Raw genomic sequence first — 69,620 nt, 5'->3', positions numbered from 1 at the left:
CGTTTATATTTGGTAACCGATCTCCCCAACTAACAAAATCCACATGTGGTTTGAGGGGCCTCTGAAATGGAGGCAGAGATGGTTCTGGTGCCTGTAATATCTGCTTCCTCAGAGGGAAAAGCCTCTCCTTCACTCGCCAAAAGGTCTCCGAGATTCTCAAGTACATGAACCTCTTCCTTTTCACGTCTGTCCATTACAAACTAGGAGTACAAGCGCAACTGCATGAAGGCAAATATCTGGCTCCTCTCCCTGTCTTAGGGTTATTGTTGCAATCCCCAGCACCTTTTCTGGGTTCCCCACTCACTGTACATGTTCCACACGTGGTGCCCACTCACCACAAGTTCCATGGTGGGCTGATTGCAGAAAACATCTCACCAGGTGTCCTGTGTTGAATTCTGCCTCCCATTTACCTGCAGAGGAAAGCTTCCTGACTGCATAGACACAACATTGCTCTCTGGGTCCCACAAACATTCACAAGACCCACAACCCTGATGTCAAACTTCTATATAGATGGGTTGTTGTCTTCACAGTTGCACTAATTACAAGATGTGCTGTCTGCTCATGGTGTGAAGAATTTGGAAGCAGCCATTGTACCCTTTGTCTTTGCAGCCCATATTTCTGAATTTGTGGCCCTTTAGAGACCTCTAAGTATTTGCACTGCTTTGTGGTGGGCATTTGGTGTAATACATGATTACGGTCAACTGGGGGGCAGCATTGGTTTTTCATATCTGGTGGCTACATAACAAGAATGGCCCTTGGTGCTGTTAACAGTCCTGCTGTTGCTACTGTAAACAGTGTGCTCCTCAAAACTAAATTTCCAAAAGTTAATGCCTTGGTGGATTTCTCCACCAAAATGGTATTTTTTCCAAGTCTCTTCTCTTAACCACGTTAGAGGACCTAGCTTGGCTCCAAGATAAAGCTTCTGAGCCTGAAGGGTAAATTTATTAAAGTGAGTTTTTAGACGTGGAGATGTTGCCCATAGCAATCAGATTCTACTTAACATTTAACTAGTCCCTTCTAGAAAATAATAGCTAGAATCTGGTTGCTATGGGCAACATCTCAACTTCTTAAAACACTCTCACTTTCGTAAATGTACCCCTGAGGATCTTATTTTTTGTGTGACACACCTGTGACTCTCCTGATGGCTGGTTTTTCTACTTCAGGGTCCATAGGGTATCCACAGGATACCTTTGGGTATAGGTGTGACGTCAGTCATCGGGCACCATAGAGTTAAGCTTTCAGCCTCCCAGGATGCACTAGGGTCCCCCTCCTATACCCCGCCCCCGAGCCAAAGCATCTCAGTTTAGTTTGGTGCCCGGCCGGAGTCTGGTGCACCTGTTGGAGTGGGGGCTAAGAAGAGCCCCTGAAGTTTTCTACATGCAGCTGTGGCTGCACATCTGGAAGTACAGCATGGACAGTCAGTCCTGACGTCCATGCTGTCTTCACTACACCCCCGCCGGTACCAGAACGCCGGTACCGATCCGGGGATGCTGGTGAGCATCTGGGGTCACAGCTAGCGGTGACCCCCAGATGTTCCGGTCCATGGCCGGAATCAAGGGGGACAGCAAGGTAAGCAGCGGGGTCCCGCGGTGGGTCCTCGCTGTTACATGGTCCAGAGTCCCCAGGCAGGGGGCTCCCTGGGGACTGGCTGCAGCGTGGAGCCAGGTATATAACCTGCGCTTCCACTACCCCCCTGGGACAGTGGACCGCTGCAGAGCGGTAACGCTGTGGCGTTTCGGGGGGGGGGGGTTAAATGCATGCCAGGGGAGCGCGCCTTCCCTGTCTCACAGCCGGTGCCTCCCCCGCTGCACACAGCCCTCTCTGCAACACGCCGACTGGCCCTGTGGCAGCGCTCCTCCCCCAAGCCAGCCTCCTCTCTGCTCCTCGGCGGCCATCTTCTTCTGAACGCATGGTGAACGCTGCTGGAAGTCTGGACGGAGGCATCGTGGTCTGGGTCCCCCCGCATACCTCTCCTCCGCTGTGGTCAGGTCTGTGTATGCAGCGCTGTGTCCTACCAGACTCTGTCTGTGTAGTTGATTTATCAGTGCTGGTTAGTGCAGGAATTTAGTTTCTTTGCATTGTATGTGACTGTGCTAGCGCTGCTGCCTGTACTTTCCATTTCTGACTGTCAGCCTTATTACTGTCCCTGTTCTTTCTGCTAAAGCCCTTGCGGTGCTGCAGGGTGGTCTCTCGCCTTTTTAAAACAATTGGTGAGAGGGGTCACATACTTTCTACCATCATGTCTGAAAGTGACTTTCCTCTCCGGCTACAGTGTACTACGTGTAAAGTACCTTTAGCGGAGGGGGAGGGTAGCGCGGAGGGCCTCTGCCGGCAGTGTTTGACGTTGGCGCGGCCTATTACGGTTACAGCACCGGTACAGGAGCCGCCCTGGGCTTGTTTCACTCAGGCGCTTACAACCTTAGTGGGCCAGTTAGCTCCGCAGCCCGCGTTTACGCAGATGGGTTTGTCCCAGCAATCAGTGGTGTCGTCACCCATGCAGGGTTTCCCAAGACAATTGGTGGTACCCCGCAGTCTCCCTATTTCCCCTCTCCTGGTTTCTCAGGAGCCGGCATGGGTTAACTCCCTGACTAGTTCTGTACAGCACTTGTCGGATGTGTTGCAAGGGGAGTCTGTGATGCGGCCACATAAACGGCCGGTGGCGTCTGTCGGCTCCTTATGAGGATGACGAAGGGACGTCTGATGATGGGGAGATTCTGGATCCTTACGATCAGGAACCTCTCCATACTAAGGACGCAGACGCTAGGTCCAAGGTGTATATTCCTGGACTTATTCGGGCGGTCCGCACAGCCTTGGTGATTGAGGACGAAGTTCCCCCAGCGGCTAAATCCAAGTATGCCTTTTTTAAGGATGTGGAGGGTGACGCCACAGTCTTTCCTCTTTCGGGTCAGTTGGTGGACCATTTAGAGGAGGCGTGGAAACAGCCTGGCAAGCGATACCAGCCGCAGAGGCGTATGGCGGTGGCTTATCCGTTCGCGTATAATTATTTTGCTAAGTGGGAATCCCCTCCACAGGTGGATTTTCATGTGACACGTCTTGTCCGTAGTGCCACATTACCAATGCCATCCATGTCCTCCCTTAAGGATGCTATGGACCGCAAGGTGGAGATCTGCCTGAAGTCCGCTTATTCCCTTGCGGGGGGGGGCAGCGCGGCCGGCTATGGCCATTTGCTAGGTTGCCAGAGCTATGGAGCGCTGGGCGGATTCGTTGGAGGCGTCCTTCGATTCCGGCTGAGCAGGAGGAGTTGATTGGTAATCTCCGTGATTCGGCCACTTATATCAACGAGGCGGGCTTAGACATTAGTACCCTGGCATCTCGAATTTCTTCAGCAGCGGTGCTGCTCGTCGCACCTTGTGGTTGCGATCCTGGAAGGCGGACGCTGATTCCAAGGAAGGGTTTGGAGGCGTTGCCCTTTAACGGAGAAGTTCTCTTCGGTCCAGATCTGGACAAGATTGTAGCCACACTGGCGGCAGCCAAATCGGCATGTCTCCCATCGGCCGCTGTCCTTTCTGGTTCAGGACCATCGTCCTTTCGGTCTTATAGGGCCGAGGGCAGGCCCAAACCACAGTCTTTTCCCCGACAGGCTGGTCCCAAGAAATCGGCCAAGCCCCGGAAGCAGACCTGGAGTACCAGACGTCCGGCCCCTAAGCCAGATGACAAGCCTGCGGCCTGATGGTCCGGGCCTCCCTTTGGGGGATCCCAAAGTGGGAGGCCGCCTGCTGCAGTTTGCTCGGTGTTGGTCGGTCACCACGACAGACACTTGGGTTCTCGAGGTGGTCTCCCACGGGTATGCCCTCTCTTTCCGGCACAGACCCCCGGCTCGATTTTTCACCACTGGTCTACCATCAGACCGGAACAAGGCCACGGAGCTGCGGAAGGTCTTGCACACTATGCTCCAGGCTGGAGTTATAGTGCCTGTTCCATTCTCCCAGAGGGGCCAGGGTCTCTATTCCAATCTCTTTTTGGTGCAGAAACCCAATGGGTCGTATCGTCTGATTCTGAACCTCAAAGCTCTCAACAAGTCTTTGCGGGTGCCGAAGTTTCGGATGGAGACCCTACGGTCCATCATTCTGGCGCTGGAACCTGGGGACTACATGGTGTCATTGGACATACAGGACGCTTACCTGATGTCCCTATTCTTTTGCGCCATCAACAGTTCCTCAGGTTTGCAATCCGCAGCGACCACTTTCAGTTTCGGGCGTTGCGTTTTGGCCTGGCGACAGCACCGCGTGTGTTCACCAAGGTGATGGCGGTCATGGCGGCTTCTCTGCGGCTGCAGGGAGTCCGCATGTTGCCGTACTTGGACTACCTTTTATTAGTGGCAGGATCTCCGGAGCTCCTTCTGCGCCACTTGGACCTGACCATTGCGCTGCTGCAACGGCACGGCTGGTTAATAAACTGGCAGAAGTCCACTCTAATCCCATCTCGGCGGATTCTGCACCTCGGAGCCTTATTGGACTCGGGACAGCAAAGGATCTTTGTGACGGGGGAAAAGATCTCTGCTTTACAGTTGAGGGTGCGCAGTTGTCTGCACAGCCGCCGGGTGTCTCTCTACTCGGCGATGAGGTTACTGGGCTCCATGGTGTCTGTGTTCGACATGGTGGAATATGCCCAGTTTCACTCCAGACCTCTGCAGCATCTGATCCTGTCCAAGTGGAACGGGCTGCCTCAGTCTCTAAAATCCCAGACGATAGTGCTCACCCCGAAGGTTCGCCTGTCCCTTGCCTGGTGGTTGCAGACGACCCATCTCAACAAGGGACGTCCGTTCTGGGTACCAAATTGGGTCCTGTTGACAACGGACGGCAGTCTTCGGGGCTGGGGAGCAGTTTCGGGTCCACACTTGTTCCAGGGCAGGTGGACTCCGACAGAAGCAGAGCTTCCAATAAATATCTTGGAACTCCGAGTGGTCTTCAATGCCCTCCAGCAGGCACATCCGGTTCTCCAGGGTCGCCCAGTGCAGGTCCAGTCGGACAACGCTACCACCGTGGGCAAGGAGGAACCCGAAGTCGGGCAGCTCTCGTAGAGGTGTCTCGGATCCTGGTATGGGCGGAGCGCAATCTTCCGGCCATATCAGCTGTCTTCATCCCGGGAGTGCTAAATTGGGAGGCAGACTTTCTCAGTCGCCAGGACGTTCATCCAGGGGAATGGTCCCTGCACCCGGACGTTTTTCAACTTCTGGTGGACAAGTGGGGTCTTCCAGAGATCGACCTCATGGCGTCCCGGCACAACAACAAGTTGCCGGTGTACGGGTCTCGCACAAGAGACAAAAAGGCGTCTCTGGTGGATGCTCTGTCCGTCCAGTGGACGTTCCGGTTCGCTTACCTGTTTCCCTTCTTCCACGGGTAATCCGGAAATTCAAACAGGAAGGAGGGATGCTCCTGTTGATAGTTCCGGCGTGGCCCAGACCGCACTGGTTCTCAGACCTTCAGGGTCTGTCCGTGGACAGTCCTCTGCGGTTGCCGCTACGACCGGACCTTCTGTCGCAGGGTCCTTGTCTTCACCCGGATCTGACTCTGCTGTCTTTGACGGCGTGGCTGTTGAGACAGCCATGTTAAGGTCCAGGGGGTTTTCCAGCTCTGTAGTGCGTACCATGTTACGAGCTCGGAAACAGTCTTCCGCGAGGATATATCGTGTGTGGCATACGTTCTTCCAGTGGTGTCGACCGAGAGGTTATGCACCGCGGGAGTTTCGTCTGTCTCGGATACTCGCCTTCCTACAAGTGGGACTAGATCATGGGCTTCGCCTTGCTTCTTTTAAGGTACAGGTTTCGGCCCTGTCTGTCTGGTTTCACCGTAGGATTGCTACTATCCCGGATGTGCGCACCTTTATGCAAGGTGTTCTCCGCATTCAGCCACCCTTTGTTCCACCTGTGGCGCCTTGGGATTTGGCTGTGGTCCTGAGGGCTCTCCAGGGACCGCCGTTTGAACCACTGGGCTCAGTGGATCTTAAATGGCTAACAGCTAAGACTGTTTTCCTTCTGGCCATAGCTTTGGCCAGACGTGTTTCTGATTTAGGGGCTCTTTCTTGTAGACCCCCTTTCTTGATTTTTCATGGGAACAGGACAGTGCTCCACACTCGTCCTGAATTTCTTCCCAAAGTTGTTTCCCAGTTTAATGTTAACGAGGAAATAGTTGTTCCGGCCTTTAACGCACCTGGCCTTTCAGTGAGTGAGGCCACTTTGGATGTTGTGCGGGCCTTAAGGACTTATGTTGACCGCACTTCTTCGTTTAGGAAGTCGGACGCCTTGTTTGTCCTCTTTGGCTTTCGTAAAAAGGGTTGGCCTGCTTTAAAGCAAACTTTGGCAGCCTGGATCCGTATAGCTATTTCTGAAGCTTGTCTTCATGAAGGTCTGCCGGATCCTCCTTCTCTGAAGGCTCATTCCACTAGGTCTGTGGGTCCTTCGTGGGTAGCTCGACGTGGTGCCTCTGCAGTCCAGATCTGCAAGGCTGCTACGTGGTCCTCTGTCCATACGTTTGTGAGGTATTACAGGTTTGACACCTTCGCCTCTCAGGATGCTTCCTTCGGGCGGCGGATTCTCCTTTCAACACAGGAGCGTCCCCACCCTTAAAGGATACTGCTTTGGGACATCCCCAAGGTATCCTGTGGATACCCTATGGACCCTGAAATAGAAAATATGAGATATGGTAAGAACTTACATTTTATCTCTATTTCTACGAAGTCCATAGGGTTCCACAGGACTCCCGCCCTGTCGCACCTGTGCTGCAGATGGGCTTTGCTCTGGTCACCGGTTTTTCCGTCTCCCTCTGGTCAGAATGTGATTCTTGTGTGTATCCAGATCTTCTTTCTCTCTCTTCCTTCTCCTCCTCCGGCCTATGGCTTGGTACAAAACTGAGATGCCTTGGCTCGGGGGGCGGGGTATAGGAGGGGGACCCTAGTGCATCCTGGGAGGCTGAAAGCTTAACTCTATGGTGCCCGATGACTGACGTCACACCTATACCCAAAGGTATCCTGTGGAACCCTATGGACTTCGTAGAAATAGAGATAACAAAGGTAAGTTCTTACCATATCTCATATTATTGTGCATTTGGTGCCATAATCTTGTAAATACAATCAGATGGCACGTGAGAAGGAATGATTTGCCCCAAATGCTACAGCTGTTGATCATCAATATTGGCACGTGTGCTATAACTTGTAGGTCAGTCATGTGGAAAATGAATTGCAGCTTCATTCAAATCTGCTCATTGAGACCTACAGTAATTGTTACATAATGTGGACAACACGGTGACATAGTGGTTAGCATTACTGCCTCGCAGCACCCGAGGTCATGAGTTCAATTTATGACCGGGGCCCTACCTGTTTTGGGGTTGACATGTTCTGCCCGAGTTTGTGTCTGTTTCCTGGCACACTTAAAAAAAACAAAACAAAGAACAAACATACTGTTCGGTTAGTTGGTTTCTTAGTAAATTGACCCCAGTTGTATGTGTGCTTGGATGTTGGGGAATTTAGACGGTAAGCTCCAATGAAGAAGGGACTAATATGAATGACAAGTATTCTCTGTTCAGTGCTGTGTAATTTGGAGGTGCTATATAAATGAACCATAATGTTAATTGCCTAGCCAGGTGGGTCCCAAACTTTCTTGATTCATGGCGCCCTAGAGTATCATAACTTTTTTTTTTTTTTTCCACGGCACCTTTTAGGTCAAAAGTTTTTCATTGAGAAGATCAGCCAAAATTATTACATTTAACTTTTGCTTACCTGTCATCCTTATGGCCTGTTATGTGGTGGTGGTCAGGCTTACTCTTCTGTGTGTCCATATTTTATGATTAGCAGTCACCAGCAACTGGCTTTGCCTATCACATTACCATACATAATGATTTGCTCCTGGACCATCAACCCATGGAACCACTGCAAGTGCCCCTAAGGCACCCAGTTTTCGAACCACTGGCCTAGTCTTTACCAAGTCCTACAATTTGTTCCCTCTAATCTCATGAGCCAACACAACGGAACATCATTCCTTGATCGACAAAATATGAAGCAGCAATGGTGGTGCTGTTATTAAACTGTGCTTAGCTTTATTTCCTCATCAAGCAGTGCTACCACCTCTATACAGAAGCAGAAGCTTTGGTCATTTGGCGTGGAGCATTCAGGTTTGTGTTTAATGCCAGACTGCACTGATCAAGTTCTGCAATGATTCCATAGAAGCAATTGTTTCTGCTCAGTCTGGAAAGGGCTACTGAGCATTTGCTAAACACTTAGAAGAAAATCAATCTACCCTGAGATATAATATGAGACTGATAACGTTAGAGGTGATCACCATGGAAATATTTGCGCTTAGAGCTGTGGAACAAGATGGAATAAGACACTTTGATGAGACGCAGGTGTCAAAGACTTGAAAACCGTGGTTCAGCCGGCTAGACACCCCTTCTTGTCCAAACTGTCTAACCACTTGTATTGTACTAACCATGTATCTTTGTTTTAGAAGAGGCCCAAAAGATGGAAGTAGGCCTCATCGAGCAGACATTCATGAGTTAAAGGCATTTGTAAGTGTATTTATACTTCAGAGAACACGTGTAGCTGCCTAAAGAAATGTGCTTAATCATATATGCAATCTTATCTGTAGATAAACACACTAGTGAGTATATTATGAAGCTTCCATTCTCAGTTTTGCCTGTGGGATTTAATACGGCAATAATATTGAATGCAAAAGCAGGCGTGTTTTGAATTTGACATTTTAAATCCTGCGGGGAAAATTGGTGGCTTTGATAACCCAACGCTTAGTAAATGTATCCTAAGGCCTCAATATTCAAAATGGAAAGATACATATAAATTCCTAAAAATTATGCAGGGGGTGAGACTTGTAAAATTCTGTACTCATGAGAGTAACCGTTTTCTGAAGAAAATCATTGACTGCACATGTACTATATTTTTAACCATTATTTCAATTGTTTTATGCCATAAATACTAGTGTACGTGTATATGGGAGTGGCCCTCTGTAATTGACATTGTGAATCTACGCCCTCCACCCGGTGAGTACCTGATAAATAAGACACTGGTCCTGCTTCGTACAATACCCCTGGGGGTTTATTTACTAAAGTTAGACTTTGGATTCTGTTCGATTTTCCATTTGATTTTGGTTCGATTTTCTTAGAGGAGATTTACTATAGCCCAAATCGAACAGAAAAATTTATTTAATTACAAATCGAATTTCTGCAAAACATTGATGTTTTCCTATAGAAGAATATAGGACTCCTTCATTTACTAACATTCGATTTGCAAATTGAAAGTAAAACTAACTCAAAATTGAACTTGAAATCCCAAATGAATAGAAGTGCTTCTTTCGATTTTAGCATGAGCAGTTCTATTTGACACAGATGTATGCACGCATCAGTAAGATGCATGTATCTTAGTGTAAAAAGCTTAAGTGTTAATTTAAAAAAAAAAAAAAGACGTGGGGTCCCCCCCTAAAAGCTCAACCAGCCCCGGACTTTTCATTGCCAGTCCTGGTTGTGTAAATACAGGGGACAAAATGCGTAGGGGTCCCCTGTACTTGGCACAACCAGCACCAGGCTCTGAGCCGGTTCTAGAAATACAGGGGAAAAAATGCGTAGGGTTCCCCTGTAATTTCCATAACCAGCACCTGGCTATTTCTAGCAGGGGGTAATGCCACAGCCAGGGAAACCCTATCACCGGGTCCCACGGCCAAAGCATTACCCCCTGACCGTTAGTCAGCCCAGGTTCAGGGATCCCTGGGGAGTTTGGGACCCCCTATTAAAGGGGTCCTCCTCTCCAGTGCACCCTAGGCTGATAGCCCAGGACGGTGGGTGCCAGGATGATTGTGTATAAGTGTAAGCATTGTCTTTAATAGTAGAACTGCAGGTCCCAGCAAGCCTCCCCCACATGCTGGTACTTGGAGAACCACAAGTACCACCATACTGGGGCATTAAGGGCCCGCTGGTACCTCCCTAGTTCACCTGTAAAGAAATGTTAAAATAAAGACAACACATCGTGACAGTATAAGTTTATTACACACATACATACTCTCCTACAATACCTGAACCGGTCCTCTTCTCCATGTCTCCTCAGCCTTCTGAAAATAAAAAAAATTAAAAGCCCAGACCCACAATCTCTGCACCAGTACCCCCCGAATGACTGCCTTAGCCGTGGCATTTCCCTTTTAGAAATGCCGTGGCTGAGCGTTCATTGATGAGAGAGGTGAGCCTCCGCCTCTCTCAGCCTATGAATGGCTCCCACAGTTGAAGTCAATGCTGAGAACCGCAAGGTTTCTAAAGTTTATCCTGCGGCTCCCACCATTGACTTCAATAGTGGGAGCCGTTCATTGGCTGAGAGAGGCGGAGGCTCACCTCTCTCAGCCTATGAACGCTCAGCCACGGCACCTCTAAGAGTAATGCCGCGGCTGAGACCGTCATTTGGGAGGTACCATTCTTACAGGATGGTGCTGAGATCGTGGGTCCGGGACTTTTTTTTTTTTTTATTTTCAGAAGACCGACGATGCCTACATGAAGAAGAGGACTGGTCCAGGTATGTGTGGAGTGAGTGTGTATGTGTGTAACAAACTTATACTGTCACTGTATGTTGTTTTTATTTTAACATTCTTTACAGGTAAACTAGGAGGTACCAGCATGTGGGGAGGCTTGCTGGGACCTGCAGTTCTGTTAAAGACAATGTTTACACTTATATTTTTACACACAATTTACACAACCCACCGCCCAGCGGTGTCGGGGATAGCCCCGGGCTATCAGCCTAGGCCTGGGGTGCCTTGGAGAGGGGAACCCCCCCCCCCCAATAAGAGGGTCCCCAACTCCGGTAATAGGTTTTCCCTGGTTGTGGCATTAAACCCTCCCCCTGCTAGAAATAGCCAGGTGCTGGTTATGGAAATTACAGGGGAACCCTACGCATTTTTTCCCCTGAATTTCCAGAACCAGCTTGGAGCCTGGTGCTGGTTTTGCGAAGTACAAGGGAACCCTACGCATTTTTTTTTCTCCCCCTGTATTTACACAATCAGAACTGTCTATGAAAAGTCCAGGTCATTTTTTTTTTTTAAATAACACTTAACAAGCATTTTACACAAAGATACATGCATGCATCTGTGTTAGTCAAGCCTGCTCATGCTAAAAATGAAAGCATGAAGCAGGTCTATTCATTTGGGGATTTGGAGTGGAATTTGGTGTTTGATTTGTTCATGAAAATCGAACATCAAATCCCTTCTTAAAATTAAACAAACTCGAATTAGATTTGAAAATCGAATACAAAATAGAATCTTAGTAAATTTGAGATTTGCGAAGAGATTTTGCAGTTTGATTTCAGTTGATTTAAGAGATTCATAAAAATGAATCCCAAATTGAACTTTAGTAAATTTGTCCCCCGTTCTTCACTTCAAGGCCCTGTGTAACAGGGCCTTGAAAACGTGTCCAAACCTTGCTTGTATTGGGATAGCCAAGCCTGAATTAATAATGGTGCTGATGGTAGTTCAGCACCAGGCCTTTGTCTTGAAATAGGCCCATCAACAGCCTTCAGCTGCGCTGCCCAGCTCTGTGCTCCACTCAGACATACTGTATACTCTGCCCTCTAATGAAGCAGACAATAGTCTGGAGGGAAGCTGCTGGCTTCTGAGTCATGTGATGCACACTGCAAGGAGGTCACATGACTCAGCGCATCCGAGGAGGGAGTGCTGTGTGCTCCCTCCTTCCCTTACTCTGCGATGCCCCAATTAGAAAGGTATTCGCCTTTCAGTGAGTGGTGGAAAGTGGCAGTGAGGGGAGGGGGAGGTTTAGTGCATACTGTGATCTGTTCTGAGTTGTGGACCACAAAAGGGGTGGGGTTTATACAAAACTGGGTGGGAGTTTTTTTGCCCCAATTTTACCTGTACACATTCTGGGAGGTATGTGAGTGTTGTTGCAAAAAAAAAAAAAAAAAAAGGAGGGGGGGCAGCTGATGCACACTCTAAGTACTAAGAATAATAAATATCAAAAATATATATAATCTATCAATGAACATGGTGTTATATAGAGGTTCTTAGTACATGTTTGCCCACCTACCACTTCATGGTGACCTCATCAGGTGGGTCCCTAACATCCCTAATACTGACACATAGTATAAATGTATCTAGGACTTACCTGTAATAGTGCCCATTACATGTGTGTACTGCAATGCAAGGACCAATACTAATTAATATCACCTGGGGAAGGTAGGAGGTGTGCTAGCCCAGGAGAAGGGGCTTCACACCTTCAAGTGTACCTTAAATACACATACATAGGTATGTGAGTGTTATAAGAAGTGTCTGTGACGTGGGGTTGTGTGAATGACATTCTGGGAGGTGCTGGGGCATGTGAGGAGATCTCTGTGAAGGGGGGTGGTCTTAGTGGCATGTGGGGAAGTGTTGAGATTGTATGAGGAAGTCTGCGTGGCATGGGTGGTGGGGGATGCATGTTCTGAGGGTGGATCTAATGGCTTCTTGCAAGTGGGGGATTCATTGACGTGATGGAACTGTGGAGCATGCAAGGGGCATGTAGAGGCATTTTAGGTTGGGTAATGTGGGGGTGCTGAGGTTAAGTCGTGTTGGGGCTGTTTTTACATTCTCGTTATTGAGGGTAAAGTGTTGCCCTTTTTGAGGGTTAGAGGACAACTATATGTCTGGTTCTCCATCACTTCCTTAGGCTGGGTACACACGTAAAGGTTTTCTGTCCAACCATCCAACTACAGTAGTTGATTGGTTGGAATGAAAATCTGGTACGGTATGAAAGCAAATGACAGTCAGCAATTTGCTCCCAAACACCGGAAAATGGACAAAAACTGTTTGAACAAATGGTTTAGATCAAACATTTAACAAACTTGTCTGACGACCATTTTTATCTGTTTTCTGGCATTTAGGAGCAAATTGCTTTTCATCTGTTACTCCTATACGTTACCAGATTTTCATTCCAACCAATCAACTAGTTGGATGGTTGGACAAAAAAACCTTTACGTGTGTACTTAGCTTAAGTGTTAAGATGATGACCTAAAATTAAGCACACATACATATTCCTCTGAAGATTTCAAGGAAACTGCTGTCTCTGTGTAACCCGGCTAAGCCACACTCCCCCACTACATTTTTTTTAAATGGCCTTTGTTTCCAGTTCTCTATTATTGATTAAGGTTTGGCTATACTGTAAATATAAGGATGTATACAGTAGGGATTCCTTACTGAAAGGTCCTTGCAGCACAGAATAGTGAGAATGCGCCTTATCATAAGTGTAGGCTGTAAGCGTCGCTAACAGCATAAAGACAGTGGGCCCTACTTAAGGTACTTACCGATTTTTTTACACGATCTGTTCGATTCCGACGCATCGAAACGACAGATCGTGTAAAAAATGCCCAACTCGTGAGTCCCCACTCACGATCACGATGCGATGCGCGTCCCCACTGGTTGCACATCGCATCGTCCGATCTGCCAACCTGGGACACAAATGCACCTGGAAAAAGTCTGGATGCAGGAGAGATTGTTTGTAAATTGGACACTGCAAACACCAAATCGTGTGCAGGACTGCCGGGAAGGAGTTTCAAGGGAAATCGTACACCATGTCGGATCGTGTGCAGATTGGTAAGTGTGTAGGCACCATTACAAACTTAGGGCCTAATTCAGAGTTGGGAGCAAAGCAGAAACGAGCACCATGGTAAAGCCATATTGCACTGCAGGTGTGGTAATGTAACATGTGCAGAGAGATATGAGGCCCAGACCTCTGCAATGTATTGCCCCAATGCCCCTTTCAGAAGATGCCGGGGAATCTGAGAAACGTGTTGGACAATCTCTATTCCCTTAATCTGACCCAAAAATAGACAGAATTGGCAAATTGGGTAATTTTAATATGTATTTCCCAGATCTGCCATCAATCAATGGGCATGATTCACTATGGATCGGAATTTCTGCGTATACGCCCACACCGCAGTTGCTAATATCAGCAGTGCTATTTAAATGATTGCATTCACGTTGCGATCGCAGGCAGACATAAGAACGCCCATTTCCACTTACAGTATACAGAATACTAGGGCAACACAGCGAAACAATAGGTAACATCGATGCCCCATACACATACTTGCACAAGCCCTGACCTTACTCAGAAATTGCTAACAGCCACACATGCTATCAGTGCTTTGGCTGCTTATAGCCTCGCAGTGGATAATTTATGCCCGCCCGCCCTGGCACGCCTTTGTTTCCCTGACCGTCACCACCCACAAACGGCACATCCTGTCAATCACTCTGCTCTGGGTCTGCGTAGTCTCTGCAATCGCACTTCCGAACGCAATTGCTAGTTCGCGTACTGCGATGCATACACATGCGCAGTACGCAACAATCGACCGGTTGCGTGTGCATTACCAACTGCGTTCCTTGCTGTATCAGGCCCAATGTCCGCACATATACAGTCGGGTCCATAAATATTGGGACATTGACAGAATTTTCATATTTTGGTCTCTATTCACCACCACAATGGCTTTGAAATTAAACAAACAAGATGTGCTTTAACTGCAGACTTTCAGATTTAATTTGAGGGTAATTACATCCAAATCAGGTGAATGGTGTAGGAATTACAACGGGTTCTATATGTGCCTCCCACTTTTTAAGGGGCCAAAAGTAATGGGACTATCAACTCAAAAGCTATTTGATGGACAGGTGTGGGCTATTCCCTCGTTATTTCATTGTCAATGAAGCAGGTAAAAGGTCTGGAGTTGATTCTAGGTGTGACATTTGCATTTGGAATCAGTTGCTGTCGACTCTCAATATGAGATCCAAAGAGCTGTCACTATCAGTGAAGCAAGCCATCATTGGGCTGAAAAATCAAAACACCATCAGAGAGATAGCAAAAACATTAGGTGTGGCCAAATCAACTGTTTGGAACATTCTTAAAAAGAAAACGCACCGCAGAGCTCAGCAACACCAAAATACCCGGAAGACCACGGAAAACAACTGTGGTGGATGACAGAAGAATTATTTCCCTGGTGAAGAAAAACCCTTTCACAACAGTTGGCCAAATCAAGAACACTCTCCAGGAGGTAGGTGTATATGTGTCAAAGTCAACAATCAAGAGAAGACTTCACAAGAGTGAATATAGAGGGTTCACCACAAGATGTAAACCATTGGTGAGCCACAAAAACAGAAAGACCAGATTAGAGTTTGCCAAACAACATCTAAAAAAGCCATTACAGTTCTGGAACAACATCCTATGGACAGATGAGACACTTGTACCAGAGTGATGGGAAGAGAAGAGTATGGAGAAGGAAAGGAACTGCTCATGATCCAAAATATACCACCTCGTCAGTGAAGCATGGTGGTGGTAGTGTCATGGCGTGGGCATGTATGGCTGCCAATGGAACTGGTTCCCTTGTATTTATTGATGATGTGACTGCTGACAAAAGCAGCAGAATGAATTCTGAAGTGTTTCAGGCAATATTATATGCTCATATTCAGTCAAATGCTTCAGAACTCATTGGACGGCGCTTCACAGTGCAGATGGACAATGACCCGAAGCATACTGCAAGAGCAACCAAAGAGTTTTTTAAGGCTAAATAGTGGAATGTTATGCAATGGCCAAGTCAATCCCCTGACCTGAATCCGACTGAGCATGCATTTCACTTGATGAAGACAAAACTGAAGGGAAAATGCCCCAAGGACAAGCAGAAACTGAAGACATTTGCAGTAGAGGCCTGGCAGAGCATCACCAGGGATGAAATCCAGCGTCTGGTGATGTCTATGCGTTCCAGACTTCAGGCTGTAATTGCCTGCAAAGGATTTGCAACAAAGTATTAAAAAATGAAAGTTAGATTTAGAATTGTTTAGTTTGTCCCATTACTTTTGGCCCCTTAAAAAGTGGGAGGCACATATAGAAACCGTTGTAATTCCTACACCGTTCATCTGATTTGGATGTAATTACCCTCAAATTAAGTCTGAAAGTCTGCGGTTAAAGCACATCTTGTTTGTTTCATTTCAAAGCCATTGTGGTGGTGAATAGAGGCCAAAATATGAAAATTCTGTTAATGTCCCAATATTTATGGACCTGACTGTATGGCCTGCAGTAGATTTGGAGGGGCGTGTCCAAACTCAAATCTAAATTGCATTTTAAAAATAAAGCTGACCAGCATTTGGGGGCCACATGCAAAATCAGCCAGTATTTACCCTGCATGTAAAATAATAAATGTATTTGCTCCCCTTGCATTGCGACATGGTTTGTCCAGGAGCAAAGACACTTGATTTTCTTTTCCATTACTTTCCACAGCTTTGGTTTTGCCCTGATGCATCTAGAATAGTCCATCAACACCTTATTTGCCCACCATCTGTAGAAACCACTGTCCGAACTGATGTGATAAGCCATAAAATATGTCAGGAACTGTGCAGATCAGTATGGTGTGTTAGATATTTTCTTGCTTAGTGTAATCATTTGAAGGAAAGGCAGAAGAACTGAAGCCATGTATCCACATAGCGATTGCACGATAACGTCGTTATCGGGCAATCGCTTGCAAGTCGCGCATGCATCGGGCAGGTTTTGGTCGGAAACGACCAGCGATGCATGTGCCCGCTGGTCGTTTCCGACATCTCTCATCACCCATACATGCTGGTCAACCTGACCATCCCGTCAGGTTCACCATGTGCGGGGATGATGGATGTGCCTAGACTGAACGGGTGAACGTTCAGTCTAGGCACATCACTAGATATGGAAATGACAGCACGATTACAATGTCGTAATCGTGCTGTCGTTTCCATGTCACTATGTGGATATGCGGCATTAGACTTTTACGAGATTGAGCCACATTTTTGGGATCCCACAACTAGCAGAGTTCTGTCTGAATCGATATGCTACAACGGGACCTTACTGCACTCAACCTCCATGCTAATGCACCATCTCACCTCCATGTAGGAAGTGTTTCACTTTCCTTACATACTGCATGAGCCATAGGAAATATGGGAGGGAGATGTAGGTGGTTAGAGGAAGACACTATTTGTGCCCTCTAGGGCACTGGCCATGCACACGTACCACTGGCACCATATACATGGCTTTAAGCATCAGGCCAATGTGACCCTGGTGTTTTATATCCATTGTAAAAATTCTTACGAATTCCAGGCTGTTGCATATATATGCAGGGAGCAGGCTACCTATTGAGTTGCTTTCGGCTTTAGCAGACATGCTGGAGCCAGACAAGTCAGGACGCCTGCATTGGAGATTGGGGGAGGTCTATTGGCAGCCCATTCTAAGAACGTGAGAGGGCTCTAAAAAGATGGCCTCTCCTGGACAGTGCTGCTGAGAGTCTACAATGATTGCAGGATGACAAAGGTTCAGCCGCAAATGGATCATGAAGCCTCTGAAAACAGAAAGACCTGGAGTTCAGCGCCTATCACGTGGACAAAAGCGAGGAGCATGGCTTAGCAGCCAGGATTGGACATCAAAAAGTGTGGCAGGAATAGGAGTATGATAGATGATTTATACAACCATGTCAAGGTACTATGAATGCCAGGGCTGACTTATGGGCAGACCTATCATCGGCTGGCAGGGCAAAAAGATACAAATGACACTAGTATTCTCATACTGTGTTACATGCAATGAGGATTTCCTTCTTTACCCAAAGCTACAATTCTTTTTTTGCTTAAGTAAATAGAATGCAAGTCTGACCCACAGCTGTGTCCATTTATATTTCAGTATCTGTGCATATAAAGACATAATAATCTGCAGAAGTATTATGGGTGGATTATAACCCCCCAATCGTTTGATGAATTGTTTGGTCATATCGTCCCATCTGATATGCTGCACATCTGATGGGATGATACGACAAGTTTAGTTACATTAAGCATGTAATGATATATCGAGTCATCGAGCGGTGGATGGTGCAGTGTGCATGAGGACGCAACATATGGATACATTGTTGTCGCTGGGTTGCCGGATCACTGAGAGGTGTGCCCAGTTTTACATGGTGGTGACCAGCGCATACAGTAACTACTGGATAAGAAAAAATTGTATGTCCTTAGACACATATCAATCATACCGTGAATACGACATGTGGTTTTATATCAGAAGATGAAGTGGAGTTGTATTGTCAAAGTCAAATAATTGGTTATGAACGTTTGTAATTATTTTCTGACGATCTAGTCGTCTGTGGGCCGATAATGAGTAGATCGGACTCTATTCTGCATCGGCGAAATCCGATTCGCACAAATGCGTATAGGTATATCTATATTTATGTAAGGTTTAGTCAATAATAAGAAAAAGGTTCTGTATACAAGCCTGTGACTAGTAATTAAAAATACACAAAGATACTGTGAGCATTTGCATATATATTAAGAGGCTCCGCATACAGATACAGTATGTCTGTGGCAATTGAAGTGTAACACAGACACTGATATGCTCAGAGGAAATGTTCTGAATGTAGAGTTAGAAACAATTGTCAGAAGTTTGATTATCATTAGCAATTGTATGCCTTGTGTCCAATGCTGATGTGGTTAAGAAGAACTGACAATTGTATTATATATATATTAATCCATGACACATATGCAGACGCACATTAGCAAATAAAATATAAACTCACATACAGCACATATTTGCATGATACACGACACATTTGCGCTGTGTTCAGACGTACAATGCACACTGATGAATTCCTGTAAATATCTCACATTAATTTATGCAAGCATACATATAAAAGGTTCCCTAGCATTGAGCGTAATATTAGAGATTTTGTTAGCTAATCATTATGGTGTAAAATGTACATATATGATATGTAAGGTATAGAACTTAGTAGACATGTCATGTTTGGTATCATACTGACACCCTGTTTAATTCCAGATATCTGTATCTATCGGCGAAGGAGTCACATCTTGCGTTCGGTGGTTATGGATTATAGGGAATTATTGGTTAGAATATGTACTTTGTATGTAGTGTTATCTCGCCTGGAGGGATGGACCATATCCCTGTTGTCACCATATGAACTGTCCTATGACCTGCATCGTACCAGAATGACAAGAACAAGAACCAATGGAATTATGCCAGCTCGTTCCTATTGTGTTGTCCACTATATATTCAAGCGCTCTCAGTCCTGTAGTCAGTCATCTTCTTTCTTATGACGGAGGCTTCACTTTTGATGCCAGGAATCTGGATTCAGAGCGCTTGCGTATGTATTGGCTGTACCTTTTGTATTTAATTGTCTTTGTGCTAATTGTGATAGACCAAAGCGTGTAACTTACTTTTTGTGCTTTGGAACCACAATGAAAGTCTGGAAAGCAATTATTTCTGTTTAGCGATATTGGGGTATTCATAGTATGTAAACACGTGTTGTAAAATGTTACTGGCCTTATTGTTTGGACAAAGGGCCTGAATCTGAATCGGACGCAGCCTACTAAATAGTTTTTACTAATGCAACCATCTGTGCGTCCACATACGTTACAGTCTTTCCACCTACTTTTTACGGCCTTGCTGCAGCCATCCTCATTAGGACAGGGACTTGCTGGGGACAAAAGACCTGTCTGAAACAGTCACCCCAGCTGGGTTAGGATGCCTCGAACAAGCATGGAAGTTGGACTACGTGCTCTTGAGGCTCCCATGCGATGCAGCTATTCCGCGTGTCTGAATAGTTGCCGCCTTGTTGCTTACAGAAACATCTATTTCAGGCTAGGCGCCATCCTCTTGAGATAGGACTCGGAGAGAGCTACTTGCTGAGCATACATCATGTGATGCAGTCGCCGACCCCGTTTTCAGTTTGAGACGCATGCGTAGTTTTCGGAAAATTGTGAGGTGCGTCACCAGATGCGTCCGTTTTTTTGTGGATGCAAAATTAGTAGTGTATTATAATGAAAATATCCGGGCACGTGAGCTGAGCGGTCCCTTTGTGTCAGACCCCCTGTGGACCTATAGGGGTGGAATCTGGGATAGCAAATGCCCCCAAAACGTGGGGTGCTGGTTACAGAATCATTTGGCACCCTATATGAGGGTGAGGCGTGCCCTCTTGTTAAATTTAGAATTATTTTTTTATTGTACGATTTTGCTCCATCTCGCCACTGGAGGGCGTAAACTGTGTTAGTTGCAACGAATTAAACAATTTACCATTAATGCCTGGTAAGAAGGAAAACCCCACGGGGGCAGCCGGGGGGATCTACAAGCTGTTCTCTGTGCTGCCCTGCAATCTGGGACCCCCAAACGGAGCGGGTGAGGGAGAAAGGCGGCCTGAAACAACAGCCCCCCACCCATGGCTGCAGCAGAGGCATAGGGTGCACCTTTTATTTCTCGCCTGCTGCTGGCAGCTGGGGGCTTCCTCCCGGGAATTTCCCCCGGTCTGCCAAGAGAAGCGCCTGCACTGCGGGAATGGGAGGTCACCAGCCCCGGGGAGGCCTCGGGTGACGGGGGGTGAGGCCGGGATGGTGGCAGAAGAAACACAAGTTACTGCAGAGAGGGAGTGAGGCTGCTGTTGTTCTCAACGTGGTCCGCTCGGCGAGTACAAGAGCAGCGGTGCAGGCACTGGCGGCTCATTCGCAGCGAGCTGCAGCGCAGGACGGAGCGTAGTCACTGAGCGCAGGAGCCCCCCAGGTACAGCAGCCCAGAGCATCTCTCGCCCGGGTACCATGTCCCTAGAGCTGGAGGAGAACGTCCCCACCACGGAGGAGGAGGATGAAGAAGAAGAAGAGGAGGAGGAGGAGGATTCTCCCGCAGAGAAGCGCACCTCTAGCCGGAGGGCCAAGGGGGCAGCTGCCACACCTGGAGCCAAGAAGAAGAGCAAGAAGAAGAAAAAGAACCAGCCGGGCAGGTACAGCCAGCTGGTGGTGGACACCATCCGTAAGCTGGGCGAGCGCAACGGCTCCTCCCTGGCCAAGATCTACGGCGAGGCCAAGAAGGTGTCCTGGTTCGACCAGCAGAACGGCCGCACATACCTGAAGTACTCCATCAAGGCGCTGGTGCAGAACGACACCCTGCTGCAAGTCAAGGGGGTCGGCGCCAACGGCTCCTTCCGCCTCAACAAGAAGAAGCTGGAGGGGGGCGTCCCGGAGAAGAAGGTAGCTCCAGCGCCCAAGCCCGCGGCCAAGAGGGCGGTCAGCGCCTCCCCGAAGAAGAGCCACAAAAAGGCGAAGCCCAAACCCAAGAAAGAGAAGGCTAAGAAGAGCAGCCCCAAGCCGCCCCCCGCCGCCGCCACCAAGAGCCCCAAAAAGAAGGCGACCAGCGGGGGCAGCAAGAAGGTGAAGAAGTCTGCCAAGCCCAGTGTCCTCAAGGTGCCCAAATCCAAAAAGGCGTGATGGGGGGGCCCTATCCTGGCCTTTGGGGGGGAGGACTGTGACATTGTCCAACCTGATCCCAGCTTTACTTTTTGTTTGTGCAAGGATGTTATTTGGGGGGTGGGGAGGGGGTCGGGTCCTCCTGCACTGGGACGGCACTGGAGAGGCAGCCGTACACGGGAGGGCTGCTTCCAGCATTGTGCTATGGGGACGGGAATGACTGTCAGGGATGCGAGTCCGTATCAGCTTGCTACAATGTATCAGTCTCATGGAACTTTAAAACAATCCCCCGGTTTCGGATTGGCTGACAAGAGACGTCGCCCCAGTAACGGCGTCAGGGGGGCGTGGCTTTATCTGACAGCTCCACTGTTGGACCAGGAGGTGGGAGTTGCAGCTTAAGGAGGGGGTTCCAGTTACATGTAGAATGTTTAATATGATTCCTGTACGGTTATTTTGTAACCTGTTTTTTTTTTTTTTTTATATTTTATGTGTTGATTGCAGTTGACTGCGAATTCATTATTTTGCACAATGGTGTCAGTTTTATGTCATCCTTATTATGCTTTTGATTATTTTATGCTACATATAAATAAAACTGTTTACTTAAATAATTTGTTGGTAATTTTGAAGGCAGGTAATGTATGAACCGAGCCCACTTACAAAATATTACAGTGGCTTTATAAACAAACAAATGTTAGGGATATATTTTGAGTACATGTAAGAACCTTTGGCCCTCATTCAGAGCCACTCGCTAGCGGCAGTACGCTCGTTCCGAGCAATGTTCGCACATCTGCGCATGCGTACGGTTTTTAGTACGCATGCGCGAACCAGTCAGTGCGGCCGAAAATCGTTGGTACGCAATATAGCGAGGGCCTGCTATTTTGAGTGACAGAATGAGGCGTATGTGGGTGAAAACGGGGAGTGGAGATCCGAACACAGGCGTGCTTAAAGGTCAAAACGGGCGTTTTAAGGGAGTGCATAATTAATACAGCAGCGTCATTGACCACGTCACTTGGTTTTTTTTAACTCAGAACTGCTCGCAAAATAGCGGTTGAAAACACCAACCACAAGAATAGCGAGCAGTTCATACGCTGTACGATGTACTCGATTAATCTAATAAATAGCGGACAAGACGTATGGTGCGTGCGGCCAGGGGGCGTTTTTATAAAAAAAACGAGCGTATGTTTTGCTCGCTCGTTCAGACTTAGAGGTGGGAACAGACTGCAATTTGCGAACGGATCATTTGAATAGCCACCCCTTGTTTTTGAACGAACGACCACAAATAGCGAACGGCTCTGAATCAGGCCCTTTGTCTTTTATGTGTTACTCTTTGCCATATAGTTTTGTTGATGATTATTCCATTGCCTGAGTAATATGTTGTCTCCTCCCATGATATGGCAGATGGTCCCTACAGTAGTTTATTAAGATTGAGCAGCAATCATTGGGAAGGTGATATGACAAGGAAAATGTAATTGTTTATCAGCTTTTTATTTTACATTCCAAGTAATTGCCACCTTTACAGAATGTGTCAGACAAATGTAACAAAAAGCACCAGCAGGGACGGGCTCAGTTGTGCTGGGAATGAAGTGACCGTGTTGGCGTTCTCTTCACTCCTTTGCTAGGAGTACAGACCACACATGCGCCGCTGCCTTTGCCAGGGGAGGGTTCCTATGGATCCCTCTCCCGCCTAATTATGCAATATGTAGTCCATAGGCTACAGCGGTGTACGCCATCTTAAGGTGACAGCATCGTATCACCCATGGAAACATATAGGGGTTGCAGTGCTGGCAGATTTTGGAGATATCTACTGCGGTCCCTCCATAACACATCTGGGGGATACTTAATATTTGGGGGTATTCCCCTAAGACGTGTGTTTTTGAGGACTACACAGCAAATTTTAAATGATAAATGCTGCCATTTGCATTGTAGTGTTCATGGGAAATGAATCAAGAAAGCAGGGAATACTGTGTTTCAAATAAATGCTATACAATCTTGTCCTTTTCATCAATAGATTATGGGGGTATATTTACTAAATACTTGTCTGGATTTTAAAAAAAATAAAAGGGCAATTATATTAAATGCAAAGCTCCTAGTTTATAACCGCTGACAAGCCAATGCTTAGTAAATATACCACTATGAGCCCATTCAGTGACATTTACGAGGGTTGGTGCACAGGAAAGTTTACTGCAAGCAGTACTGACATGTTGCTTTAATTTGCCAAAAACTAGTAGAAATATGACATTGATTTCACTTTCTTCCCTTTAGCTGTGCACAGATTCTTATTATGCCAGGAGATAGATTACAGGTAGTGTCACCCGACGGATGATGGACGATTCTTATTATGCCAGGAGATAGATTACAGGTAGTGTCACCCGACGGATGATGGACACAGCTGCCATCCAAACAGGTTCTGCTTTCTACAGACACCTGTCTGTTCCAACTCCTTTTCCTCATTCTGAAGAAAGACCTGCAGAATCCGCTGAACCGGAGAGAAGGTATGAGTGGGAGGGATGAAGCTGCAGGAAGTGAATCCCAGTGATGTCACTAGTTGCTAATGGATGGGCTGCATTATAGTGACACTTTGTCCAGCCCACAAAATGGCTGCTTCCATCCATTGCAGGTGTTGGACGTACTTTGATGTATAAACATGTACAATAATATTTCTTACTGTGTCTGTATAAGATGTCCTCAGTATCCAACATAGATTATAATGTGAATTGCAGACATCTGTATAATTCTCCTTCCAGCACTTCTATGGATTTGTCAGAATAACCTCTTTCCCCATGGTAATGGATGTCCTAGTCTGGGCTGCCACAACAATATCAGTCCTGGTACGTTAGCTGATGTTTCAATACCTCCCCGTGAACACACTGGAGGAGACATGGCTACAATACCTTGAATTTGTACTGCTCCCTCCCATGAACATAGGGCCTGATTTATTTATTATTTATTACCAGTTATTTATATAGCGCACACATATTCCGCAGCACTTTCCAGAGAATATTTGCCCATTCACATCACTCTCTGCCACAGTGGTGCTTACAATCTATATTCCCTACCACATGCTCACACACACACACACGGGTTAATTTTCTTGGGAGCCAATTAACCTACCAGTATATTTTTGGAGTGTGGGAGGAAACCGGAGGAAACTCACGCAAGCACAGGGAGAATATACAAACTCCACACAGTTTAGGGCCATGGTGGGAATTGAACCTATGACCTTATTGCTGTGAGGCAGTAACGCTAACCGTTACACCGTCTGTACTGATTCATTACGGATCGCTATTGCAATTACGCACGCAGTCTCACTGCGACAATATGCTAATGATTGCAATCGCTATGCCATCGCAGCCAAACATAAGGACGCCCCCTTTACCTTACACACATACGTAATACTTTGCAAGTCTGCAAAACCATCGGTAACATTGAGTACAATCGGAACCTTACGCACAGTTGCACAAGGCCTGACCTTACTCAGGAATTGCTCATTTCATCGCACGCAGTGAAAGCCCAAGCTGCGTATGACATAGTAATGACTAATTTATGCACTTCCCTGTAACGGCGTTCAAACGCACTGACACGCCTGCGTATTGCCGACCGCCACCCCCAAGGACTCACTTCCTGTCAATCACTCTGCGATGGGTCTGCGTAGTCACTGCGATCGCAGTGGAGTCTTTGCGCACACCCACTGCGAAACATACTTATGCGCAGAACACAACAATTGTCCGATTACGTGCATAATCGCAGTTGCGATCGGTAATGAATCAGGCCCATAGTATACACAGATAGTTATTGAGCTGAAACAGTCAGAAGAAGAACTTACCCCCAGCCTTCCTGAAAGCTGAGGTAGGTGAGCTGCTGGGGAGAGGAGGGTTAGAGTGAGTGGGGGAGCGAGAGGAGAAAATAGAACTATCGAGGGGGAGTAAAGAATAAAAGTTGTGTGTGGAGGGTGATAACCACATAAGGGGGGAATGGGGAACACCACCAAGGGGAGGCAAGATGAATAAATACTACAGGGGGGAGGGTGTTGTTGAGGAAAAAATAAAACAAGGATATGGGTACACAGAGACCAAGCGGGGGAGAGGAGAAAAATCCCTGGTGTGATGGGAGATATACAAGGGGGCTGAGAGGCAAGGGACCCAAAGAGGGGAGGGCTAAAATAACTAAAGAGGGTGGGGTAGGTGAGAGATAAAAAAGGTAGGAAAGAGCAGAGAGAATTGGGGGGGGGAACATGGAGAAAGTTTGACAGCAGATGGAGGATGAAAGAACCACAGGCCTTGTGTGTGTGTGTGTGTGTGTGTGTGTGTGGGGATGGTAGAGGAGTAAGAACCACAGGAGGTGGGTGAGGTCAGAAAACCACGGACTGGGACATGAAGAAGGTTTGAGAGGATAGCAAATAGAACCAGGGTGGGACACACACAGAAGGACAGAAAACAAGAATCAACAGAGGAAGTCTGAGATCTGGAGGTAAAGAGAAGCAAGGAAGAGGACCAAAGGGAGAGAGAACTAGGACTGGGGGAGAGGAGAAAAAGCTAAAGGGAGTGAGGGCTGAGAGGAGTATAATAGGGGTGCCATCAGAATTACCATTCCTCCTTAATACCCTCGCCCACCTCACTTGCCAGTGGACCCAGAGGTGTAGTGTGGAGCACTAACGTCCAGAGCAAGTGCCTGTAAAGATGCCCCCTCAGTGTTAAAACCTCTCACATAACCTCTCAGAAATGAATCAGGCTATTATGATGCTGCTGAAGGAGAGATATTAATTGACAATAAGGGGATGATATTGTGTGACGGTCACTAAAGTGCTCAATGTATAGTCTAAAGGTGCGTATCCACTTCCCGACTGTGAAACGAGAGCACGATTACGACATTGTAATCGTGCTGTCGTTTCACAGTCTGTAATGTGCCTACACTGAACGTTCAGTCGTTCAGTGTAGGCACATCCATCATCTCTGTACATGCTGAGCCTGACGTGATTGTCAGGTTGACCAGCATGTACGGGTGATGATAGATGTCAAAAATGACCAGTAGGCACGCGCATCGCTGGTTGTTTTTAGACATTTACATGGCCGATTTGCGGATGATTAGCAAGCGATTGAACGATAATGATGTTGTTATCTTTCAGTCGGCCTGTTTAATCGTCTAGTGGATACGCACCTTAAGATGCACTCTGTACTGTATAGCGGTCACTAGGATACTGTCTACAGTGTAGCAGCTCAGTCAGTAAATCTAGACAATAACTATAGATATAAGATTACATGTAGCATAAATGGTCTGTTTCGCCTCAGAGACTAATAATAATATGTTTATTAACAAGCAAAAATATGTACAAAACGTCCACATAAACGTACCCAAACAATTAAAACAGAATAAAATGGAGACAGAAATAATCACTTTATATTTTGAAGGAATTTATTTTGTTGCTTGGCTCTAGCATAGAAAGATGTGGACAATCTCAGTACTACCTGACTGGCAGAAGGTTGTCCAGGGTCCACTGCTTCCCAGGGGTAAATGCAGGATTTCTAGAGTGGGAGTTCACAAAAGTTAGATTTCAGGATATGTTAAAAATTAACTGTCGCAATTTAAAAAAATAAATAAAAGTTGTTGGAGTAATGCTTAGCTCCCCAGCAATACTGTATATACCAAAACGATGAACGATAACGACGGCGCACGTTCCCGCGGGTCATTCGTCATTATCGTTCATCAGGTAAACATGCAGGCCAACCTGACGATATTGTCAGGTTGCTGCATGTTAGGGAATGGGGGAGAGAGCCTGGCGCTGAACGATATCGTTAATGATATCGTTCAGCGGGTGTGCCTAATGTCATGAACGACATTGATTACACCCTGCCCGGGACACACTATCGCTCAGGGAGCATATCGTCTAGTGTGTACGCACCATTAGTCTAACAGCAGATGCTGATGATATACTTTCTTCCCAAGCTGGGTGACAGTGACTCTCATTACTTGTCCTAATGGCGATCGGCAAACAGTGAAAAGCAAATCACGTGTCACTGTAAATGCACGGACCTTATTTTCTGTTTTATCTTGGAGGGTACATTACTTGCAAGTTTAGCTATTACATTTTGGAGGGATCATTACTGAGCTATATAATCCTGTAAATGTTTATTAATATCTTTGGTGCTCCTCTCTGCGTGGCTTCCAGAATTATGGTTATTGATTGACAGTGCGACTTCATATTGGTTATACTGTCCTATACTACACCATACCAGTACGCAGCAGTAGTTTGGTACAGGTATACTTTCTCCCTCCACTCCCGGCACTCTCATTGGACGGACATATGTAGGTTGCCTAGCGCTGCAATTTGCATCAAGGCAACCGGTGCGGCTTTTAATCAGTTTTATGTGTCTTGGCATATTATATACAGTATGTTGTTTTTTGCACATATTTTCGCCACCCCTTATTTTTATATTAATCACATCTATTGATCACTTATAAGCATTTTGCTTGGTTATCTTTCACTGCACTACATTCACATATGTTTTAGTTGCTTTTTTCTTCTATTTTTTTTATTTGATGGTAATCAGAGATGTCTGTTATGTCACACAAATATATGTATAACATGAGGATTACTGTACAGACATCCTACCAGTGGCGGCTTCTAGCCTCTTAGAGGAGGGGGGCCGCCGCCGTGAAGACTTACCCTGAGGGGGACTCACCGCAGGCGTAGCTATTGGCCGGGTCCCGGCACATGCAAAATCATTGTCACTAGCAGAGAGGAGCAGCGCATGCGCATTTAAACTGGCTTCCAAAGGACTGCATCGTCTGCAGCCCCTAGGATCTGGTTAGGGTTTGGCGTAAAGGCAGAGTAGCGGCTTCCTCCTGGCAATCCCAGGGTGAGGAGGCACCTCCCCCTGAGACTGCCTGTTGTGTATCTGACTGGCAGATGGCGCAGCCAATAGGAAGCCACTGTCAGTCACAGTGTAGAGAGTACAGGCACGCCTCCTGCTGCATTACGTATCCGAGCTGCATTGTACAACGCAGCATCAGATAATCTGCGTTACATTGGCCGGCTAAGGTGACCCATAGGGTCACGCAGCCGGCTGCCGCAGTTGAGAGGAAGAGGCCAGGAAATCTCCGTCAGCCGATGGAGATCCTGGCCTCCTCCCTCTCCCTCAACGGCCATCGCCGCCCCCTCCCTGCCCCCAAACGGCAGCAGACTGTCAATCAATGACAGTGTGCTGCCAGTCTCCATGAGGGATCGCAGACCCGTTCTGCACATGCGCAGAAGGGGTCAGGCGCCTGCACAGATTCCTGATTGGGAATCTGCGTTCAGCAGTGCACTAGCATGCACTGCTGAATGAGGGCCTTATTCAGACCCACTCGCGAGTTCTATGCGCTCGCAAGCGGGTCGATGGTGGCCCAGTGCGCATGCGCACGACGGAGCCGGCTCCGTCGTGCGCATGCGCGAGACCCGGATAGCGACGGGCAAACCGTCGCTCCAGGTCTCGTACCAAAGGGGGCGAGCTGTCGATGTTCAGTGACAGCACGCCCCCTCTGGTGGGCGGGGCGGGGGCGTGGCTGCCCAGACGGAGGCGTTCCCATGGGAACGCCTACCGTCTGGGGCCGGCCCCACTGACATCACAAGTGATGTCAGTGGGAGTGCTTTCAGCTCTGTTACAGCTGAAAGCACTCTTGGGCTTGTGGCACGAGACCCTACCACAAGGGTCTCGTCGCAAGCGTGATGGTCGCGATGGTCTTGACCATCATCATGGCTGCTCGCTATAGCTGTGGGTGGTCACCCACAGCTATGCGAGCGGCCAGGAGGCCGTTCTGTAATCCAGAGGGCCGGCCCTGATTCAGAGCGAGCGCTTTGTCAGAGCGTCCGGCTCTGAATCAGGCCCTGAGTGCCTAAAGGCCTGATTCAGAGCCGGACGCTCTTTCAGAGCGCTCGCTCTGAATCAGGGCGGTTTTTTTTTAGTTTTGTTTCGGCCTCCTGGCCGCTCGGAGCTGGCGTGCACATGCGCGTTGGGGGACCATCGACCCGCTTGCGAGGTATGAATCAGGCCCAGAGCCTGTCTGAATGCATAGATAAATGAGCTCTGCATTTTAGTGGGGTTCCTAATAAAGGAATAATTCATCATTCCTATGGTGGGTGACTGGTCCCTCCTTGGCCTGGAGTTCTTCACGGAAGGAGGATGTTCTGCTATGATCTTTGACTGAGTTTCCATTATAGTTTGGCTTATCACTTTGTTTTGAGAATAACCCCGGGGCAGCTGACAGTTGTTGGTTACCTATTCAAATAAACCTGGCCAAAACCATGTCGCATTGCAGGTGGGGCAGAAGTAAAATGTGCAGGGCAATTAAGATATGAGAGGGGCGTGTCCAAACGCAAATCTAAATTGCAGTGTAAAAATAAATCTGCCCAGCATGTGTGGGCTACACACAGAAGCAGCCAGTATTTACCCTGCATGCAAAGATAATAAATATATTGCCCCCATTGCAGTGCAGCATGGTTTGTCCCAAATCAGAATCAGCTCCTTAATGGCCAGTCACTTTAGAGGTGGTGAATGTGATGTGTTCAAAGATGGCCCCCACGCATTTGCACAAATTAAAAAGCTGGCCAGCTTCTAGAGACTTTGGGCCTGATTCAGACCCGCTCGCTAGCAAGCGGCCGCTCGTTGCAGACGATGTTCGCTAATGGTCGCATGCGTGTAGTTCGCAGTGCGTGTGCGCAAACTAGTACGAGCGATCGGAATGTGCTTGCTCGCCCTGCAAAGACAGCCCAGTAGAATGAGTGACAGGAGAGGCCGTTTGTGGGTGGTAACAGGGCAGGCCAATACTAATGGGGGAGTGGAGTTGCGGACGCAGGAATGCCAGAGTGTTTCAACGCCGATTCTGGGGCGTGCATAATTAACAGGCAGCATCATAGTACACGTCACCTGCTTGAATAATACACTGAAGTGATCGCAGTACTTGTGGTAGGGTATAGTCAACCGCAAGCGCTGCGGTCAGATCCGCTGGAACTCGATGTACCGATGGTTGTATACACTTCCTGGAGATGACTTACGCAAGTGGGCGGCTAAAGACAGGCTGGTGGGCATCTGTAAGCACAAAGTGATCGCTCGCCAAGACATAGTGGGCGTGCTTATGCCTTGCAGTGCGAGCGGCTAGCCTTGACGTCACTTAGCTGAATTTCCATACGCTGGGAGCGAGCGGCTGCATCTAGCGAGCGGGTCTGAATCAGGCCCTTTGTCTTCATCCCCTAGAAGCTGGATAATGCTGACGTTATAGCAGGGGAGTCCCATGGGAAGTGCTCTCTGCTATTGCAGTCAGGACTGGCGGTCCCAGGGGAAGAGACTACCTCCTCCTGGGACTGTATGTCATGTGATTAGCAGGGAGCACTTCCAATAGGATGTTACTGCCACTGCTAGGCAGCCTCTGCGGGTGGCGTGTTTTACTGGGGGCGCTGCAACCGGTATGCTGTCGGGAAGCCGGCGGACCTAATCCCGACAGCCGGCTTCCCGACCGCTTAATCCCGGCGAGGGTTAAATGACAGGCGTCTAAATCTAGACGCCTGTCATTATACTGACGCTGGGAGACCAGCGCCCGGCATCCCGATCGAAGGGTCGCCTGGCGTGGATAGCCGTGTGGGGGGGGAGGGTTATGTTTAGGACTCCCGGGGGAGGCTTACGGTTAGGCACCCCCCTGGGAGGTTAGGTTTAGGCTAGGGGAAGGGGGGGTTAGGGTTAGGCATCACCCCGGGGGACATGTTTAGGCGGTACTTAGAGGGGGGATTAGGGTTAGGCACCCCTAAGGGAGGGTTAGGGGAGGGAATTAGGTTAGCCAATATTTACCTTAGGGACGATTGGAATTTTCACCCATGTCGGGCAGCCGCTGTCGGGATTCCCTGCAACCATGCAGCCCCTAGGTAAAATTCCGATTCCCTGCAACCATGCAGCCCCTAGGTAAAATTCAGATTCCCTGCAACCATGCAGCCCCTAGGTAAAATCCGCCACTAGACTAATGTCATCAGTGGTTGTTTGCTGTGATCTCAGCTGGAGTACATTAATGCAAAGTAACAAGCACTAAAATTGAAAGAACAGGTTGAGTCTCCCATATCCAAATATTCCAAAATACAGAATTGTTTTGGCTTGAGAAAATGAAACCTTTGATTTTTGATGGTTCAATGTACACAAACTTTGTCTAAGGCACAAATTATTGAACATATTGTATACAATTTTTCAGGCTGTGTGTATAGGGTGTATATGAAACATAACTGAATTTTATGTATGTACACAAACTTGTTTGAGCCACAAAATTATTGAACATATTGTATAAAATTACCTGCAGGCTGTGTGTATAAGGTGTATTTAACACATACATGCATTCTGTGTGTATATTTGGGTCCCATTCCCAAGATATTTCATTATGATATGCAAATATTCCAAAATACGGAATATTCTGTTATCCAAAATACCCCTGGTCCCAAGCATTTTGGATATGGGAGACTCAACCTGTATAACATCTATTATAAATATGAAATAAAATGTAACTTTATAAAATCAATGTTTATACTCCTTTGGTAAGGTAGTGGTTGAAGCAGGGATGGAAAATAGTCCAGTATTAGACCACACTCTGGTACTGATGAAATGAGTACTGCTGGCCCGAACACCACCTTAATACCTGTAACAACTCCGTCCTTCCCGGTCAGCACTGGGTGGCTGGCCTCCAATGATATTCGCCACTCGATGGCTGTAGTCCGGCACTCGCGGCGGAAGCAGCGCCCAATGATGACATTGGACGCCCCCCGGGACCTGGCGTTGTGGACCTGTATGTAACTGCTAGTACACTGTAAACAGCTTAATTCCTGCACTTATTTTGACACAACGCATTTCACAAATTATAGGTGCTTTGGATAAAATAAGGTCAGCGGTAATCATTTCATCAAGACCAGAGTGCGATCTAATACTGGACTATTTTTCATCCCCGCTTCCACCACTTCCTTACCAAAGTATAAACATTGATTTTATAAAGCCACATTTTATATATTTCATCATTTCATATTTATAATAGGAATGGGATTGTATTGCTGTATAGCCGGTTCAAATCCTGACAGCAGCTGACCGAAGGGAGGAAATCCCGACAGCGGAGGTAAGTACAGCTATCCTTCACCTCTCTCCCCCTAACCCTCCTTTAGGGGTGCCTAACCCTAACCTTCCCCCCAAGTGCCTTCCCCCCTTTAGTGCCTAAATCTAACCCCCCTTCCCGCACCCTAAACCTAACCCTCTCAGGGGTGCCTAACCCCTCATTTCCCTAGCCTAACCATCCTCGGGGGTGCCTAACCCTAAGTTCCCCCCGAGTGCCCTAAACCTAACCCTCCCTCCCCCCGTAGCTAAGAGGACGGGCGCCCGTACTTACCTCATTCGGGCCCGCGTCATTCTGCATTCTCTCGTCGGAGGATGCTTATGGTATGTGGGTAGGTCTAATGGTATGTGCATAGATGGGAGGGACATGTGTGGAGGTATGATGGTATGTAAGGGGCACGTGGAGATGTTTTATTGTATGTAAGGAGCATATGAGAAGGTATGATGGGCATATGTGAGGGGTTGTTCAGTAGATGTGAGGGACATGTAAGGGGCATGTGGGAAGATTTGGTGGCATGTAAGGGACATGTGAGGAGGTTTAATGTCATGTAAGGGGCATGTAAAGATATCTTATGGCATGTATGGGGCATATGAGAAGATATGATGGGTATACAGTATGTGGAGGATGCTATAACATGTGGGAGGTTTTTTGGGCATGTGAGGGGGTCTGATAGCATGTGGGGAGGTATGCTACAAAAAAATGCAAGCGTTTCAGGTCTGTTTTCTGGGCATGCCCTAGTGAGCCTCTGCAAAGCCGTATGCAACTGGAGAGGCCCCCATGTCTTAGGTGAGACGGACATTCTAGGACACCATAGGGTAACTGAAATTTTAGATCTTGTGCAACCTATGTTTCATCTGCTGCATGTAAGCGGCGGATGTGAGACGCTGGAGGTGGGTGTCTCTGTGCATAAGACATCAGTTAAGTCCGATACACCCGATATTTTCAATGCGTCCGATATTTTCGCAAGATCGAATCGTCCAAAATTGCAGTTACAAGTGCATCCACCTCTTAATGGCCGCGATGTACTAAAGGAAAAATGCGATAAAAACACAGTTTTCGGGGTTTTATCGCATTTTCTGTATGTACCATCACCTGGCCGAAGGCTCTCTGATGCGGACAGTAACGCCAGTTTTTGCTGGTGATACCCGATAGAAGCCTATGGGCTTCTACCGCATCGCACGGGTATGAGGGATCCCTCCCAGCATGCCCCGCGGCCGCTGTGTCAGTCTGTGCATACGCAGATGGACCTCCGGGTCATAAACCCGGAAGTCCACTCTGAAGAGTGGGTCGCAAAGGACAGCTCTTATCGGAAGAGCTGTACTTTGCGGTACTGATCGCATATGTTAGTACATGTGCGACCAGTAGGGATGCGGTGACTGGCGGTATGCAGGACCGGATTAAGGGGGGGGCCACAGGGACGGTCGTCCCTGGGCCCCCACACAGGGTCGATGTGACCCTGCCGATAACAGGTGCCGGCGGCACCTGTTCCCGGGAGGAGGGTGCTCTGCAGCTGCATGGAGCAGCACAGTCAGTGCTGCTGCATCAGCTTGGGGCATGGCGGTAGTGCGGACGGCACATAAGTGCCGTCCGCACTACACAGCACTAACACACAGCCGCCGGCACCGGCAGCTGTGTGTTTGTTTTAGCGGCCGATGAGAGTCAGTCAGACTCTCATCGGCTGCTGCTCCCACTGCCGGAGCCTCCGTCTTCCGGCTCCCGCAGTGGCTGATGGGAGATCTCCCATCATGCAGAGCCGACCGGACGGAGGAGCAGACGACGGAGCGGGATTAAGGTAAGTGGAAGTTGTTATTTTGTGTGTGTCTGGTGGGGGTACTACTACTACTAGGGGAACTGCAGGAGGGGGTACTACTACTACTAGGGGCACTGCAGGGGGTACTACAAGGGGCACTGCTGGGGGGTACTACTACTAGGTGCACTGCAGGGGGTACTACAAGGGGCACTGCTGGGGGGGTACTACTACTAGGGGCAATGCTGGGGGAGTACTACTACTACTAGGGGCACTGCTGGGGGGGTACTACTACTAGGGGCACTGCAGGGGGTACTACTACTACTACTAGGGGCACTGCAGGGGGTACTACAAGGGACACTGTTGGGTGGGTACTACTACTACTAGGGGCACTGCAGGGGGTACTATAAGGGGCATTGCTGGGGGGTACGACTACTAGGGGCACTGCAGGGGGTACTACTACTACTCTGGGCACACTGCTGGGGGGGACTACTAGGGGCACTGCTGGGGGGGACTACTAGGGGCACTGCTGGGAGGACTACTAGGGGGGACTGCACACTGGAGGGACCACTACTGGGGGACACAGCATAGAGGGGGATTACTACTAGGGGTACTCCTGGGGGGATTACTGTTGAGGGGGGACTGCTACTGGGGGCACTGCTGGGGCAGACTGCTACTGGGGCACGGCTGGGCTCGGCTCAACTCTGTTGCTTGAAGGGGCCCCCGCAACTTAGTTGCCCTGGGGCCCCCACAAGCCTTAATCCGACCCTGGCGGTATGTAGTGCCAATGTTAGTACATCCCGGCCAATGAGAGATAGCTGGGGGGGGGGGGGGGGGGAGAGAGATTGGTCGTCAACATACATATCCTAAGTAACCACACACACGCACAAAAAAAACAAAATTGTCAAGATGTTACTATTGACACCTAATGGAGCGGTGCTCAGACCTCAGCAGCCTGATAATTATTTGGCAGGGTCCAGGCTGATTTCTACGTAACGGCCTGAATATTATATTTCAGCTTTATACCGAGGCCGGTAGCCAATCACAAGCCCATCCTGTGCCCATTTACCCCCTTCATACAAGGTGCCCCGGCTTGATTTCCAACGCCAACATCAGGATCCCCCTTCCAGCTCCAGGATCACGTGAGGGGCGCCCTGTGTTACTTGCACCAAATTAAAATCTCTCTATCTCCCCATCCCCTGGCCCCCACGTCTCCAAATAAATACTGGCCTGTAGCTTGAAACCCCCTCTTCCACCCCAGACATCGATCGCCCTCCAACCACCATGCCTAGGGTGTGCAATTGGCCCCCAAACCACATGCCTCCCCACCGCTAGGGCTATTACAGCCGGGGGTGCACAGATTAATCTACTAAATTCGGCATTAATGCATAATATAAAGGTCTGGAACTGAATGCAGATCTTCGGGGGACCGCTTGGAGATTGCAATGCATCGGGGCGCCCCGTCCTGGTTGCTGGGGATGTGCAGAAATCCGGGGGGAATGGGGGCAGAACAAACACAAGTTGCTGCGATGTGGCGCTGGGAGCTGTTGTTGTTCTCAACGTGGTCCGCACTATGAGTATAAAAGGGGGCGGAGCGGCGGTTTTGGGATCAGTCTGACGGTGATTGGGACCTGTGATAGACGCAAAGCAGCAAAGGAGACGCAGCCCGACTTCCAGCAGCAGCTATTATGGCGCAGCCAGAAGTCGCCCCAGCTACCCCCAGCAGGAAAGGCAAAGTAGCAGCAAAGGCCGGGGGCAGCGCCAAGAAGAAGTCCGGCAAGAAGAACCAGCCGGGCAGGTACAGCCAGCTGGTTGTGGACACTCTCCGTAAGCTGGGCGAGCGGAACGGCTCCTCCCTGGCCAAGATCTACGGCGAGGCCAAGAAGGTGTCCTGGTTCGACCAGCAGAACGGCCGCACCTACCTGAAGTACTCCATCAAGGCCCTGGTGCAGAACGACACCCTGCTGCAAGTCAAGGGGGTCGGCGCCAACGGCTCCTTCCGCCTCAACAAGAAGAAGCTGGAGGTGCTGGCTATCCCCATCAGGAAGGCTGCGGCCGCCAAGCCCGCGGCCAAGAAGAAGGCGGCCGGCAGCAGCACCCCGAAGAAGAGCCTTAAAAAGAAGGCGAAGCCCGCAGCCAAGAGAACCGGCGCCAAAGCCGCGGCCAAGAGCCCGAAGAAAGCGGCCACCAGGCGGCCCGTCAAGAAGGTGAAGAAGGCGGCCAAGCCCAAGGCGCTAAAGGCCAAGAAGGCGTGAGGCGGTGTGGGGACTATGGACACTAGTGTGCTGCAGCCGCCTGAGGCGTGAGGATGACGAGCTGGCGCACTTGTCTGTGTATATAAGACTTTATTATTATTTTTTTTATTTGCTAATCTTTTCTTTGATAATTGATGCTGACCAGTGATGTTGGAGATGCGTGGCTGTGCCCGCAGCCTCCTCCCCGCGAGTTGGGCCGAGAAGGGTTAATCGGCTGCCTCCGGTCTCTGCGTTCTAGCTCAGATGACTTTGTTGGTGAAAGTTACTGATGTTTCTCTGCATGCGTCTTTGTAGCGCTAATACTTTAATGCTTGGGACCAACGGGCTTCTCCTGGGATTTTCATTTATATATAAATATAAATAAACCAGTATAAAGTATACAATGTCTGGGTCATCTGGTTGCTTAGAAGTAATTGATAAATTGGAAGTAGATACTGTAATAATGCTATGGGGAGAAATGTAAATCCCAGCATGACTTTTGGAACCCAGGGTAGGCTGGAAATTTGAGTTACACGGAAAACTAAATGCTTGGGATGATGTGAAACTGGGCTATATGGTAAGTGTATCCCACTAATGGGGTTGGTGGGGACTGGGAACTTTATTGGTAAGAAAGTGACTGAGCAGTGTATTTCAAACCCCTTACCCCATCCTTGAGCTGTAACTGCATGTGTCCCAGATTATCAAGATAGAACATAGGTGTTGGTTATTCCTGAGGATATCTTGAAAACATGCACTATTAAGTTTCCTTGAGGACCATGTTTGAGAAACATTTGTGGCTGATGGGCTGCATTTAATGTGGATGAATTTCTTGCTACTTAGAGACAACTACCTGAATCTGCATTACCTGGTGTGCTGAGACTTGTAGTCACACCTGTTAGATCCACAGAAGATTCATTCAACAATTAAATGGAAGAGGGTCAGGAATGGTGAGGTGTGGATGACTTAGGCCTGGTATTAAAGTGGGTGATTTCAATTCAGTGTGATGTTGAATAGCACAGAGAATGAGTTCCTGGAACTAGTCAGTTGGCTGTGCTGTTAACCCTAACTAGATGATTTTGGCTTGCACCGTCCTGAAGTGCCAGTAGAAAGAAGACTAAGCTAGTGCCGCAATGCTGTTTTTGGGCTTGGCAAGTGCGCTAACAGCATCGGCCGCCGGCGCTTGAGTTGGAGAATGCAGGTTACTGTGACTAAACACCTGACTTGAGGTAACCTGTGTCTCCTGACTTAAGTGCAGGGTGCGTTGGGGACAATTGAATCCTGGCGCTATTCAAATCACACTGAATTAAATTGCCCCCAAAGTGGATACAATGGGGTCACTAATTTGGGCACAGATTTTGGACCAGTTGTAAAGGGTTTTGGCTGTGAGTCTAATCAGTGGTTTTTCTAAGTGAGTAACTGATGTTTCTCTGCATGCGTCTTTGTAGTGCTAATACTTTCTATGCTTGGGGTCTACAGGTTTCCCCTTCTGGATTTTTATTGGAGCAGAGTCTCGCAGATGTTTTAGGAATCTGCAAGTTTCTGACAAATTACAGCTCTAGGTGCCCACACACATACCGACTTGCTCCCAATCAGCCTATGTACACGATTTCTCCTGAACTCTCCCCAGGCAGTCGTCACGATTTGGAGTTAAAAATGTCCAATCTGACTTAAACTCTATCTTGCAGCCAGTGCATTGTATCCCAGATTGGCTAATCTGCCCTACAGCACGGCAGATCTGAAGATGTGAGGTACGACGAGCGGGGGACGTGCATCGTGATCAAGAGTAGAAACTCACGATTTGGCCATTTTTTACATGATCTGTTGCCACGATTAGTTGAAATTGGCCGAATTGGATGAAAAGTCGGTATGTGTGTGGGCACCTTAAAACAGAATGGCTGAGGGACGCTCACTTTGTAACGTGGAAGTGATTGGGGGTCGCTGATCGTGTCACACCATAGTGATTCTATGTCATGCTAAATAGGGGAATGGAATTATGGTGTGACTGGAAGAGTCTGATTCTATGTTGCTGCTGTAACTCCCCTTAGTGCTGCAGGTTCCTGGTCAGAAAATTGCAGCATTGTATAAGGTAGGTGTGACCCACTGCCTGAAGGAGGGGTGTGATGTGCAGGGGCCTGGTAGTATTATGCACCTGGACAGACCTAAAGGGGAATGTTATGAACACAGTATAAAGAACAATTTGTGTGGCCACTTTTCCAAAATGTATTTTTGCTCTGTGACAGTGAATACCTGAGTCACAGGATCTGCTATTCATGTCCAGTGGGTCCACCCTGGAATCCTAACTATATATAAGAAACTGTTAATAAATAAATATGGTGCCTAGAGGACAGAGTTTGGGAACCTCTAATAATTTATTACACAGGTTCTCAAACTCGGTCCTCAGGACCTCAAACAGTGCATGTTTTGCAGGTGTCCTCACAGAATCACAAGTGAAATAATTAGCTCCCCCTGTGGATCTTTTAAAATGTGTCAGTGAATGAGCAGTGTACTCATTCACCTGGAAAACGTGACCTGTGTGGGGTCCCGAGGACCGAGTTTGAGAACCACTGATCTATTACATACTAATTACTGCAGCAGTGTAAAGGGAAACACAACAGGATGGGACCTATTCTGCATAATTATAGATTTATATGAATAAGTAAAAGAGTGGCTGAAATATCACATCTATTTTTCTAAGGCAATGAGTCTGGAATAAAATACACGTCAAGTTTTTATAAACTCAAAGGCAGCATAGGATACAGAATCTAGTTCTGATGTGTAATGTCCTTGAAAAGCAAAATAAATTCCTGTGTAATGTACCTTAATTCTTTCCCTTTATGTGTACTATAAGAACTAAAAGCAGCCACTAATGCATGAAGTAGGGATGGCCATTGGAAGCTGTTTACTAACCAATGTTTTTGTTCCAATGGTAGTGTTTTTACTATTCGATGGTGGTGTACTGAGGTTTGCCACCATCAAATGGTAATGATCTGATGGTGTTTTTTTTTTTTTTTTTTTTTTAAATTTCCTGATAGCTATGCCTCCCCTGCCTGCTGTGTTTGCATCAGGGTATCTTCATTGGTTTGTTGTAGGTTGTCTCTCACTCTCAGACATAAGCCTGCTCAGTCTGTGACTCCCTCCCCTCTCAAGGCTGCTGCTAGGCAACAGGGCACATTGGCTCTCTGAGAGCCAATCAGAGCTAGCAATCAGCGCAGAAGTCACACAGCACAGAGACAGTCAGCTGTGGCTGCACTGCATGCGGGACCGAGCAGTGCAGTGGCAGTGTCTCTCCTGGCTAAAACACACTAAACTTCAGCAGCCTCCCCACCTGTGCCAGGCATGTCGATGTGTATATACACACACACACACACACCCTAACTACAGTGAGTACACACACATTATGTAAGCTGCTCCAGGCTCTTCCCCCATCAAATCATACAAATAGTTTTTACCATCAAAATCTTTGATGCAATGGTTAGTCACCATCGCATCGACAAGTTTAAATTGTGGAAGCCCACATCATTTGATGGTGGTCTTGCGATGTCCATCCCTAGCAAGAAGTATGGAATAAATGTTTCTTTAATATAAGCAAGAATTGAGTTAAACAAAATGTATTTGCTGGTGCTGAGATAAGTTACACATTATTTATATATTATATATATAATCAATTGGTGGGTTTACATCAATGGTGTGGGACCATCAATTGTATCCCATCTTTGGGGAATGACAGGTGGGCCAATATGGGAAGGAGGTGAAGCTAAGTTCTGTTCCTCTACACCAGTGGTTCTAAAACTCTGTCCTCAGGACACCACACAGTTCACATTTTCCATTGGTGCACAATTAGTCTTTGATGGTGGAGAACCATTGGATCTCCACCATTGATGACTAGGGATGGCCATCAGTGGGCCCATTTGTGATTACCATCGATGGCACAAAGACCATCTATGGTGGACCATCAATGGTTTGCACCCATTCGATGGTCACCTCTGCTGCGGGCACATGTAGCCACAGGCCAATGGAAAATAAGCTTTGTCCTGCCACTAAAAAAAACAAAAACATCAAGACATTGGCTCCTGCTCATCCATCGATGGCAAAAGTAGTTGATATCAGTCAGCAACCATTGATGTTTTTGAAACATCGACCAACAGCCCTATTGATGACTGTCAACCACCAATGGTAGATGGCTAAAGGGCCCCCATACACGGTGTGATATGATGGCCGACATAACGGGTGGTCCCCACACACGGAGTGACTGGGTGGCCAACCTGCCGATATGCTGGCACCCCCCTCCCCCACCTGCATAGCGTTGTATGGGATTGTACATCGCTCCCCCAGATCAACTGAACATGCAGAAAGATCTGGAGGAGCGATGTACGATCCCACGGGAGCGCGCACTGGCCGATATCATACCCACACACGGAACGATATAGCAGCGATACTGTTCCAATCCGTCGGATTGGCTGCTATATCGCACCGTGTATGGGAGCCTTTACCCTACAGGTATGCCTCTGAGCCTTTACTCAAATGGCCGCTGGCTGCGACCATTGCAATAGTGATCCGATGATGCGTCTTTGGACACAGTACTCGGATTTGCCAAGCTGGCAGCGGGTGTCTTTTCTTCCTTGGACACCTCCCTGCTGCATTAGCAGCACGATGCTTATAGCGTACAACTCTGAATCAGGCCTACGGTATTTACCAAACAAAAGGAGAACATGCTGCATTAAATGGGCCCCATGTGGTGAAAGCAGTCCTGACAAGGAGACTATTACATTTATTCCTTTTTTGTGCACAATTTTTTCATCAGTGCTCCATTACTTTCAGCTGCTTTGATTATTTATAGTCAGGTGCATAAATATTGGGACATTGACAGAATTTTCATATTTTGGCCTCTATTCACCACCACAATGGCTTTGAAATGAAACAAACAAGATGTGCTTTAACTGCAGACTTTCAGATTTAATTTGAGGGTAATTACATCCAAATCAGGTGAACGGTGTAGGAATTACAACGGTTTCTATATGTGCCTCCCACTTTTTAAGGGGCCAAAAGTAATGGGACAAACTAAACAATCCTATATCTAACTTTCACTTTTTAATACTTTGTTGCAAATCCCCGTGTTCCAAATCCCTGGTCAGACACAAGAATTTTGTGGAAAAGTAGTGATTTGGGTGGGGGCATTACAGACAATTCATAAGAGCACAGGTTCTCAAACTTGGTCCTCAGGACCCCAAATTGCATGTTTTCCAGGTCTCACAAAATCACATGTGAAATAATTAGCTCCATCTGTGGAAATGTGTCAGTTAGTAATGAATACACCTGTGCACCTGCCAGGTGAACTGGAAAACGTGACCTGTGTGGGGTTCTGAGGACTGAGTTTCAGAACCACTGGCAAAGAGAATTACTGCAGAGGGCACCAGAGTGCAGTACCGTATGGACTGTATATGCAGATCTAATAGACTGAATGGAAGTTTTTTGTATGAAAGTTCGTGTCCTTTTATCAAGAATTTTTTTTCCATATTTTATAGAAACTGCAGTTTCTGCAAAATGTTTTGAATTGTTGCTATGTACTAATAGCCTAATGCTGATGTCACAGAAATCTCTGCAGACTGCAAATAACATCGCAGATTGCAGTGCCCATTATTGTCAATGGGGACTACGATCTGAGTGTCACTTTTCTAAGTTTGGCCCTGTTTTAACTGCTTTAAGCCTATAAAGGCTGTACTCACAGGAGAGAGATCTTCGATCACCCTCTCGCCGGAGACGGAAAATGACGCTGTGCACAGTGTCAGATTCCCCCATAGGAGTCTTTCACAAGTGTGAAAGATTCATCCAAGATGTCGGTGAATTAACTCACAGGGACAGCGTTTATCGCTACTGCAAGTTCAGTTTAGTACATAGTGGGGGTATTTTCATTCACAATGAAAACATACGCCACGATACAGTGTATCTCATCCATGCTGTGATTAATACATAGGACCCTTAATGTGAAAAATCTAATTAAAACAAAAGTCAAATTGGCCTGCTTAGCTACATGTGACCAAGGGAATGCAGTTTATAGACTGGCGGACTAAATGCCGCCGATCTATATACCGACACGAGAAGCACAATGGGGGACTTCAGCTAGGTGATGCCAGAACATGACAGCCCGAATGAGGTTTCTCTGGGGCATCCTTTGCATTTGGTTAGGTACCCCCTGGGAGGGTTAGGCCAGGGGGAGGGAGGGTTAGGCACCCCCCGGGGGGACTTAGGTTTAGGCAGCGGGGAAGGGGGGGGTTAGGCACTTAGAGGGGGGGGATTAGGGTTAGGCACTTGGGGAGGTTAGGCACCCCTAAGGAGGGTTAGGTTAGTTAGTACTTACCTATCCATGATCAGGATTTCCAGCGCTGTTGGGCTTCTGCAGCCAAAAACTGTTGTCGGCCAGGCGCTGCTGGGAATTGAACCGCTGCCCATGCAGCCGGCGGTATTTCATACCGATTCCGTATGACAGTGATCTGAGAATTCCTCCAACAATCTACAGTCTTTAATACAGGAGTGGGGCCTTCTCAGCTCGCTCATGGGCAGAACGGCAATTACCAGAGAGGAAATAGCCGGAGGCGTTTGCAGTTAGCGTAATAGTAAAACTGTACTGCAGGAGAGGTGATTTTAAAAAATATGGGGTTCATAAAACAGTCAGCAACCAAAAGCACTAAAAGGTTCATGTCTTGTTCAATTTTGTATTGTATTTTTAATTACTGCCAAGCAAAACTATGACTAGTACATTTAATGCTGGGAAATAGTACATACATTACAGGTTGGCAATCCTGAACAGCTCCAATTTTAACATTGGGGACATTCAGCCTCTAACCAAACGGTAATCTAAACATACGGTTATCCATAGTTTATGGTATAACACACCCACCACTGTCAATCACTCAGCTCTCTCCCGAGTATAGACCGCACCCCAAACAAGAGTACACACTTGCCCCCATTCGTTCCACAGAATGAGCCACATAAAGAGAGAGAGACTGGTTTATTTCCGTTTAAAACTGGGAAGTTATTTATTCATACATTAAAATAGAAAACAAAAACTTTGTTGTATAAAGAAACGATATTGCACGCCATTAACAAAAGTGCTTCTAAAAAACAGCTAAAAAGACAAATTTAACATACAGAATAAATGAAATTCTACACAAACTATTCCCCCCATCTTCAGAGTGACTCAGGCAGATCGGTCCCATGCACAATACATCCACATTACGAAGAACAAGTTCACCAGGTAATATTCTGCAGATAATTCCAGAGCTGGATTTAAAAGTTACTTGCACTGATAATTCCTGTGCGCCAATGAGAAGGGTCATCAATAAAGTAGCTTATTGGCTGGTGTGAAGTTCTTGGCAAAATTCATTTTGCTATAATCAGGGGGAGCTGGTGATCAGAGAAAATGAGGCTACTATTATATGTCTAAAGGTGTTAAATTAACAAATCCTTGTGTTGGAAACATCTTGATCAATAAGTCTCCCTCTGAAATAATGGGTAGTAGTTTGTTTTGCTGGGAGTTGCCCTTTCAGACTGGGCTCTGTTTATTGCTGAGCCATCCCCCCTGACAGTACATATTGCTTTGTAAATAGCTATCAGACTAAGAATCAGGAGGATTTGTAAGAGCAGCAAAGGTTTATCACAAATATTATTTAAAATAAATTTTCTAGGTCTTTTTTAATTTGCCTATGCCACCTAATTTTTCCACTCAATAAGCTTATTAAAGGACCCAGAAAATATGCAATACTAAAAACTGGTAACATGCGCACTACACTACACTCTTGATGTATAGCAAACTATGCTAACTTCCGTTATAGAATAAGAACTTTTGCACATATAGTGAGATGTCTTGTGTCATTCGGATATCAGGCACCACGCGTTTCACGGCCCTTTAAAGTAACACCTTTGCTCTTTAAGGGTAAGCAAATAAGAGAACATTAAAATTGGCTTTTGAAATGTATCTACAGTGGTGCTGATGATGAGAGATTGGAAGAACACTAGTTATACTTCATTGGTGAATTACATCCCAACCCTACCATAAAAAAAAATTAAAAATCTAATAGCCCTTTCAGACAAAGGCTTTCAACCCGGGTTATTGCCAGGGCTTGCGGCTTGACCCAGGTCTCGGCTTTGTGTGAACAGACCTGACCCAGATGCCCCGGGTCCGCGACCCTCATTGGTACCAGGACCGACCCAGGTCGCCTGTAGTGTGACCTGGATTGCGCTGAAAATACACGTAATTGGCTGTTTAAAGCTCTTGCAGATTATTGTGAGCCAAAAAGAAAGAGTCTCCTTTCAATGACGCACTGAATGCCAGGGTGGGCAACCCAGGAATTTCCAGGGTCCAAAGTGTCATGTGAAAGGGGGTCCCTGGCTGAGACACGGGTTGAAGCAGTGTTCAAAAACTCGGGTTGGAGCAGTGTCATAGCCCCGATTCGTGTCTGAAAAAAGATCAATTTATCCCTAAAGTCAGTTACTCAGAAGGAACAGGGTTATAAATATATTAACAAAACCACTGCAAAAAAAAAAGGAAAAGTAGCTGATGTTATTCGCTACCCCTGACCAATATATTGCAGTGTGTTGAAAAATAAAATAAACTGATAATACAACCTGTACCAGTTGTGTCCTTGTCTCACAACTTACATTCTAAAACTCTACTAATATAACTCCCAGTGCACTAACACCACAAGCAACAGACCCAAGTAATAACTTCATAATAAACTGAGGAAACGTCCCCCCCAAAAAACTAAACACAAATACAGAAACGCATTTACCACCCTTAACGCAACAGAACGGCGGAACAGAAGTGAAGGTTTTGAGATTTTGACAACAAACTCATGACGAGAGGAATAAATTAAAAACTTCCACCTCGCACTTGCTGGATGCAGCAATAAGTCACTAATTTACACCCCTCATCTAATGAATAGAACAAACCACAATTATTGTATTCTAAATATTCCATATAACTCACTGCACAGTTCTGATGCAATAAAAATATAAAAAAGCCACAACCCATCAGTATCTCCTGTGCAGTGTTGTTACTGTAATAATGCAGAAAATGAGAATTTCCACCAAATTTCCAATTAAATTGTTAGTTTGCAAACTTTCATACATGTCACCATTGTATGTTGTCAGAAGCCTTTATAAAGTGGTTGAATGGCGGATTGGAATTCTCCACCACTATAGGTTTTGCCACACTGGGTGGGGGAGTCGGGATGGATTTAATTATGGGAGAAGAGTCTTTGTATATCAATATATAAAATAATAAATCTGAAATCACTTCACTGCTTAAACTCAGTGGGGCCCATTTATCAAAGTGTATTTGAGGTAAAATCCCCGAAAACACACGTTCTCAGGGGTTTATCTCAATTACTAAGCATCCCCCATATGTATTACGGAGAGACCCTCCATTACCGCTGGCAGTCACATTCCCCATAGGTTTCCATGGGGGATGCGATGCTGCTAAATTTACCAATATCCGGAATGCGATGCATTCCAGATATTGGCCCCGGCTGCTAACGTCATCCGAACATGACGTTAGCCACTGTAGCCTACGGGCTACACTGCGCATTATTAACCGGCGGAGGAATCCGCCGGAACCCTCCCCAGCTATGGCAGATATGCTGTCCACGGGACTGCGCATGTGCACCACCCCTTACACTGGCTGGCCACTCTCCGGAGACATCGCAGCGAGCCCGTGTCCCTGATGATACATCCAGCCAAAGAGATCGCTTTTTGCACTGCGATCAGGAGCGTTACTGGCAAGCCCTGATCGCATTGCAAAAGTGATCCTTGATAAATGGGCCCCAGAGAGTTAAGGTGCATACACACTGTCAGACACAACGACGATCAGATAACGATCGTTATCTGATCGTTCTGCATGTGTTGGATGATCGTTATCGAACGATCGCGGATCCCTATAGTAAACAGGCTAACGTGGTCAAAATCGACCATGTATGCTGGTTTGCCCGGGCGACAGAAGATGGTCGATAACCATTCGTGCCCGTGCATCGATCATCGTTTGCAGGGGCATTAAAGTGAACGATAACGATAAGATCCTTATCATTCACTTTAGCTGAACGTGTGTACGCAGCTTTATACTATTTGCCAATTACTATGCTGATATTGCTCATGTCTAAATAGCCGTTTATGGCAGTCTGACCAACGCTACGACAGTCCGGGCGATTCAGTTATGAAGTGTCGCCATAAATGACTTACAGCAATGGACTATTAATGAATCGTTTAGAATGGTCGTATATATTGGCCGGAAAATCCCTTTATGGCCAGCTAAAGTTATTGGCTTGCAATCTTCAGCTGCCCATCCACTAGCAGCCCTCAAAATGACTGCACGATTTCGACATTGTAATCGTGCAGTCGTTTCTAAGTCTGTGATGTGTCTACACTGAATGAGCAGTCATTCAGTGCAGGCTCATAAATCATCTGCAAACATGCTGAACCTGACATCATCGTCAGGTTGACCACATGTTTGCCCGATGATAGATCTCTAAACAATCAGCGGGAGCGCACATCGCTAGTCGTTTGTTTAAAAAAAAGTCAAACAATTTTAGAACGATTATCGCTCAATTTAATCGCCTAGTGGATGGGCACCTTTAGTCAACAGAAGCACTAATCTGAAAACTGGCAACACAAGTTCAAAGAGGAATAAACAACATAATGAGAGATTTCAACTTTTTGGGGCCTACTTATCAATAATCGCATACTCAATGCGATCTGGGTGCGATATTAGCGCCCATGATCGCAATGCCGTATGCGATGATAGCGCCGGGATGTATTAAATACATACCCAGGGGCTCCGAAGCCTGTCCACGCGATGTGACCAAAGTGAAGTGACCACATCAGCGGTCTCTTCACGCCCCTCGGGACTCCTTCACATACACGATCTGACCACATATGCGCGGCGGCCATTGCTCCTCCGGAACCCTTTCCTGGTAATTTTTGCAAAGTGTAGCTCATAGGCTACAGCAGCACACCTACATCCAGATGGAGCTAGCTGTGGGACCAAATCTGACAGCATCGCATCCCCATAGAAACCTATGGGGGTTGTGGCTGCTGTCGTAAATAAAGGGAAAGCAAATATCTGCTGCGATCCCTCCATAATACATCTGGGGTATACATAATATTTGCTGGTATCCCCCGAAAACGGGCGTTTCCGAGGAAATTGCAGAAAATTTTGAATAATAGGCCCCTTGGTCCCATTTGAAGAGCCTTATGAGGTTTCCCTTGGAGAGAGAAAATTCTCCAGTGGGTCAAGAACGATTGTTTCTCAAAGAGAACCGTATCCTGGGGCGGGTGGGGTCAAAAGTTTCCTAAATGAGGTTTAAAAAATAAAAATGTACTTTTCATGCAATTTTACAGTCTATATTATAAGCATGCCCTAAACCAGCTGTTTCCAGCTATAAACACATTTTTTTCAATGGTAAAAACTGTTCCTACTGAATTATTACATCTAAGATGTGTGAAATATAAAGTACACAAGTTTGTGCAGAAGGGGTTAAGGAGTAGCCTGGAAAAATTAAGATTTGTGCAGGATCCTACGACCATTTTCACTTCACTCTCCTACTAAACGAAAAAATAAAAATCGAGAGAATAGGGGACATCACAAGACCTGTAACAGATGTGAGGACAACACCAGCAATTTCTTGAGTCACTTGGCCGCCAGTGATTAATCATTTATCAGAAATCTCCGATTTTGAAGCAGCTACTTTCCTACAGGTTTTTTTCTTTATTGCGGCATGAAACACAATGATGAGGCCATTTATTATTAACGATTCACGGTAGGAAATGAGATTTCAGAGGTAGTAATCTCAGGCGATTAATCGCGCCAAAGTAGCATAAGGTAGCACAGTGTTATCTAAGGGATTACGCTTCAGACTAAAAATTGCAGTGGAGCTGTGGTCTAACAACCAGCCCAGCACAGCTTGCAAAACACAACTCGAGATGTTCCGTACTTGGCAAAGTTGAATTCTATGAACTATTAACCCTTGTGAAACAGAAGTGGAGTAAAGGGAGTGCTCACCCCCAATCCAGTATATAAGGGAAAATTAACTTATGCTGCAGAGTACTTGAACAATGTAAACTGCATAAAGCGAAAATGGGTTAATTCGATAAGTCGCTGCTGGCGTTCCAACGCCACGTCACCGCCCGCAACTGAATTCTACCCTAAAAGTGGTTCACTACTGATTTCTGCAAAATGTAGATTAACCCTAGTGATGAGGGCACGCAGACCACATGACAGATTTGCACCCCACTCCTTAATCAGTGCGGGGGATTATTAACCCATGAGCTGCAGAATGGGGGGCACACTACTCTTAACACTCAATAAAAAGTGGCGATTTAATCCGTGTGATACAGGAATTCAAGGCTCAGTCGACTTTGCACGACTTGTGTCCCATAAAAATGCTAATGAAATGAATAAAGGACTAGGGGTACAACAGTGTTCTCCAAACTTGGCCCTCAAGCAGTCCAAGTTTTAAGGATATCCCTGCTTGAGCACAGGGGACAATCGGTACCACACTGAATTTGATTCAACCATCTGCGCTCAAGCGTGGAAATCCTTAAAACCCGGACTGGCCTTGCAGACGATGTTAGGAAACACTGGGGTACACCCAGTACCCCGTTCCTGCACTAAATACTGATTAACAGAATACAGGAATAAGGGTACAGAGCCCTTGCACCCCATCCCTGCATAAAAGTTGATTAACCCCTGTAATGCTGGTTTGGGGGTGGGGGGCACAGGACCCTCCTGGGCACACTGACCCCCCTAAGAAGCCCCCCCCCGGCACAGACCAGGGGCTCATTTCTTGGAGGTCTGGGTCTTCTTGGGCAGCAGCACGGCCTGGATGTTGGGCAGGACCCCCCCCTGGGCGATGGTCACCCCTCCCAGCAGCTTGTTGAGCTCCTCGTCGTTGCGGATGGCCAGCTGCAGGTGGCGGGGGATGATGCGGGTCTTCTTGTTGTCCCGGGCCGCGTTCCCCGCCAGCTCCAGGATCTCAGCCGACAGGTACTCCAGCACGGCGGCCAGGTAGACGGGCGCACCGGCCCCGACCCGCTCGGCGTAATTCCCTTTCCGGAGCAGCCGGTGGACGCGGCCCACGGGGAACTGCAGGCCGGCCCGGGAGGAGCGGGACTTGGCCTTGGCCCGGGCCTTGCCGCCAGACTTCCCACGTCCGGACATCGCTGACACCTGCGGGGGGGGAGACACACGGACATTAGCGGCAGCTCGCGGAGGAAGATCGCACTGGCCTGAGCGGCGGCGGCGCCCTACCGTGTCCGGAGCGTCCCGCTGTATGTACTACTGATCCCCCGCTGTGCGACGCGGCCTCCGGCTCCGAGACTCCCAGCGCTGAAATGGCCGAGGCCACACCCACCTCGACTTCTACTACCCGGCACACGGCAGCTACTGGCCGGGGCTGGAGCGCCTCCCCCTGCTCATTGGCCGGACCGTAATCTGCAATTTGCATAGTAGCGCCCCCTGAGAGAGGGTCAGGAGGGGAGAAAGAAAGTGAGAAAGAGAGAGAGAGAGAGAGATACAGGAGGAGTAAGGGAGGGAAAGAGAGACAGAAGGGGAGAGAGAGAGAAGGCAGGAGAGAGAGGAGTACAAATGGAATGAGAGAGAGAAGAGAAAGGGAGAGAGAGGATCAGAGAGTTATATGCATCAGCAAAAAGGCAGTCACAGAACCTGGCAATGGGGGAGTCACAGCACCTGGCCATGGGGGAGTCACAGAACCTGGTCATGGGGGAGTCACAGCACCTGGCCATGGGGGAGTCACAGGACCTGGCAATGGGGGAGTCACAGCACCTGGCCATGGGGGAGTCACAGAACCTGGTCATGGGGGAGTCACAGCACCTGACCATGGGGGAGTCACAGCACCCGGCCATGGGGGAGTCACAGCACCCGGCCATGGGGGAGTCACAGCACCCGGCCATGGGGGAGTCACAGCACCCGGCCATGGGGGAGTCACAGCACCCGGCCATGGGGGAGTCACAGCACCCGCCCATGGGGGAGTCACAGCACCCGCCCATGGGGGAGTCACAGCACCCGGCCATGGGGGAGTCACAGCACCCGGCCATGGGGGAGTCACAGGACCCGGCCATGGGGAGTCACAGAACCCAGCCATCGGGGAGTCACAGCACCTGGCCATGGGGGAGTCACAGCACCTGGCCATGGGGGAGTCACAGCACCATATTGCCATTCATGGATGTGAATAGTAACTGAAATAAAGTTTCTAGAAATTGCAGACTCCCTGGTGTGCATCCGAATGTGCAAGACCGGAGATGCCCACTTTTAGCGCCCGGGCGCGCTGTGATACCGTTTGGTGCATCCCTATACACCTCAATCGGTCACACCATCGAAAATTGCACCAGCCCTAAGGGAAAAGCAGTTTCTCGATCTGACCATGGCTTCCTATGCCTGTCGCAGCCGTTTGCATTGACACGCCTGCGACACTCCCAAAATACCCATAACACGCCCACTGGACGGCCATGTTTGCATGCACTAGTAGCCATCTCCCATCACTTTTCTGCCTCCTTTCTGATATCGTCTGGATCGATCACAACGGCACCTTTGTGTGTACGCTCTGCGTAACACATGCGTCTCGGGGGTTTTCAGAACCTTTCACGCTGGTCGATGTACTCGATTAATCTAATAAATAGCGGACATGACGTAGGATGCGAGCGGCCAGGGCCGTATTTTTCCAAAAAACGACCGCAAGTTTTGTTCGCTCGTTCAGACCTAGAGGCGTGAACAGACCGCAAAGAGCGAACGGTTCATTTGAATAGCCACCCCTATATTCTGGACGAGCGAGCGCTAATTGCGTCCGGCTCTGAATCAGGCCCTTTGTCCCAAGCCCTTTTCTGAACTGTTCTCTGCTGCATAAAGTGTGCCTGAATGTGTACTAATAGGAAGAAGTGGAGTGGGGAATAATTGCTGTCCATTTAGTGGCAATTGCACGCTCTGTCCTAGACCTGGTTTGGTGCCCGATGTTGCCGTGCTAGGACTCACCAGCGTAGAGCTCAGCTGTCTGTCTCAGACCAAGGCGGGTCGCACCTTTCACAGCTTAAGGGCAATTTAGAGAGTGTAGTGGAGGGAGAGCCGCAGATTTGATGTAATTAGGTCAATGAGACAGTGATGTACTATATATTCGCTTCCCATCTCGTCTCCTTCCAAATATACAAAGATAAGTTATACTGTGTGGGCTAAGTGGGTATCAAATTGCTACATAAAATGAGAGACACAAGGTCTCAACTTTTTAATTAAAGCCCCTTAGTCTATAATAATTTAAAGTTACCAATACACACTTAGCTTTGAATATGAAACAAATCCTTTACTTATGAGTGAGGTTATTATATTCGGGATACGGTCAATATCCTGGCATAGGGGATGCAGGAGCTTAGAATCCCGGCACCGGTCACCTGTAAAAGTAAGTAGCGGGGTAGGGGGAGGGTTAGTGTTAGCAGTTAGGCACTAAGGGGGTTAGATTTAGGCACCGGGGAGGGAGGGTTAGGATACCTAACCGTCAGGATGCAGATGTCGGCTTCCCGTCCCAACCCATTCCATTCCTTTTTTAATTCAGTTAGGATTAGCAAACAAAAAGTGTTCTTGTATTGTTACTACTTAGCACATCTTCTTAGGGGCAGATGTATGAAGCTCTGGAAAGTGATAAAGTGGAGAGTGATAAACTACCAGCCACTCAGCTCCTAACGGTCATGTCACAGGCTGAAAAAAGACAGTTAGGAGCTGATTGGTTGGCAGTTTATCACTTTCCAGAGCTTAGCACACCTCCTCAAATATCTCTCCAATATTTATATAAAATATCCCAAAATTGGTATATTGCAATTCCACAACACAAATTAGCATCACAGTCCCTGATTTCTAATCCATTTGTTGATGTTACAATTGTATCATGAACAAATGGATTAGGTTTAGGCCCAGGGATGTATCCCCTAGGCCTAAACCTAACCCTCCCCCCTTAGTGCCTAACTGCTAAACACTATCCCTCCCCCCTCAGTGTCTAACTGCTAACACTAACCCCTCCCACGCTTTCCTTCTGTATTCATATCTCAGTGATACATTGTTACAAGTCCAATATCTCTAATAGGATATGTAGGGGCCCATTTAGCAATGATCACATTTGCAATGCGATCTGGGCGCGATATTAACGCCCATGATTGTATTATATTACAGCCGAAAGTATGTTAAAACACCAGCAGGGACAGGGGCTCCGCAAAGAGTCTATCCCTGCAATGTGCCGGGAGAGATGTGACCACGTCAGTGGCCTCTTCACTCCTGTGGCGACACTAACGCATGAGCAGTCTACAGACCTCGTATGCGCCGTGGCTATTGTCGGGTCATTTCTGCAAAGTGTAGCCCGTCGGCTGCAGCAGCACAACGCCCGGCCAAGTTCCAGAATACAAAGGTAAATCTGACAACATCGCATCCGCCATAGAAACCTAAGGGGATGCGGCTGGTGTTGGAAATATCAGAGATATCTGCAGCGGCCCTTCCATAATACATCCGGGGATACTAATTATTTCAATTCATCACCTTAAAACGGGTGTTTTCAGGGAATATGCCGCAAATAATTATTGATAAATGGCCCCTGTAGTGTTGACATGCCTGTCAGTCAGTGTGAGAAGCCGTATTAAATGAGAATGATCAGGATAGGACGAATATAGATATTTGAGGGATTGTGCGGATATATATTTTCGTCTTTTTACTAGAATAAAGAGAAGACTGCAAGTAAGAATCTAAGTTTTTTTTTTTGCAATTTTGTATGTAATTGAAACTTTATTAAACATCCATAACCAAAGCATGATACAGTATCGGCTAAATTTCTTGCATGACACTTGTGTCAGGATATCAGGTTAATGCAATAACGGTAAACAGTAAGACCCCATAACTGCCAGGGTATTATCAGCAGATAGGGGGCGCGGGTTTGGCTTGGGTCGAGGCTTCAATTGCCCAGTTAAACGTTAGGAGGTTATGGGTACCTGTATCTGTTCGGCTTTAAACAACTCAATACGGAACAATATAAACTTTATAAAACATATAAATCTCTTTGATTATTTGGGAATGTAGCGATCACAGAACACACAGTCATCTCTTTGGCCTTTTAGGAGACGGTTCCCCCTCTTTCTTCAGCCACTGATGCATTAACCCTGCGCTGGTCTTCTTTGGCGACACAGCAAGCTGAGAAAGCTTCGGCGATCTAAGACCTTCTGGTTGTTCTTTCTTTGGAGATTTATTTTGTAACCAGAGCAACATATTTTTGCCACTGGCGCTAAGAGTTGGTTCCTGCAAAAAACAAAAACAAACAAAACAAAAACATTAATTGAGAAACTTCTTAAACCCGATACTTTCATGCTTTAAAAGTAAAAAGGTCAGTAACATACATTAATCAGTGCCACCCTAACGAGCCACTGCAGTTCAGGATGTATTACCTCCTCATTACATTATAGGCAGCACTAGCCCCTCCCACATCTTTAGGGCAGGTCCCAATGGAGTCTGATTAGAGTAATAAGCTATTGAGGTTGTAGTTCCTTTGAGCTGTCGTGCCATCACTGGCCATGGCCATGCCCCTTTGTATAAATCCACCAAATCAGACAATGTTTAGAAAGCAAGTCTGCAATGCGGTCAGTCACTCTCTGACTGCTTAGGCAAGCTCCTCTCTCCTAACAGGGTAACATGCAACCGAGAAGAGAAAAAGAGTATGTTGACATTTTTAGTGACCAGATATTCATGTATATTACTCAGGGGACTCCTCCTGGAGACATAGGCAAGCTTACCGTCTCCAGAAATAATTCCCCCCCATATAGTTTTCACCTTAGCTTAGAGAGATGATAGTGGCTGTTATTCAGATCTTACAGCCTGGGGCACTGAAGCAAATTAGACAGAAGACAAGCATGCCCAGCCTCTCTACACCTTAGATGGCCATGGATAGAGTTGGCTACGGTAAAGGGTACCGGAAGTCATATGAGACGGACAGAGGGTAAAAAACACCCCCTGCGATGCGCCACTTGGAACTCAAAGGTATAAAAATCCTAAACTATAAGAGTAAGAGCAGGAAAATGTAAAAAAAAAAAAGGAAGGGAGGATGGAAAAATAGAAGGATGGCGGAGGAATTGGAACACTCTAATTCTTAATGACTTCATTCACAAAATGCTACATCTATATTTCCCCATTGTACATACTAAAAGTTCCTAGAGAGCCCGTCCGAACCAAAATATTAAAGTTGCAAAAAACCCCTTCAAGTTGCCACTAACCCAACACACATTCCAGTGATAAAACTGCTTGTGTGAGCATAGACACTAGGGGGGGGGGGGGTCATTCAGACCCGGTCGCAAGCACCGATGTGCTCGCAACCGGGTCGATGGGTAGCCCTGCGCACGCGCAGCGGCCGCACTGCGCGTGCGCAAGCCCTGGAGCGAGAGAGAAGCTCTGGAGCTCGCTATAAAAGGGGCGGCTGTCGATGTTGATCGACAGCTCGCCCCTTTTTGTAGGTGGGCCGGGGGGGTGGTTTCCAAAATGGAGGTGTTCCTTAAGGAACGCCAACCGTTTTGTGGGCGGCCGCACTGACATCAGCAGTGATGTCAGTGGGGAGCTTCCTGCTCCATCAGAGCAGAAAGCTCCCTGGGGCTTGCGAGTGCCCAGACCCAACCTCAGGGTCTGGTCACAAGTCCCGATGGTCACGATGGTGATCACCATCGCGACCATCACCCTGGTCGCTAGCTAAGCTGTGGAAGGTAACCCACAGCTTAGCTTGCGACCAGGAGGCCGCACCAAAAAAAAACAGGATTTTGGTACTTACCGTTAAATCCATTTCTCCGATTCCACAGGGGACACTGGAGCTTCATGACAGTGGGGTATAGACGGTGGGTTGAGTTGAGCCTGGCACTTTAAAAATCTACAAGTGTGACTGGCTCCTCCCCCTCTATGCCCCATCAACCCCAGTTTTAAAGAACTGAGCCCGAGAGGAGACGGAGAACAGACTGAAGAACAGAGAAGGAGAACAGGAAAAGAAACATCCAACATACTGACACACTGCAAGAACACAGCAGGCTGCAGTGATAAACAGTCACACAATGAAAACAGACCAAACTGCAACAGAACTGATGCAGAACAAGCAACTGAGAACAGGCAAGAAGCACTGGGTGGGCGTCCAGTGTCCCCTGTGGAATCGGAGAAATGGATTTAACGGTAAGTACCAAAATCCTGTTTTCTCCTTCATCCACTAGGGGACACTGGAGCTTCATGACAGTGGGGACGTCCCAAAGCTAACCTCCTGGGGGGGAGAGTGCTGAACGCCCTGCAAGACACTACGACCAAAATTTGAAGCAGAAGCCGCAAAAGTGTAAAATCTGTAGAAACGTACAAAAGTATGAACCGAAGACCACGTCGCTGCCCTACAAAGCTGTGAAGCCGAGACACCTCTACGTGCCGCCCAAGAAGTACCCACAGAGCGCGTAGAATGCGCAGAAATGGATACCGGCGGTGGTCGAGCAGAAGCAACATATGCCTGACGAATAGTCAGACGAATCCACCTGGCCAAAGTTTGTTTAGACGCAGGCCAGCCACGCCGATTAGCATCATAAAGGACGAACAGAGCCTCTGATTTACGTAGCCCCTCAGTACGGGACACATAAATGCGAAGTGCCCGAACCACATCCAAGGAGTGAGAATCCCCAGAAGAGTCCGACAACGCTGGCACTACAATCGGCTGATTCAGATGAAAACCCGAGACCACCTTGGGCAAAAAGGAAGGCCGGGTACGAAGTTCCACCAGATCTTCGTGAAAAATCAAGTAAGGGGAACGGCAGGACAAGGCTCCAAGTTCAGAGACACGTCTGGCCGAAGCCAGGGCCAATAAAAGGATCATCTTCCAAGTCAAATACTTCAATTCCACCTCCTGCAAAGGCTCAAAGGTGGATGACTGAAGAAAAGATAAAACAAGATTCAGGTCCCAAGGAGCCGTGGGTGGCACAAAGGGGGGCTGAATTTTAAGTACCCCTTGAAAAAAGGTCTGAACCTCCGGAATCAGAGCTAGGCGACGCTGGAAAAAAATAGATAGAGCAGAAATCTGCACTTTAAGCGATCCCAAGCGTAACCCCGCATCGAGGCCTTTTTGAATAAAAAGAAGAAGACGTGGTAAATGAAAAGAGGAAGTGGAGGATCCACGACCTTCACACCTGGAGATATAAGCCCTCCAAATGCGATGATAATGCGCTGATGTTACCGGTTTTCTAGCCCTAAGCATGGTAGGAATGACCGACCTAGGAACTCCATGGCTTCTTAGGATGGCGGTCTCAATAGTCACGCCGTTAAACGAAGCCGCCGTAAATCCGGGTACACACATGGACCCTGTTGTAGAAGGTCCGATCGTAGCGGAAGAGGCCAAGGTTCGTCTGCCAGAAGGAATAAAAGATCGGAGTACCAAACCCGACGAGGCCAATCCGGAGCCACTAGGATGACGGTGGATGACTCTCGTTTGATCCGCTTGAGAATCCGAGGGAGGAGCGGAAACGGTGGGAACAGGTACACAAGGCTGTACGGCCAAGGGATCAGTAAAGCATCCGCTCCCACCGCTGCCGGATCCATGGTCCTGGAGCAGTAAAGGGGTAGTTGATGATTTATCCGAGATGCCATCAGGTCTATCTGTGGTTTCCCCCATCTGCAAACCAGTTGATGAAAGACCTCGGGATGAAGGTCCTGACGACTGAGGTAGTCCGCTTCCCAGTTGTCGACCCCCGGAATAAACACTGCGGAAATGACCTCTACGTGTCTTTCTGCCCACAGAAGGATGCGACTGGCTTCTCTCATTGCCATCCGACTGCGGGTTCCCCCTTGGCGATTTATGTATGCCACTGCTGTGGCGTTGTCGGATTGTATCCGAACCGGAAGTCCTCGTAACAGAGGAGCAGCCTGTATCAAAGCTCTGTAGACTGCCCGCAGTTCGAGAACATTGATTGGTAAGAGGGACTCCTGCTGCGACCAAAGCCCCTGGAAGTGATTGTCCAGAACCACCGCTCCCCATCCGCGGAGGCTGGCGTCCGTGGCGACCAAGGTCCAATTCCAAATTCCGAAGCGCCGACCCGCTAACAGATGCTCCGTCCGAAGCCACCAGAGCAAGGATATGCGGGTCCGGGGAGACAGACGCACCAGCCGATGCATCTGTAGGTGGGACCCGGACCACTGAGACAGAAGATCCAGTTGAAATATTCTGGAGTGAAATCTGCCGAATTGGATGGCCTCGAAGGAAGCCACCATTTTCCCCAGGAGACGGATGCAAAGATGCACAGATACTTTCCTGGGTCTGAGCACCAGACGAACCAGCTCCTGTATGGCTATGGCCTTGTCCCTAGGCAAGAATATACGAAGCAGAACAGTGTCTAGAATCATTCCTAGGAACTGAAGTCTCTGGGACGGCATCAACTGAGACTTCTGGAAGTTCACAATCCATCCATGTTGAATGAGAATCTGATGTGTAAGGGACACTTGGTGTAAAAGGACTTCTGCCGTCGGAGCCTTGATGAGTAAATCGTCTAGGTACGGAACTATCGTCACCCCCCGAGAGTGCAAGTGAGACACCATGACGGCCATCACTTTGGTGAATACCCTGGGAGCTGACGAGAGACCGAATGGCAGGGCCTGAAACTGGAAATGAGCTTCCCTGATGGCAAATCTGAGGAAAGCCTGGTGAGGAACCCAAATTGGGACATGCAGATAGGCGTCCTTGATATCTATCGACACCAGAAACTCTTCTGCCTCTAGTCCCGCAATGACAGAATGGAGAGACTCCATCTTGAACCTGTGAAATGAAAGATACTGGTTCAAGGATTTCAGATTCAGAATGGGTCTGACTGACCCATCTGGTTTCGGAACCACAAAAAGGTTTGAGTAAAACCCTTGTTGTCTTTGTGCAGTGGGAACCGCCACAAGGACCTCGGCCAGCAAAAGTTTCTCGATCGCTTGACGCAAAATTAGTTGCTTCAAGGGATCGACGGGCAAACCTGTTGTAAAATAACGCCCAGGAGGAGTGAAAGCGAACTCGATCTTGTACCCTTGAGATACCAGATTTCGAACCCAAGTGTCTGGAGAAGTCCGTCTCCAAACCTCCGAGAAACGCTGGAGGCGAGCCCCCACCTTCGGATTTCCGAGATGGGATGGGAGCCCGTCATGCCACAGGCTTGTCTGCTGGCTTGGGATCTGGACGGCGGGCAATATTTGCTTGACGTCCTCTAGCACGGCCTCCTCGCCCCGCTGAAGACGAACCTCGCGATCGTCCCTGAAATCTTGCAGATGCTCGAAAGGAACGAAAGGAAGGTCCCCTAAACGAGCGACGCGGAGGAGGTGCTGATGAAGGTAGAAAAGTACTCTTACCTCCAGTGGCCAGCGAGATCCATTTGTCCAGCTCAGGACCAAATAAAATCTCGCCTGTGAAAAGAAGAGCTTCCACTGCTCTTTTTGACTCCGCATCCGCTTGCCAGGCACGAAGCCAAAGTGCCCGGCGAGCAGAGACCGCCGAAGCAGAAATCCTAGCGCCTACCTGGCCGATATCTCTGGAGGCGTCTCCTAAGTATACAGCAGACTCCTGAATATGTTCTGCCAAGGTGATCAGATCTGCCCGCGGAGTGCTGGATCTAAGACCCTCCGTCAATTGTTCCACCCACTTTTCCACAGCCTTGTTGACCCAAGATCCTACCAAGGCCGGCCGGAGAAGTGCACCTGTGGCCGTATAAATGGATTTCAAAGTGGTTTCTAATCTCCGCTCTGAGGTTTCCTTCAATGTAGTAGCTCCTGGAACAGGTAACGTGGTCTTCTTTGACAACCGAGAAACCGAAGAATCCACAGGTGGCGGGGTCTCCCACCTCTTCCTATTTTCCGCAGGAAATGGGTAAAGAGAGAAAAAACGCTTAGGAATCTGGAATTTACGGTCCGGATTCTGCCAGGCTGCCGTCATCTGTTCGTCTAACTGGAGAGAAACAGGGAATGTGACGGCCATCTTCTGTGACCTGGCAAATAAGGAGTCTTCTAACGATTCTGGAGCTTCCTGGCCAGAAATCTTAAGAACTTCCCTTACCGCTAGAATGAGTGCGTCAATACCTTGCAATGCCTCAGGTTCTTGTGAGTAAGTCTCTACGTCTGATTCGTCCAGCATCTCCCCTTCCTCCTGAGACGAGTGATCCGCTGCCGAATCCTCATCCGACTGGAGAACCGCCGGAAGAGCCCTCTTCTTAGATGAGCGACTTACCGTAGCTTCAGGAGCTTTAGATGCAGAACCCATCGCTTGAGCAAGGCTATTCACCGAGCGGACTAAATTCTGAGCCCACGCTGGTTCTGCTACAAAAGAAGGGTGAGATGTGCCAGGTAGATCTCTGGCAGCCTCCCGTTCCCTACGGGAAGCGGCTAATTCAGAAGAAAGGTCCGCCATGACCCCTGCCAAACTATTTATGAAGGAGGGAGTGACAGACTGCGTGTTAGCACTGTCTGCTTCACACGTCTCGCACAGGGAAGACCCTTCGGAGCGAGCATGGGTAAATTTCTTCCTGCACTTAGTGCAGGCAAACAGCTTTTGTGATGCAGTTTTTTCTGTCCTGGATGTCATCATGTACTCACAGACAAGCACCACATACAATTCAGGAATGCAGAAGAAGTATAGGGAGAAGCAGAATTACAATAATAATGCTACTGAAGTATGGGAGCAGACAGAGCAATAAGGGAGGAGCAGAATTTCAATAATAATGCTACTCAAATTGCAGGCAGAGCAGTATAGGAGGAGCAGAATTTCAAGAATAATGCAACTCAGTAACAGGGGCAGACAGGCATATAAGGGAGGAGCAGTCAATAGGACCAGAAAGTAGTTAAAACCACCTTCTGTAATTACAGACCCCCTGTAGAAGCTGTCAGTTTCTCCTCTCCCCCTCCGCTCAGTGCCTTCAGGGAATGTGGAAGCTCCTCTCTCTGAGGCGCCACTCCCGTTCCGAGCGCGCCAAACTAGCCCAGGCAGTGAAGGAGGAAGAGGAGGAGGGACCTATAAGCTCCTCCTCCTAATGGCCGCCGCTTTGTATGCGCGCGGCATACACTTATTCTGTGTCCCCGCACTGACAGCGGGGGCCAGCGGCACGACTGCCGCCAGTGATAAACGTGCCGGTGCCTTTTACACAAGCACCGGCACGCAGAGGCAGGACTGCTGTGAGCGCGCCTACCTAACAGCCAGCGCCGGTGTTCTATCGCAACACCAGCGTGGCACTGACAGCCGCGCGCTGTTTTCAGACCCAGCAGTTATTTTCACCTCTCCTGCTAGTCAGGAGAGGTGTGCTACTCACCGGGCTGCTGCGGCCAGAGCGCTGGGCAGTGAGGGGAGAGCGGGGACCCGGACACAAGCCAGTGTTAGCCGTGGCGGGCCCCGCTGAGTCTGATGACTCCTAACTGCCTAAAGCAGCCTCCCCTCCATAGGGTGACCGGACACAGGCTGCAGTAGCCGTGTGGTCCCCTCTCTGGCGGCTCCCACGATGCAGGCAGACTGTCACAGCTAACAGTCTGCCTGTCCTCTTGCTTGATTCTTTTACAAATCATATAAAAATTAATATAAGGGCTAGAGACAGCCCCTGTGCAGCGGCTCTACTTGGGCACATTCTAAAAACTGGGGTTGATGGGGCATAGAGGGGGAGGAGCCAGTCACACTTGTAGATTTTTAAAGTGCCAGGCTCAACTCAACCCACCGTCTATACCCCACTGTCATGAAGCTCCAGTGTCCCCTAGTGGATGAAGGAGAAACAAGAAGTGCCCGCCCTCATTCAGAGAGAGTGATCGCTTCTTGCGACCGCCTCTGAATGAGGTCCTAGATCTTTGCAGTACTTGCCTTTTTTTTGTTCAGAATAATAACTGCAGTGCATTCTGGGGTGTTGTTCCGCGAGTTGTTCACGATACTGGATACAGGGTGATAGGTGATATTTTCAATTGGACGAATGAGCTTAAAAGCTTCATTGGCAGGAACCTCCCCAAAGTCCAACCACTTCTGGATTTCCTCATCGCCGTCCAGTATAGCCGGCATTCTGCGGACAGAACCGATCACATGATCAATAGGCATTTAACATAGCGTCAAGAAAATTCCAGCAAAAATAAAGCCCAGATAACATTTGTGAAATATAGGGGGGGAGGGAACGACCCATTATACATTAGTAATGGTAACCACTTGTGGTGTACCCTACTCGGGTAGGTCTCTCCTGCGATGGGGTGGGTGAAGGGTTATTGTACCACCTACAAGACAGATGGATTCCAGCGCAAAACCTCTAATGGTGTCGGAAAGTGAGAAATTACACTTACATATAGATACGTTACCACTGACAAGCACTTCAATGAGAAAACTATACAATGATAAAATTACAAAGTAGTAACAGTGTTGTGGGGCTGATTGAAGGCTATAACTGTACGTGTTAAAAGTAAGACCACAATAGCTTATACAAGTGAAAAAAATAAATGTTACTGTGTTGTTATTTGTCATAAAAATTAGACTTAACGACATAGAAAAGGAAGAGACAGGCAGCGCAGTCTAGAAGAGTTCAAACTAATGTACAGGAAGTAACGCGTTCCACTTGGACGGGCGCTGAAAACCTGCTGAACTCCTGATATAACGAAAACCTTAACCACAGGAAGAGAGAAAAGGGTATAGAAAATACTTTGTGCATCACTTTCACTAACACCAACCAGTAACACTAAAAACTCTTCCTTATGTATCAGATCTGAAGATGGACTTAGCTGTGCAGAAAAGAGTTTTTGCAAATACTAGTTCATAGGGACCCCAGGCAGGTAATTTGTGGGGACACCGGTCCCATTGTCAGCCAGCATAGCTTGTTTCTAAATCTCAATCCCTAAAAACAGATCATAGGGAGTTTTACAAAAAGTTAAACAATATTGGTCACACGCGTTTCTCTCAGAACAGTGCTCAGCAGACGCTGTGCGGACCGGGGGGCCAAATAGTTTGTAGAGGCCTTGATGCAACAACCTATAATTAGGCTGACCCATAAAACCAACCGGCCTCTTCCTCCTGCAGGACAATAAATAGGTAATGCAGTTTTACTTGCCGGTCGTGAATGAAGTTCATGCTCTTGGAGGAGTCCACCGTGATGACAGTGTAGGAATAGAGAGGCTCTCCTCCATTGGGCGGCTGCCAGCAATCAAACAGTCCGGCCATTGTGAGCAAACGCCAGCTGCCTCTGTCGGCACCGTCTTTTGTATCTGGAGACTGGGAGGATGAAACCGAGCACTCGTTTTAAAACAGTGGATTCTGACCGGACCTCCTACCCACATAGTAATAGGATCAAATCTAAAAATATTTTTCTGGCCTTTTTGTTCCCCTTTTGGAATTTTAGTGGCATAGAAGGTGTGGGCAGGAAAATCTCCCACCCCAAAACGTTGACGATGTATCAATCCTGTGCAAAGGACAGATCTCAGCTCCCTTTACAGATATGACATCATGTGAATGATGACATCATAAACTTAGAGATTGGCCTTGACAGGGGGCGGGGGCGTTCCAGCTATAGATCAGAGATGAGACCATCAAATCTTCAGAACTTACAGGGAGACACAAACATTGTAAGGACTACCTACTGTCTACCTGGACTACAGTGTAATCGGTAACCATGGCAGCGGAGATACCTGTTCGGCTTTGATCTGTGGGAAGTAGATATAATACGGCTGTTTCTCGCTGTCCTGCCGTCTCCATTCATAGAATCCATCTGCAAGAACCACACATCTCCTGCCATTGGAAAGGGGACCCTGAGGGAGTACAGGAGAAAATGTTAGCGACGTCAAACAGGGGGGAACCATTCCACCTCTCCACCCAAAGGTCTGATCTTCAAAAGAATAATACCATTAAATAACCCTTCAATGAGCTTTTTTCACACTCACCTTGTATAATGTCTTCTGGGTCATGGTATCGCTGCGGCAATTGTTTGTTTTATACTGCATTTTCGATGGGTCTGTTTCGGGAAACCAGGACGGGATGAGACCCCAGCGCATGGCGGCGAGGACCCGCTCAGAAGAGTCGGCATCCTATCAATGAGAAATCATAATTAGTGACATACATCCTACATAAGAGACACGTTCGCCTTTATTTTCGCTCATGCTCCCCATTAATACAATACCACAGGCGACGTCCCGCAGTGCGTCATATAGGTCGGTAAGATCAGCTTTACTTATTCAGTCGATGTTTCACTACTGTAAGCATTTGATCCTGCTTTCCTACCCGTCCAGTTCTAACCTACACACTTCTGAAAACCCTTTCATGACCGGACCCGGTTCTGTGTTTTGGAGGTCCCTTGGCTGCACTTTGAGTACATTTTTCTGCATTTCGTTTACCCAAAAAGTTTATAGAATTTTATTTTTGAGGGCCGATAGGAACTTTTTTTTTTTGAGCATAATGGAATTTATTTTAAACAGCTAAAAATGGTCAAAAATAATATTGTACCCCATTTTCCATGATTCCTCCTAATTCTAGTTATTTAATGGGATCCAGAGAAATTTACCACAAAATGTAACTAGCTAGTCATCCTGAGCCTATAGACAACAAAAAGTCTGCCTGACACAATTACAGGGCTGACAGTATACAATTTCTCTCTTAAAGGTCCCTCTGTGCCCATATTTTTAGGGGTGAGCAGGGATAGGACTGGGGCTTATAAAAACTGTAGCAATGTCATTTAGTTTCTGTAGATCTGGGACCCACATGCATTCTGTGCAATTTAAGCATCAGCGTCACCGGACGCCAGCGGATGTGGGGGTCTTTAAAAATAATGGATGAAATATTTTTAGTCCCATTTACAAAATGCATGGGTATGAGGATCTAAAGGTGGCCATACACGGCACGATATACGTGCCGATCCGACGAATCGGCACGATATAGGTGGTATATCGTGCCGCGTATGGGCAGGATATCGTACTGCGCGCATCCGCGGGATCGTATATCGCATCCCCAGATCTTCCCGCATGTTGATCCGGGATGCGATGTACGATCCCATTCAGATGGGGGAGCCGGCATATCGTGTGGTCAGCGGGGACCGCACGATTGCTGGCGGTGAGAACACGATCCGTCTGCTGACGGATCGGCAGTCGCACTACACGGTGCATCGCACTGTGTATGGGCACCTTTAGATTTCCAGCAAAGTATCAGACAGTTCCGTGCTATAAAGCCCAGTCACTAATGTCTATACAACACATCCCAGCATAAATATTAACCTTACATGAAATGATGTAATACATGGAGTGAAAAAAAATAACAACCTGGTCTTACAGATAAAAACACTGCGAGACGCCTGTATGACCGCACCAATGATTCTTGCTTTCCACAAGCTAATATACTGAGGCCGAGTACAGTCATGTCACTCCTGGAAACCATTGAACAACTTCAGTATCAGTCTGAAGATGACTCGTATGCGATACTCGTAGATGTAACGAGATGGAGACAGACGTCTGGTCCCTGGTTACACCAGGTACGGCTCAGCGCTCCCCATGGCAATCATTTAATTTAATCATTCATGGTTACCTTCTGGAAATGCCTCAGAGACAGCAGGACGGGGCTGTTGGACTGGGGACACTTGTTATACGATGGATGGTACTTGTCAGAATCGCCGTCCCTCCACTGCGGACTTTTCTTTCGGCCCTGCTTGTCTTGATACTCACAAGCTTTACAGACATCCTCCGGCGCCAGAGTACAAGCCGTGCGTCCGCACATCGCGCAATAGCTTCGCAGAGACTAAACTACACACAAAAATTCAGCATTAACATTGCAGTTTGTACGCTAGTATAGTGTTATAAAACTTGGCCGTATAAATGATTATCAGAAATATCAGTGTTCATTCTAGCACTCGGCACAAGCCGTGCAGTTTCTCTTTCCTGCCTGGGGGTGTCACTCTCTGTTCTGGTGCTTCTAGCAAACTCTGGTCTGTATCTCAGCAGTTTGTTGTATCAGCTGAGTGTGTACAGAAAAGCCTTAAAGCCCCGCCTAACAATCTGCCCTTATACAAAAGGCATGTGTGTTGTTACAAATACATCTAGCAGCCTATATATCATATGGAATTGGTATGGGGATTCCGGTTATCAAAATCCCAACACCGGCATCCCGACAGAGCTAGCGCTGCCGGGATACTGACTGTATCCCATATCTAGCTGTCAGGGCGCTGTCACATGGGTGCTTTGAACGCTTTCGTTTTCACAGCTAGCAAAATTAGTGAAGACCATAGGCATGCACAGAGGCCAGCACAGGGGGTGCAGTTCTCCCTCCGCCGGGTTATGGACTACCTTTTGCCTCTCTACCACCAGGACACAGACTACTCACCGGGGTGGCAAATTGAGTCTAGGTGAGTAGTGTATGTCCTGGAGGGGTATGCAATCGGGAAGCCGGCGGACCTAATCCCGACAGCCGGCTTCCCGACTGTCATATCCCGGCAAGGGTCTGAAGACAGGCATCGATATGCCGACACCTGTCATTAGATATACGCCGGGGCCCGGCGCCTGGCATCCCAATCGAAGGGATGCCGGACGCGGATAGCCACGGGGGGGGGGGGGGGGGGGAGGGGGACATTAGGTTTATGGTTTCCGAGGGGGACTTCAGGTTAGACACCCCCCCAGGAGATTAGGTTTAAGCTAGGGGAAGGGTGGGTTAGGGTTAGGCACTGGGGGAGGTTAGGGTTAGGCACACCTAAGGGAGGGTTAGGCAGTAGAAATAGGTTAGTATTTGGTAACGATCGGGATTCCCTCCTCTGCCGGGATGCCGCTGTTGGGATTCCAACCGCCGGGCATGGGTCGGGCGGTAAATCAGACCGTTTCCGTCCTGGAGGGAGGGGGGTTGGGGTAGTCCATGACCTGGCTGAGGGGCACCACCTGTGCCGGCTTCTGCGCATGCCTTCGGTGAAGACATCACAGCTGAATAAACGTGGTTGAACTTCGAGGGGTGCAAATATTCTGCATGCAGGCTATGGCCACCTCTATATTTACATTGCATTTTAGACTAGGTCGTGCCACTCTATCAGGTTGTCTATTTGATATCCCCATTCCAGCACAAAATGTTTTAACAAGTGCAAATTTTGCACCTGTATCTAGATTAGGTGACTATACACCTCTCACCCATTCACCTGCTGCAATTGAATAAATATTAAAAATTATATTACAAACAAACATATGTTATAATAATTGATTTTGTTTGTAATATAATTTTTTTTTTACATTGCTTCTTACCTAATGTGCCCTAACTGTAAACACCACAACCTGGGCGCTTATTCAATGTAAAACCATTATAAATATTAAAAGTCACCACGACCTACAGCTACATACATTGCTTCCTTCTATGGCATAAGGATGAACCCTGATATACTATAAATAAACTAGCACTGGCACTTTACGCAGTCATATGTAAATCGTGGTACTATGACTGCACCTGGCAACCGCACATCGGATTCATGGCAGGAAACTATTGCGCCTTAGTGCCGAGTACACAAAGGGGGGAGATTCAGTTAGTTGCGAGTTGTGTTGCCCGGTCTGTGCTCCCGGGTAAAGTGCCCAAAGCTATTCAATTACAGACAAGCGATGAACCTGCGAGCAGTCCCAGCAATTAATGCCTATTTCTGCTCGCACCTTCCGGACTGCATATGTGATACTGGCCTAAAATAACCTCACCTGGAAACAGCTGTAAGGGATTTACTAAAGCTTCTATAATATATATATATATATATAAAAAAAAAGTGTCAGAGTTGCCCATAGCAACCAATTTGATTATAGCTATCATTTCTAGACAAGAGGTAGGCAACATGTGGCACTCAAGCTGCTGTGGAACTATGCATCTCAGCATGCCCTGCAGAAGTTTTAGCATGCCCTAAGAGGAAAACTGTGGCATGACATGCTGGGGTGTGTAGTTCCACAGCAGCTGGAGTGCTGCAGGTTGCCTGTCCCTGTTTCTAGATTGGACAAGATTTATTTATGAATCTTTAAAATTATTTTTAAGAAGATTTGGTTTGAAAATTGCAATTTCCCTGCGTTTTAGTCCAGTTTACACTACTACTACTAGAAAACGCTCCTGGGGCGCTCAACTTCAACGGCAGCGGGTAATTCACAACATATTGGTGGTATTACTGATACGATGCCACAGAGGTGAATTAAACGGCCTCATTCAATTCTGAATGTTTGATTTCTTACATTAAACGGAAGCCTTCGTACTGTTAAGCAGAGGTGGAAAACCTGTAGTAGCAGTGACACTAGAAGTCCCAGCAAGCCTCGGCACCTCTACAGCAGTTACATGCTCCCAATCTCTTCTGGCATAATATACAAAGCTGTTGGAAAGTCACATCTTGCATGTATAGTATGAAATCGGGGCTGGTATGCTGGGACTTGTAGTTCCACAGCAGCTGAAGTGTGACATGTTGGATTTACAGTAATGAAACCTGGCATGATATGCTGGGACTTGTAGTCTCACAGCAGCTGGAGTCACAGGTTGCATGTATAGTATTAGAAGCCTGGTATGCTAGAACTTGTAGTTCCACAGCTGTTGGGAGAGTCGCCCTGCATGTACAGTATATAATCTGGCATGGTATGCTGGGACTTGTAGTTCCACTGAAGCTGGAGTGTCATATTCTGCATGTATAGTATGAATCCTGGCATGCTATGCTGGGACTTGTAGTTCCACAGCAGCTGGAGTCGAATGTTGCATGTATAGTATGAAACCTGGTATGCTATGCTGGGACTTGTAGTTCCACTGAAGCTGGAGTGTCATATTCTGCATGTATAGTATGAATCCTGGCATGCTATGCTGGGACTTGTAGTTCCACAGCAGCTGGAGTCGAATGTTGCATGTATAGTATGAAACCTGGTGTGCTGGAACTTGTAGTTCCACAGAAAGCAGCAGCCCCGATGTAAGAGGGAGTAAGTGCAGTACACTGACCTGTGATGTGATGGGGGTATACTGATAACTCAGGTACAGTCACCGCGCCATGTCCTCCCTGTATACCTGCTGCTGGCGGGAGGAATACATAACACACAAGAGGCCCACAGTCCCAGAGGGAGGTGACGTCACTGGATCATGTGATCGCCAGTCTCAGGGAAGGGCGGGGCCACCGAGTGCCTGACTGACAGACAGCTGCTGCCAGTACAATAGAGGACAGGTTTAGTGTGACTGCTGGAACTACAAGTCCCAGCATGTAAGGCAGCTCCCCAGCAGCTTGAATGCCTTATGTTGCATACTGTTTGCATAGAATAGAATATTACTTCATTGCACTTCCACACCTCATAGCCTGTATATATATATATAGAGTATACTATATGCACTACTAGAGACTACAGTAGAGCTGGTGTGGACAGACCTTTGAGCTTTGGGATCTACTCTGAAGGGTGAAAAGCTTTTGGGATCTACGACGCGGGCCCGGAAAAGGGGGCATTGCCTCGTAGCAAGGGGTATAGGGACTGGCCGCCAAAATCGGGACAGTTGGGAGGTCTACTTTTAGGGGTCTGAGCCTATAAGACATAAACTAACAAAACACATCAGGTTAGTACTGCAATCAGTGACTAATGTCCACAGGATAAAAAATAAAGGTGCTGCAGATAGAAGCCGGCAGTAAATGGGTTGTTAGTAATTGCTGCATGCAACAAGGTGTTAGTCACAGGTGGTATTGAACTGAACAGTGAGCTGACAGCTCCGAACGGACCCCGATAATTAACATTCTAACTTGCCACGACTACCGGAGCAATTCATCATTGCTCCGGCGCGGTGACAGCTGATACAAAATCAGCTGTCCACGTGAGGTGCTTCACTGCTCTTTTTCGGAGCAGTGAATCCTTTCACTGCTCCTGTCGCAGCAGTGACGGGAATGCGCATGAGCGACCTACAGGTCACGTATGCACACAAGATCCCCGATGTCCGGTGAAAGGAGCCAGAGGGGGCAGAAGGATACGAAATCGCAACCTGGATCTTCTACTACCCATAAGGAAGCCGGTTGCGATGCCGGAGTAGGAGCATTCTCCATCTGAAGATGGTGAATGCTCCCGCAGTCAAACTCCGAAAATATTATATTTTCAGAGCTTGATGAATACTGTACCCATACTAGTGTATGGGGACAACGGGCCATTCCGGGAGAGGAAGGTAAGCAGGAGATATCTGTGATACTAGTGTATGGGGACAGTGGGCCATTCCGGGAGAGTTAGGTAAGTAGGAGATATCTGTGATACTAATGTATGGGGACAGCAGGCCATTCCGGGAGAGGAAGGTAAGCAGGAGATATCTGTGATACTAGTGTATGGGGACAGTGAGAC

The 69,620-nt window shown here is 47.6% G+C and overlaps 4 protein-coding genes across 4 annotated transcripts; 2 read left to right on the top strand and 2 right to left on the bottom strand.

Moving 5' to 3' along the window:
- The first annotated feature begins 20,459 nt into the window (after positions 1-20,459).
- LOC148516572 (uncharacterized) lies at positions 20,460-21,821 on the top strand. Its single transcript, XM_088479851.1, has one exon. It carries the CDS (start codon positions 20,570-20,572, stop codon positions 21,233-21,235), a length of 666 nt encoding a protein of 221 aa, XP_088335977.1. The 5' UTR covers positions 20,460-20,569; the 3' UTR covers positions 21,236-21,821.
- A 13,840-nt stretch (positions 21,822-35,661) lies between these two features.
- On the top strand, positions 35,662-36,705 carry LOC148516571 (histone H1.10-like). The gene has a single exon (XM_088479850.1). It carries the CDS (start codon positions 35,756-35,758, stop codon positions 36,320-36,322), a length of 567 nt encoding a protein of 188 aa, XP_088335976.1. The 5' UTR covers positions 35,662-35,755; the 3' UTR covers positions 36,323-36,705.
- A 6,585-nt stretch (positions 36,706-43,290) lies between these two features.
- LOC148516570 (histone H2A type 2-B-like) lies at positions 43,291-49,676 on the bottom strand. Its single transcript, XM_088479834.1, has 2 exons — positions 49,599-49,676; positions 43,291-49,517 (listed from the first exon to the last, which is right to left on the bottom strand). The coding sequence occupies exon 2, from the start codon at positions 49,506-49,508 to the stop codon at positions 49,128-49,130; it is 381 nt and encodes a 126-aa protein (XP_088335960.1). The 5' UTR covers positions 49,509-49,517; positions 49,599-49,676; the 3' UTR covers positions 43,291-49,127.
- A 3,424-nt stretch (positions 49,677-53,100) lies between these two features.
- On the bottom strand, positions 53,101-68,402 carry HMCES (5-hydroxymethylcytosine binding, ES cell specific). The gene is made up of 7 exons (XM_088479833.1): positions 68,257-68,402; positions 64,870-65,084; positions 63,240-63,383; positions 62,988-63,107; positions 62,414-62,574; positions 61,192-61,384; positions 53,101-53,627 (listed from the first exon to the last, which is right to left on the bottom strand). The coding sequence occupies exons 2-7, from the start codon at positions 65,056-65,058 to the stop codon at positions 53,430-53,432; spliced, it is 1,005 nt and encodes a 334-aa protein (XP_088335959.1). The 5' UTR covers positions 65,059-65,084; positions 68,257-68,402; the 3' UTR covers positions 53,101-53,429.
- Between the last annotated feature and the right edge of the window lie 1,218 nt (positions 68,403-69,620).

The sequence above is a fragment of the Taudactylus pleione genome, unplaced genomic scaffold, assembly GCF_031769625.1.
Source record: "Taudactylus pleione unplaced genomic scaffold, aTauple2 ptg000247l, whole genome shotgun sequence".
NCBI lineage: Eukaryota > Metazoa > Chordata > Amphibia > Anura > Myobatrachidae > Taudactylus > Taudactylus pleione.
The sequence above is the reverse complement of the archived record's forward strand: the minus strand, read 5'-3'. Positions and strand labels throughout refer to the sequence as shown.

Excerpts from the sequence above, each read along its gene's own strand:
- LOC148516570 (XM_088479834.1), bottom strand. The coding sequence starts at position 49,508 with ATGTCCGGACGTGGGAAGTCTGGCGGCAAGGCCCGGGCCAAGGCCAAG.
- HMCES (XM_088479833.1), bottom strand. The coding sequence starts at position 65,058 with ATGTGCGGACGCACGGCTTGTACTCTGGCGCCGGAGGATGTCTGTAAA. Across the intron at positions 63,384-64,869 it reads CTCTGAGGCATTTCCAGAAG|GATGCCGACTCTTCTGAGCG; the intron begins GTAACCATGAAT and ends TCTCATTGATAG. Across the intron at positions 62,575-62,987 it reads CACAGATCAAAGCCGAACAG|TCTCCAGATACAAAAGACGG; the intron begins GTATCTCCGCTG and ends TCATCCTCCCAG.
- LOC148516572 (XM_088479851.1), top strand. The coding sequence starts at position 20,570 with ATGTCCCTAGAGCTGGAGGAGAACGTCCCCACCACGGAGGAGGAGGAT.
- LOC148516571 (XM_088479850.1), top strand. The coding sequence starts at position 35,756 with ATGGCGCAGCCAGAAGTCGCCCCAGCTACCCCCAGCAGGAAAGGCAAA.